The sequence below is a fragment of the Prinia subflava genome, chromosome 1 (assembly GCF_021018805.1).
Source record: "Prinia subflava isolate CZ2003 ecotype Zambia chromosome 1, Cam_Psub_1.2, whole genome shotgun sequence".
NCBI lineage: Eukaryota > Metazoa > Chordata > Aves > Passeriformes > Cisticolidae > Prinia > Prinia subflava.
This window is the reverse complement of record NC_086247.1, coordinates 88,432,090-88,503,929: the sequence shown is the minus strand read 5'-3', so window position 1 is coordinate 88,503,929 and position 71,840 is coordinate 88,432,090. Positions and strand designations below refer to the sequence as shown.

The 71,840-nt window shown below is 43.6% G+C and overlaps 1 protein-coding gene across 3 annotated transcripts; it reads left to right on the top strand.

Moving 5' to 3' along the window:
- Positions 1 to 23,015: 23,015 nt before the first annotated feature.
- Positions 23,016 to 61,796, top strand: NEDD9 (neural precursor cell expressed, developmentally down-regulated 9). Of its 3 annotated transcripts, none has more exons than XM_063402532.1 (8): positions 23,101 to 23,161; positions 30,723 to 30,857; positions 39,797 to 40,237; positions 55,274 to 55,375; positions 56,227 to 56,328; positions 56,750 to 57,973; positions 58,312 to 58,401; positions 59,229 to 61,796. In XM_063402532.1, the coding sequence occupies exons 3-8, from the start codon at positions 39,803 to 39,805 to the stop codon at positions 59,718 to 59,720; spliced, it is 2,445 nt and encodes an 814-aa protein (XP_063258602.1). In that variant the 5' UTR covers positions 23,101 to 23,161; positions 30,723 to 30,857; positions 39,797 to 39,802; the 3' UTR covers positions 59,721 to 61,796. The 3 variants fall into 3 exon arrangements, with proteins under 3 accessions (XP_063258586.1, XP_063258602.1, XP_063258594.1); XM_063402524.1 differs by having other exon boundaries at positions 30,723 to 30,917; XM_063402516.1 differs by lacking the exon at positions 30,723 to 30,857 and having other exon boundaries at positions 23,016 to 23,161.
- The last annotated feature ends 10,044 nt before the right edge of the window (positions 61,797 to 71,840 follow it).

Sequence of the window (71,840 nt, the reverse complement as noted above, 5' to 3'; positions counted from 1 at the left end):
TATAAACACAAACACACCACAGTTTTATGGGATGAGATTTGTGTGGGTGGTTTGAGTGCCTAATTGCCATGTTCTGCACAAAGCCTGTAGTTCCAACCCTGAGAACCTCCGCCTGCAGACACTGAACCTTGTTTTCTCTTCCATTAGCTCCAAACTGCCTTATGCGTAATAAATGCTAAATACTGGTCCTACAGCAGGCTTGTTAACTACACCCTCCCAAAACACATGCCCAAGTGGAGGCTACAACAACTACACCACTGTTTTTATCAAGGGAGCCAATGACTAAATTCAATTTCTGAGACAGCAGAAGCAAGAGCTTAAATCTTTCTTTGCCTGATATGAAACAAAATGGTGCTTGACAATGGTTTCTCAAACTCTCAGGAGGCTGACTTAGCAGCTATGTTACAAGTTATCTGGGAGTGATCCTCTCACTGTGTCACTAGAGGGACTTATTTCACTCTGCTCCCTCACCTAAACTGGGACAGAGATAACACAGGAAGTAAGAGGGTACATCAGTAATCCAGCAAGCTGGATGCTCATTTAGAAGCTGGGCATCAAGCTGCCCTTCAACATTCAATTACATCAGGGACACTCACAACATCCCAGCAGGGAGAAGGAGACCTAAAGTGTAGGACCCCTCTTCTTTCAGTTCTTTGTTTTCCCTGGGGAAAAGTGGGCAGACCCCCTTTGAACCCTTCCCCTAACACACTGCCAGTCTCAGGGGCCAGGGGAGTGACCCACTGTGACTGGTGCTGCTCACAGCCTGCACCCTGGGCAGGGACTGCAGTGACCTCCTGTCTCCACGGCCCCCTCCTCCTGCAGCAGCACGGTTCCCAAACGAGGGGTCTGTTCCCCTTTCAGGGTGCATGGTGGGCACTCTGATTTCCAGCAGTGGTGGATTAAGTTCAGTGACTCACACAGCTCAGCCTCCTGTCTAATTCAAAATTTATCTTAGAAAACTAGGGCTGAAAGAGACCTGCTGAGATCATGTAATATCATTTTCTGCCCACAGGCAAGGTCTAACATCTATGTGCTAACCCCAACACAGGTTTATTTAACACGCTCTGGAAGGCATACAAGAAAGGAGAACCCATAAACCCATTCAGATTCCTACTTTACTACTTCATACTCACAGAATTTATCTTTTTTGTTATACAGTCAACTAACTAATATTTGCTTCAAATTTATTTTCTTCCTCTCCCAACATGTCTGAAAGAAAATATTAACTTGATGTAAAAATACTGAAATAAAATTTCAAAGTTAAATCTCCTCCACTGAAATTGGTAGGCAATTTTTTTAAAGCAAAAAAAAGGGGGGAATTGCTAAAAAAAGTCATATCTTAATGCTGTGTCACTGTATATGGAACCTCCTTTTGGGGCTTTGCTGTGGATGGGGCAGCTCTTTGTTTATTTTGAAAGGATAAGTTAAGCAGTCACTCAAGGATGGGTAGGAAAAGCCTGAGGCTGGAGATTAGGATGTAGCTTTCTAATTAGACTGGAATGAAAATAGGTCTAAATCCACTGAGTAAACAAAATACGTTTGCATAGTCGGTAATTGATAATAATTATGGTTCCCTTTAACAACACTAAATGCTTAGTTGTTATTTTGTGACCTCAGGCAAATGAGTAAGGTATTTGTTTTTCTTAAGCTGACAAAACTTGTAAAAGAGGCCACCACAATGACATTCCAGAGCACAGGGAGAGCTGTCATTTCATCTGCTGGCTGGTAAAAAAAAGTAATATATTATTTCATTATGTTATCCTACTGAATGCTTGAGGAATTGCACATCTCACTAGCTGGAAGGATCTGAGGAATTAAGTACTAGTTGAACAGTTCTAACTCTGAACAGTCTAACTCAGTCTTACCTCAGTGCAGGATAAACAGCCATGTACAGTGCAGGATAAGCAGCAACAGAAGAACAAGCTTGTTCTTGAGAAACCGGTGGAAAAGTCTGACTCTTGTTTCTTTACATCGAATAAATTACAGAAAAGCAACCAATAAGTCAACTTTCAAAATGCCCAAATGCAGACACAAACAATATGATGAACATATTTTAACCAACATTGTGGTTACCTAGGGTGGGAATAGGAAAAGGCAAGGGTACATTTATACAATGGATGATTGTTAAAAGCTGACCTTTTTCTTTGGGATCTGACTTTAATGGTCAAGACTTTCTTATGCAAAAAGAGGAGAGATTTTCAGCTGCATGAATAGAAATTATGCAGAAGCACTCCCCAACCCACTAGCCTGGTTAACATGTTGAGAAGTTGAGGTTTGTATGTGGAAAGCATTACAGCAACCGCACGTGGCCTCGTGCTCATTTCTGAGAGCCAGTTACCAGTGCAGCCCGTGTAAATGTGTCACAGGACAAAACAGCACTCAAGGGACCAGTACAGTTTGTTCAACTTGTCAAACTGATCCTTAAATTGACCTACAAAATGCCCACTTGTATGAGTGTGCACCTGGGGGGTGGAGCGTGTGTGTGCCTGGTTTCCTAAGGAAATTAAAGCTTAAGGGATGCATATGTACATATTTATGAGAAACTTCACTGTGTGCGCAGGAGGCCGTTTATCTAAACTTAAGAAATTTTAGGGAGCCAAGGCCAGTAGCTCACCCACAGCCTATCCCAGTGAGATGGAATTCCAAATTGCCTGTGAAGCCCTTGATGTAGATATAGCAACACCACCAAGAAAACCATCTCTTTGCAGAGCAGAAATCCGCTTTGTAGGAGATATGCAGGTGCAAGCTGATTTTGCATATTGAAAATTCTGGGGATTTGTCAGGGATTTTGCAAAAGGAGATGATCTATCTGCACCTATAAGTGTCCCTGCACACTTTATGAGACAGTTTCTTTCTGCTTTTTTGGTATTTGGGATTAAACTTGGCAACATGCAGTTTTCAGGTCTGGGAGACATTTAATTTATGGACATGCTCAAAGCAAGCTGCTCAGATTTCCCAAGATTTGGGAGATTCATATGTATTTAAAAATACTTGACTGCCTTTCTGTGGATAACTTCCAGATACTGGTGTCCTGCAAAAGCTTCTAGCTACCTCCTTTATGGCAGCCTGGGTTTTAGAGAAGGTTTTATTCACAACAGGCATAAGTCCTTCACAGCACTACCTGAGAGAGCAAGAACTGTTCTGCTGGGTAGTCAGGCACAGCCTCAGTCTTCTTTTGTTTATGTGAATAAATAAACTACTTCAGCTGTAAGAAAACCTATGATAAGCAATAAACATGAAGTTTTTAGGCTTCTAGTGGAAGGTGTTTACAATAAGGGACACTCATAAAAATATTGGCCTAAAGGAATGAGACATGCTAGCAGTCCAAGTGCTCCTTGGAAGAGGGAGAAATAGATCAAGTGCTTAAATTTCTTTACATGTTAAACAAAATAAAAATAAAAACTAACCTCCCCAGTTATTACATAGGTTTTATTCTCTGTAATTTCAAAATGCAGGAAAATATTTTTATAATCTTAGGTAGCAAAGGGGATAAAACACTTTCTTACATCTGTATTCTATTCACAACTGGAAACAGGGTACTTCTTTAGACTAGAAACCCCAAAGTTTCACCCTCCCATTTACATGAGAGGAAAAGGGGAAAAATCAGTCAGAAATTCCCCAAAATACAAGCACGTTGTGTCTCTTCCCAAAAACTAAATAATTACATTGAAATAAAGGTCATTTGGCTTTGTTTCAAAGTCTCTGCCACCAAAATTTTAACAATTCCATGTAGAAAGGCATGCAGTTCTTTTTCAATCTGCCTCAGTATCATTACCTGCAGTAAACAGATTATTTTGAATACACAGAATTTATTTGCCATCGTGTCACTATTCTCAGGATACAATGTTCATTTCATTTCGCATACCAAAAATCTCATACACTACAGTCCCTAGCTAGGCTCTCATCCACCTGCATTTTCAATATAAGAGGACAACATTAGTGGGTAATACAATATTCACAGGTACAGCATGGAACAGAAGGAAAAAAAGGACATTTTTCTTCACTTAAAGGTTTCCTTCAACAGAAAATAGAAAATAATCTCTATAAAGTTAATTTGGCTCATAGAAAAAACATCTTAAGATTAAGAAGAATGAACAGTCCTAGACTAGCAGCCATTTATAAATCTGTACAGAAGAACTACACATACAAATATAGTCCCAAAACTATGTAGCAGTTGGATGTGAGTGGTTCATATTCCAGGGGACATGAAGGCTTCCCATTCTGAAAACACTTTCAGAGGTAAGAGGAAATTCCCAAGTTCCTTAACACTAATCTTCTGCCAGGAGAATTACATTTCTAAATCCAATTTGAAGAAGCCTGGGAAGAGAGGGAATGACTTTCAGGAAACACATCCTCAGTTTTAAAGAAAAACTACAGAGGGAAAATGGTGATGATATTGACATTTTCAGATCTTCTTTGTTCTGTCATCCAGACGGACATCGGGTTAAATTACTCCATGTCCACTTACTGGTTTTTTGGTTTTTGGTTTTTTTTTTAAGCTGAACTAGTAACGGAAATGACGGAAAGATTTTTAGATGCAGCTTTCAGAAAGGGAGTAAGGGGGCGAGGGGGACAATTTTTTCTCAGTAGCCACTCAGAAGCCCATCCCCTCAAAAAATAGAGAAAGCTTCCAACCAGAACCATCTATATTTCTTATTGATCTGATTTTTGTCCTTTTGCAGAGGACTAGCAATAACTATGGAAGTTAAAGGTTTATATAAAGGTAGAAGGGAAGCTTTTTCTTGATTCTCTAAGAAGAGGTGATTGAAAGGTGGGAAGCAGCATGCACCAGAGGTCTAGTACCTCTTGCAATCTAGTAGAAAGATACTGGACCTTGATCCAGTGCAAATGAATGGATAGTCAGTCATGAAAACTGAGGCAGTAGAGGTCATTTCACACAGCCGTTTTGAAAGGCCACGTCCCTGACAGGGAAGATGTTGACTCATTCAAATCAGTGCATCTGGGATGACTTGTGCTAAGCCAAGGGCCAAGCCTGAATTTTTTACACTCCTTCTTCTGTCTGCACTTGATACCAAGTGGGGATTTCTTTATGTTTCAGATATATTGGGTTCCAGGGGCTGCTGTTTAAAATTTTTAAAAAAGAAAATTTTAGCCATTCTTCTCTTTACTCAGGAGGACATATTTTAAGTTGGAATCTACAGCTCTTCAAAGCAACCTTTCAATAATTGATGTAATGTGGCAGAAAATAGGAAAAAATGTGTCAAATTGATTTCACATTCCTTTCTCTTTGAGGTGCTTGTTGCAAAATTCCATACTACATTAAACAGCAGAGGTGCTTGGGTCAGAGTTGGTTACGCTTTCTCAGCCAGAATATTTACTTTTCACTTACACTTATGAAAGAAGACAGACGACTTAAGATGAATTATATTACCCAGTACCAGTGCTTTGAATGAAGCATGCATTCAGTACTTACTGACTGTGTTAAGGTATACTTATGGTACTTGAAAACCAGAGAAATTTTACCATATTAGTTGTAAACTGGTTAAACTGTAAAGTGATTATCTTTACATGTAGATATAATTTTCACACATGTGATATTTTAATATCCATTATCAACTGGGAAGTAAATTACTGAAAGCAGCTATTCTTTCCAGAAAGTACAGAATCCAAAATTTGGTTATCCCGACTGGAAACAACTTGGTCGACGAGTAGCAGATTGAAATCAGTCATGATGCTTCACAAATGAAGAAAAATCCTCCCCTAGAGGCAGTTTTAATAATCTGGCCTATGGATTTCTGTACAACTTCTGTAAGAGCTGCTGCAGTCCTCACCATTGAGATATTTGCATGCCAGCCTGTAGGGACTATTTGAAATGTAAATGCTCAGAAAATATTCAGAGAAAAGAATGGCCTGGGAGCAGATCCTGAGAGTGCTATTTAAAGGGAAGAGCAACCAGTTCCCCTGGCAAACTTTGTCCCACATGAAATACATTACACTATTAGCAGAACAAAACATAGCTAAATGTACATAGAATCAGGCAGGGTTCAGATTATTGGAATCACACACTGGAGTGCAAATACGGAACCACGCTGCTCTTTGGTAGAAAGGTCAGGGCCATTTTCACCTGTGTTTAGTATCCTTTGAACTTAGAAAATTATATTAGAGAGAAGAGACATGCTCACACGTTAGCACATCAAAAGCTTTGCTGTTAAACTGAGGGCCTGGCTCAATAACCACAAGATCCACCTATGAGTGTGAGCCCCCCTGAAGCTCTTTCACTGCTCCAGCAAGAAGCTTCACAGTTGCAGAACAGGGCTGTAATATTAAATTAGACATAAATATTGCATGTTGACATGGCCAGATTTGGAAGATGCACTGTGAAAATCCAACTAATTGAAGATTTTAGAAACTTCAAATGTTATGAATGATTCAGTAGACCTGAGGCTATGTTTAACAAAACAAACAAACAAAAGGCCTGCAGAATGTATCTATTTTATTTGGGTTAATGCAAACATGCCCTTAGCTGGCCCTTTACTTTTGTATTCCTACACTACCACATAACCCAACATTGTTTTTTTTTTTTTAAATATGGGCTGAAATTTTGCAGTAAAATCTTCTGTATGAGATCCACCAGCAACTACCATCTCCTAAGTTACCCTGCATGGTCTCCTGCCACACCAGTGGAAGGATCAGCTGCTTAGGTCAGAAGCCAATTTGACATCATTGTGCAACTCATTAAAATCCCAGATGAAATCAAGACCAAAAGTAAATGGTTGTGAAGCCTGTATTTCACACTCAAAACATATTTATGGGAAAAGGAACCCATTCTATGTATGATGACTATGCTCTACATATTTTCTTTTGAGAAAAATAGAAGCTACTCCAGGAAAAATGAGATTGTCTGGAAGATTGTTAGAATGAAATACATAGAATTGGTCTTGTTCTTTTAATAGCTCTTCTTTGAAATGAAGTCATGATTTGTAGCTAAGTGGTGGTTTTAGAGAAGGGTTGCTTTTTTTTCATTATGAGATCAGAGACCACAAATTATGCAATAATCTCAAAAGCTTGTCCTTAAAGATCAGTTTGCTAACCGGTGGACAAATATTTCCTTCAAACTTTTCTTGGGTAGCAGTTTCAAACCATGATTCTGAGGGATTTCAGATTATAAAGCTTTTTTTTTTTTTTCTTGTGTCCTCTAAAGAAGAAGAAAGATGGGGACTTGATTCCAGAGCTAGCAGTAAAAAACTCCGTGCTATGTTTCCACAGCTCCAGTTCTGTTAAATGGGATGCTGATATAGATTTGTCAGGGACAATTAGCAGGCCCTGGCCCTCTGGCCAAAGGCAAGTGTGGCAAATGCCCACAGGATGAGGGTGGACGTTGCAGCTGCCCATATCTCCTGGCCACACCAGGGCTGTCCTCAGCACACAGCACAAACATCCTCTGCTGTTTGCCAGTGAGTGGAGGAATGTCATTAGCGTGGCAAACCCTCTTCCTTCTCAATTTAATAGCAAATCTGTCACACAGGAGGACAGAAAACCTTTGGTCTTTTTGTATAAAGACCCACGGACTGCTGAGCTCCCAGCAAAGACTATCCCTCCCTGAAGATACAACTTCTCTGATGGTGAACTATGACTGCCTGCCGGCAAAAAGGAAAGAGAGCCTTCTTCCTTGTATGACATCCAGCAGGAGTGGGTTGACTAAATATTAAAAATTAATAAAGCATCTTCAGCAGCACAGCTAGTCTCTGCTGAACCAGCTCTGTGTTCCTAGAAACTAGCCCTTTCAGAAGAATCTTCAGGACAACCACTGCATTTGCTTTTCCCTATCATTTGTTTTGAGGAGTCGATGTCCCCACCTACATTTTGTCCATGCTAAGCCTCTCATAAGTGAATAAGAACTAGTTGCAGAAAGTAGCTCCCACAAGCTCCTTACACTGAGGCCCTTTGCAGACTCCAAACCCAAAGGGCTGAGTCTTAAACACTGGCAAGGACTTGGTAGATGCTTGGCAACCAAAAAGGTGGCCTATAAGGATTCCTTGTACAGGGTAGCTTTAGGTATGGAATCAAGCAAGGATGAAAATTCTAGTTTTAGGTACTGAGCTAGGAAGATGAAAAAGTTGAGATTTATTGCCGTGATACCTTCAATTTAAGCAGAAGCCAAAGCAAAAAGTAAGGGTCAGTTGTACTGAGTATTTGGGCAAGAATCATCGTGCTGCATATTTCCCATTTGTCCTCCTGTCCTATTGTTATTGTCCTACTGTACCTAGCGAGCAAGCTAAACTGAGTGTAGCCTTCCCAGCACACCAGCTGCAGTTCAGAGGACTAAAATAGTGGGTTTCATCTCTTTGTGAAGAGTAATGGCAAAGCATGGGTCACAGCTGGCACTATGCAGCAAGCTTTCTGAGTCTATTTTGCTCTTGCCGCTCTGTATTGCAAGTTGAAAACCACATCCTGAATATGTATGGCCTCAAAACTACTGGTTTGAGGTGTGATTTCAGTCTAAAATCACCAGAAAGATATGTTCGGTCATGGCAGCTAGCAAGGCAGACTACTGGTGCACAGAGCAGGATATTGAGGCATGAGATAGTTAAACAGTGGCGGATTTAAGGGACTTTTACATTTTGCACAAATTAGTAGAAACAGAAACCCAGAGAGAATAGTTTCCCTCTACAGTACCTTTGCCTTCTGTGTGCATTCCATCAAATGAACAGGGTTTTCAAAAGTCATGGGAAAAACTTACTGCCTACTTTGAGCACTGAGATGCTTGACTGCAATGAATCATTTTCTGTTCCTTGCTGAACCAGGGAAGAGGCCACTTTGTATTTAAAGGATCAAAGTGCCATAGGTCGTGGTTGCCTAAGCAAGCAGGCTGTGACAACTTCACAATGGATGAATTTTCACTTGGCTGAACCGTAGAGACTGGAAACTGGCCCTGATTTTTCTACCACTGCTCCTCTAACTAGCACATCTTTCCTGTTCCCAGAATTCCTGGACCAAATTTTTACCTGGAAACAACTCAAACATATTTTGAAAATGTGATTATTATTATTTTATGTGTTTTCTCCTCTGCATGTCTGGCTCCCACCAGAAGAAATGATTTGAAGAGAGGGAGAAGCAGGTCTCAAACTCCAGCTCATCTTTGCTGAGCCAGGACGTTTAGGTATCTTGGCCATGATCCCAATAAACATTCAGGGGTTGGATTCAAAAGGCTCAGGCCCCCCATTCTCAACTATCCATGCAAGGGTGGGTATAATGCAATTGGACATATTGGCTGTTGCTGTCTTCCTGGAGCTGCAGCTGTTTGTCAGCTGGAGTACCCCAAGAGAGACGTGTCCACAGACTGCATGCCCAGGTAACCCAGCCCCGTTCCTTGTGGACCCACATTTACTCCTGAAAGTCTAGCCCTCAATAGTCACATGCCTAAATGAACCAAACATCCAACCCACCTTGATTTTTGAGGACAAGGACAACACAGGCCCTAGAGCAGTGAAATCCAGCCTGGTGCATGTTCTAGCACTACAAGACAGGCAATGATTCAGTGGGGGAGATTCAGTGAAAACACAGAAGCCCCTTCTATATGTAATAAATCAGAATTATTATCCTACACATATGAATGCAACTCTCAGCTACTTCAACACAAGCTTTATCAACTGGACTGGTGTCAAGAAACAGCAAGGACTCATAAAACTGAGCAGCTACAGTGTAGCTTGTAGCACCAAGATCTTGAAACAATCAAAAGTAGACACCATCTTTTGGATCTATGGCTAGTTCAGTCAAGCAGTTACATCACACATATCTTTAAAACTGGCATGCCTGATATAGTTTAGATTATCTGGGGCACCTGCTTACAGACAATACATCCGAAATCTAGAATCTCAACTATATAAACATGTAACATGCATGTTTGTTTTCATGTTCTGAAATGCAGAACAAATCCTTTGAGAGAAAGCAATAAACGCTAAAGCTGAGCCGAGAGCTGTCCAGAGCTGCAGGTGGAAAAATTCCTCTCAGCATCAGGTGTCTTTCATTGTATCACCATGCAAGGAAAAGGCTGAGAGATGCAGACACACTTTTTACTTGCCCAGATTTTTGAGTGGTGATAAATAGCAAAAAGCGACACAAAATCATAAGTCTTTATGGAACTCTAATTTTTCTAGAGAGTAAAATAACAAAACATCTACTGTGATACTCAAAGAGGAAAACTGAAGTCAGCAAACAGAGCAGCCTAAAAGCCTGAAGGAAAGGGGCACTCACTACTCACCATATGAATGGCAAGCAAAGAAAAAAGCAGACCTGACCTTTCAGGGAGACCTGGAAACAGCCGCAAGAGCGCCGGTCATTACAACAAAACAAAACACACAAAAAGGCATTAAGAAAACCTCACTCCAGTGGGAAGAGGAAGTGGTTTAAGGGGATTAGCTCCCAAAAAACAAAGCTCCACTCTTCCTCAGGCTGCTGAGAAGCCCCAGAAATCTTCTTCTATATTGAACAGGGCTGTGAAAATGGACAAATGTTGGCAACCACTCAACAAATGATAGTAATGTGAGGTGACATCTCTGGACCTCAACCAGCCAGCACACAATTGTCTCATTTTCATGGTGTGTCAAATTAAATTTGGACTTTAATGCTTTGCTTGTCTTGCGCTGTTACCTCCTTTCCTGGGCAGAACACAGAAGAACATTTACAAATTTACACTGACTTTGACCTTCAGACACAAATGCCAGCCCACAAAAACTAGTGCTGAATCATTTCTTTTCCTAGCTGCCACCTTTTTACCCCCCTTCCCTCTCGTGTCAGACCATTTTTTCAGGAGAGGGTCTCCTGCATCTGTATCACAGAAGGATTTGGGAAGAACTGGTGGGTTTGCACTGAGTAGCTGCAGGGACATTTTCTCAACCAGGAGCCTTTCATGTTGGGCAGCAAACTCAGTGCCCCTTTTGTGACAGCCCTTCAACAACAACCATAGCAACCACCACAAAAACAACCACAAACCCCACAACAGCTTAATAACCTATTTCACAAAAGTGCAACGCCCCAGAATCTTGGGATGTTACAGAGTGGCAAAGCATTGACTGGACACAAAAGAGACACCAATTTTGTCTTGGCACTGTAAAAAATGCGATAATGGATTAAGTCTTCTTTACCTTGAGACTAAACTGATGATACAGTGGGGCCACAGCGATACTTGGGTCAGCTTTGGTAGGACCAGGATCCCACCCCCTCGTTCTTTCACTGGTGTAACAGCCTCTTCAACCGTGCAAACCCAGCCCATCTGGAAGTACTGCCACTGAAACCAGACACTTCTAAAGCCTTGATACTTTTTTTGGAACAGCCATTAGCAGTCCAGTGTCTTGCTCCATCAAGGCAAAAAAAATCAATCCCTTCAGCTGCAAAATTACTCAGAGATTTGAGCTTTAAAATGGGAGGGAGTTTATGGATAAAATTAAAAGTCCTTGAAGATGTTTAGTTGATTGTGTGACTTCAGGAGGCCCTGAATTCAAATCTCAGACTGAACAGAGAGCACTTGAAGACGTGGATGAGGAAACAGAGATGTCAAAATGAAAGCAGGCAGTGCCAGTTTGGGTAACTGCATGGGGATTTTTGAAAAGAGATATCAGTATGACTGCTAGATTAGATCTGAATAAGTCTGAGTTTAGCACAGAAAAAGAGGACATATCTTGTACCAACTGCTTCTGCTCAAGCTGGAAATACTAGAAAAATTCCCTTTGCTTGTGGCATTTTGGCACTTCTGAGTTCAGATGATCAGTACACAGAGATGAATAAAAATCAGGGAAGGACCTGAACCAGAACTCTATCCAGCATCCATGTACTTGAGAACTCATTGCACATGGATCAAACTTTGTGGATAAGTTCAATGGGAGATGGATGCAGCAAAGAAAAAAAAGCACAGCAGTTTCTGAAAAACATTGAAAAACTCGCTCTTCAGGAACAGAATTTTGTACAGGCAGACAGAGACTTATCAAGGACAAGGCACAGACACACAAATTAATGAAGGACTTGAGCATGTGTGTAAAATTAAGCACGTGCTCAGTTGCTCTGCTGATCAGAGAGTGGAGGTTCTACTCCCTAGCAGTCATTTCCCATTTGGAAACCCTTGTCAGGAAGAGAAAGGGGAAGAAGGAGGGTTGTTTAGCACGATATTTTTAGATAGATTTTTTTAATGGAATATTTGTTAAGCTTTCTTCCACCCTGACTCCCTCCTGCCTGCTGTCTGGGTTTTGTGTGTGTTTTTTTAATGGCCAGCAATGCATCACAGTGCGGCTGCTGTTTAAATATTTGCCTGAAAAAAATGTAGTCTGTGCTTAAGAAAAGTGGTTTGGCACAAACTGGACATTTTCAAACATCCATTTACCAGATGGATCACTTTGTTCAATTACAAAGAAAAAAAAAGATGCTGAAGGAGTTGAAAATCGAGTGGAATGTTCCTAAGCACACAGCATTGTTTACTATCTGCATGTCTCCTGGCATCCTGTGAGAAACTATCAATAGGCTCTTCAAAAATGTTCCTTTCCTTTAAAAAGTCTGCATTTTTAACTATAATAAAGAGGCAGTAAATATATTCTACAATAGCCTGATGGAAAAATGTGCTAAAGTATTTCTATAAATCAAATGTAGCAGTTTGGCATTAGCTTTGAGGCAGTAAATTTAGTAAATTAGGACCAGATGATTTTAAAATAGAATCTTACGTAACTTTCTAGCGTGATATATTTTTATTTTAATTTAACACAAGTTTGTCTGTCTTCATGAAGTTATCTTGGCCGCTACCAGAATATGGTTTGATCTTTAAGGACCATATTTTTTGCTATTTATCAAGTGTAGAATATTTTAAATATCAAAGTAAGAAGTGGAACAAATTTCTCAAAAGACAAAAAAGGCCATACTATGTACTAATCCACGTAAAGTGTGGGGTGCTTTGTATCCCTGAACCCCCCAACTATTTCACTCCTATTATTTTGATTAATAATAGTCTATATCTCTATTCATCTTCCCTTTTTTGCCCTCCTTCCCTCTTCCCAAAAATTCAAGGAAATGTCTCCCTCCATTACTCTCTGGAGTGGTTACAGCTCCTATAAAAGCAGCTTGGCCCAACAGGCTTCTCCTTCACCCATGTGCTCAGGTCAGGAGCCAGCTTTTGGGATCTTGCATTTTGTATGCTATCCCACTTTTGATCTCTGCACCAGATTATCCATCTCTGAGAAATAAGGAAATGAAGTTACAGGAAGAGTTTAAGGAGCCTATGCCACTAGCTTCAGTCTAAACCTTTTGGCCCTATCCACACATATATCCCCAAAACCTGCTCTCCCAGCACACCTTTGACTTTCACTTCTGCACCAACATTTACACTGCCAGACACTCACGCCACACCACTGCTGAGGGGATTGCATACACGTGTCCTCCGTGCTCTTCTTTTTGGGCAAACACTCAGCCATACCATGGTTGCCATTCCAGGCAACAACTTCTGGAATCACCACTGCGGAGCCATCCCCCAGCAGCTGGGCTCACTGCGGTGCCACAGTGACAGGGAAAGCACAGCTGAGGTCCTTTTACAGAGCCCCTTGCAGCCCAGGGAGCCAGAGCCAACACCCTCTATCTCAGAACTCACAGATAAAGCAGAGTGTCTCCAGTAATACGCATGGCTCACAGACTAATGTGCTGCTCAGCACTGTGACACAACAAAAGAGCTAAGCCCCTCCTCAGAAGCTGTAAGGAGACAGATCATCACAGCTCCCAGACAGGGCTGAACCCTGAGGATGTGAAGTGTCAAATTATGACTCAAGCCCTCATCAGACTTCAGAAGCAAACACCATGAGTCAGCTGGGATGTAAGGGAAAGGCCAGACAAAGACAAGACCAGAGGTGCTGAAGGTGAGGCCAGCAAGAGTTGTGCAGAGTCTTCCTTTCATATGATCCTGAGACTGGTGCCTCCACCATTAGCTGTGCAAGTATCCAGACTGAAGGAAGCAGAAAAATAACTGTGGTGGATACCTGTGAGGGCAGAGTTATCTGCAAGTGCTGTCTCCCTCAGCAGAGCCAGCCTGCTGCGAGGAGCCAGCAAAGTCCTCAGTCGAGGCTTGGGATGCTGCACGGCATGGCCAAATCCTGGTCCCAGTGAAGATGAGAGAAGCTTTGCCAATGGGAGCGTGCTCTGTCCTTTTCACCCCGTCTTTGGCTACCCTGTTGCTGGAAGCATTCAGAGTTTGCAAATGGAAAAGAGAGGGAACAGAGTTCCCACATTCCTTCTCTTCTAGCATTGTTTCCTAAGAGTCCTGCAACACACAGCAATGCAATGATCTTTTCTCTAAACGACACCACACTGAAATGCTTGTTAAAAATAACAGAGGAGGAGGAGGGGTTGAAAGTCAGTCATTTTCCTGTAAAGAATGATTTTGGTAGAGTAGGCCATAAACAGATTTAGATGGCTGCAAAGAAAACCATTTTTGGCAGTTTTGTGGAGATGCAAATTTACACTGAGTATGAGATGAGAGCTTAAACACCAACACCCAAAGAAGAGAAAAATAAGTCAGACAGTGTGAGACATTTCATATGCTGTTCTCTGTTGTTATGGATATCAACTGATCTCCACAGATCTGTTCGAAGAAAAAAAAGAAAAGATGATTGCTTTCCTATCTCATATCCTCCTTCCAAACATCTCCAAATGAAGGAAATTTCCTTGAAATTCCTCAAGTTTCAAAACACATCTAGGCTGAGACTTCATGGGAAGCTTGGCAGTAAAGGCAAAACAGAACTTTTTCCTTTGTATTTTTTTTTAATCCTAAACTTGCATTTTATTAAAGTTTTATTTTTGCTTCTCCTCCTACTGGAAAAAGCTGTCTGCTGGCTAGTGAACAGCCACTGAGCTGATGGCCTTACCAGAGAGAGATGCTTTTGGTTTGAAAGAGTTGCTGATGAGAGGTGGTGAGAGAGAAAACACAAATATGTAAAACACAGCAACAGCAAATACTTTTTGCTAAAAGAAGTGTGGGAGGTTTGCAACAAAATGTTCTTAAAACCAGAGAGAACACATACAACAAGCTTTGCAAGCAAAATGGACACAGATGGCTAGTCCAGTCACAGGACAACTCCTTGAATGATGTGTAAAACTGATGGACAAGTTATGGTCAGGAGAGATTGTAAGTTTGGGTCCTTTTTGATGTTTTGCCAAGTAAAAGCAGTGTGCATTTTGCAAATTGGCAGAAGAAAAGAGTATTTTGACAAGGTTGGCTTTGGTCCTGACTCCCAAAATGGGGTTAAGACACACAAATGCTCTGTATAGAGGATTCATGTGATTTCAAGGGGTTTTCTGCAGTATTTTAAACATATTTAATATATGTCTGAGGAGTTCAAAACACACCCCTCTTTATACACCATGTTTGTACTTTCAATTGTCTGTACAAGCTCCTTCCTCACAAGCTCAGAGCAAAGAGCTAGCATATGTGCCTGGAATTGGGCCTCTCCAGCCTGCCAATTGCAGGACTGGGAAGGCAGGAGGAGGGGAAGGAGAGGTAGGCAGGAAAAGTAGACAGGAGCAGGGCACCACAGACTGGAAAGATCAGAGCTGTGTGCTACTATATTCAAGAGAAAGCTTCTGGGGATGAGAGTTGCTGCATATTACTCTGTGTGTATGTGAGGAGGTGAGAGAGGTCATATCTCCTGAGAAAAAGTTTGCTGATCCTAGTCTACAAAACCTTACTTTTCCTGGATGTCACAGGAAAGTGAATGTTTTTACTCCTGACCACTGTTTCCTACTTAACTGTCCCTACTCACACTCCTGCTTCCATTTAGAAACTCCTGTGCAGGTGGGTTATGCACTGTTTGAGTCAGGACTTTGTTTGTTCCCACAAACCTAGTATGCTGGACACATGCATTCAAAAGAAAATAAATACTTCACTGAATTCATTTCCATTTTAACAATTTTAATATCTAGTGGAATAATGTAACGTTCCATGTGAATATATAAAATCCCAGCTCTGGAGTTTTACCCAAGGTGGGGAAAGTTCAAGTAGAAAGTTCAGGTAAAGATCTGAGATTTTGGATGCCAGCTCTGTGACTTCTTACAACTCCACGAAAAGGTTAACACGCTTTGTGCCCAAGTTTCTCGTCTGAGGCAATTCCGGTCCCAATTCTGGATTCCTTTCATCTTAAACAAGCTGTGATATCTAAACATACATTTCCTCTTGAGCAACCTCCCTATATTACATTTATCACATTTCAGCTGCACAATAGTGAACCAGAGAGAACAGAAGGCCTTTGCAGTCTCCATAGTTGTGCTATTTCTCAGTTTTTCTTAGGAAAAACAAGAAAAACTCTCTTTTGGCATCAGTAGGTTGAATGGCATGCACACCACATGTCTGGAAGCAAGCCGGTATTTTTTAACCCATGCATTAAATATATTCTGTGCTGGAGGGGAAAATAAGGGAGTGTAGTCTGCGAGCACGACTGTTAGACTGGCTTGTTTGTTTGGGAAATGAATAACCCTTTGACAGTATCTCTGGAAGGAATAGGCTATGCGTGCTCCATGCTGACATTCTTTTCCCTCTCCAGTCTTCCCTGCATACCTCACATTCTTCTTCCCCTCCTAACAACATTAGTTCCTAGGCAGGCAGGCACTGCAGACCCAAGCTGCCACCGCTCTGCACCCACCTTGAAGCCACGGGCTTCTGCCATCTCTACTCTCCCCAAGAGAGCACCAAATCTGCACCAGTGCATGTACCAAGGTTCCCAGAGCTCTTACTTTGCCTCGGCTCTGCAAAGGGTGCGTGACAGCTCAGCTACAGTTTGTGCTGTCCTCCACAAATTCCTCCCAACACCGCTGAGGACATGAAGTCCCCCTAACTCAAGTGCTCTACACCAGCCATCTCCATGGGGAGCTGCTACACGGACCTGGAAACGCTTTTCACAGAATCACAGAATATGTTGATTTGGATCATGAGTCCAGTTCTTGGCCCTGCACAGCATACCCCACGTGCCCAATTACTTCTTGAGCTCTGTCAGGCTTGGTGCTGTGACCACTTCTCTGGGGAGCCTGTTCCAGTGCTCAACCACTCTCTGGTGAAGAATTGCTTTCTAATATCCAATCTAAACTTCCTCTGATACAGTTTCACGCCATTCCCTTGTGTCCTGTCACTGGTCACCACAGAGAAGAGATCAGTGCCTGCTTCTCCTCGTCCCCTCATGAGAAAGTTGTAACTGCAGTGAGGTCTCCCCTCAGTCTCCTCCAGGTTGAACAGAACAAGTGACTTCAGTCTCTCCTTGTAAGGCTTCCCCTCAAGACCTTCATCGCCCTCATAGCCCTCCTCTGGATGCCCTCTAAGAGCTTCCTCTCCTTTTTTATACTGTGGCACCCAAACCTGTCCCTAGCACTCGAGGTGAGGCTGCCCAGCTCAGAGCAGAGCAGGACAATCCCCTCCCTTGCCTGCCTGGCCGTGCTGTGCCTGATGTATCCAGGACAGGGTTGGCCCTCCTGGCTGCCAGAGCACTGCTGACTCATGTTCAACTTGCCACTGATGAGAATAATTTCTGTGACACTGATTTCCAGTGCTGGAACAGAGATAAATTTACTTCTTTTCAATTTTACATTCTTTTACTTTTCTCCAGAGTAAGATGTGTCCCTCATGCTGTTTTAATAGTCATTCCACTGTTTCCCATGTCCATTCTCCCCATTCTCCCCTGAGAAGGTGACTGCTTGCTTCTCATAACAAATGAAAATTGTAGTGGTTTTTATACACCACCCCCCTCCTTTTTTTTTTTTTCAACTGAACAAACTTTTCAGGTTTTATTCACTGGGTCAGGCTGGTGGCTTAGTGACAGCCAGTGCCAGAATATCTAAATTCCAACTGCCTTCCATGATTTCTCAAGCTAACAAAGGCTGGATTCACTTTCAAAACCTTTTGGGTGGGAGGACACCAGTATGTTTCTTTCTGGCTGGCATTTGAAGCAAAACAGAGAGGACAGAAGGAGCTGCATTTATTCCCCTTATCTGAAGGAGGGTCACTAAACAGGGCCTTGATGGTTGACTTACAAAGTTAAATGAGCAATGCCTGACGAAACACTGCATAAAATGCCCTTCTCAAGAATGTGAACAGCTTTTGTGCCTTATTGTGAAAGGAGGTGGGATGCCTGTAAGATTAGTTAGTATCTACAAAAGTAAACGTAGAATTCTAAAGCAAGGCAAGTGAACTAACTCTGTGGTTAAAAGGCATCTTAGGTAAAATGGCAAAGGACAGACAAATTTAAGAAGATAATTCAATGACACAATTTTTATTCTCACAATTTGACCCTTGCATTTAAATCTCATCACTACAATGACTGCTACCCATTCCTCTGTCTGCCAGGACAGATTTCTCATACTGTTAAATGGAATTGTTAAATACTGTTAAAAAGATTTCCATCACCGGTCAAAGAAAAACAGAGCAGACTTTGTTTTGGTTTGCTGAAATGCAAAATATTCCCTTCTTTGGGTGAGAATGAAATCTTTTTCTTATTATCTCCTAGTAAGGTGGGAGAGGGAGCCTTTCTATGCAGACAGACACAGAATCCTGCCTGTGTCAGTGGTGAACTTTTGTTAATGTTCTTCTCAGGAAACAGCAGCGTTTCATCTTTTTTAACAGATTTGTCCAAGCAAGCAAATTCCACCACTCTGAGTGTGTGTACAAAACCATTCCACACTGAAGAAATTCCATCCACTGCACATCCGCTGAACCAGCCTGGGTGATGTTATACAGGTGACAGGACATGAAGCTGATTATGACTCCTATGCTCAGAAAATGCAGTGGCACTAAATTAATTTTAATCCAAATCCCCTGGCCAAGTATCACAGCAAAAGAAATGCAGATGCTGCACAACATTACTGAAGAGATAGTTAGGCCTTTGTGAAGAGGGGGAAAAAAATAAAGCTCAATGTTTCCCAAACACAGAGCTCACAGACCCTTCCTGAAAAGACTCTCTCAGCTGTGAGGGAGACACTCTGCCGTGTCTCTCTTTTCTCAGACTGTGCCAATGGGGAAACGGGAAGAAGGGGATTTTTGTCTGAGTCACCTTTGAGCAGGGTATCTGTCTCGTGTTCTCCTGTCAATTGGCACAAGGTGATAGGTGGCTGGTGTGTTTCAGAGGGTATTCCCTTCCTGGCTGCTGGCAGCTCTGTTCCATGCCGTATGCCCAAGGTTGTGGCGGGCCAGCAGCAGAGCCCAGCTGACGAGCAGTCCCTGTGGCTGCCCTATCACCTCACCTGCTGCCACCTCCCAAACACCTCAGCACCCCAGCTGGCAACCAGGAGGGCAACAGGAGGACACAGAGCAGAGACATGAACAGAAATAAAGCAAGCAATAAGCTCAGCAGGATGGGGTATGAGAGCAGGAGACAAGCAGTAGGTTGCCCAAATGAGCAGAGAGTAATATTAATTGCCCCCAGCAAAAACAAAGAAACAAACAAAAGCCATTGACAGAAGCACAAGACGAAGTCACAGAACCCATTTGCTACTCTGCTAGAATTGCAGTGGAATAAATATGAGGCAGTGAATCAAGCCATTGCTGTGCTGTGAAGCAAAAAAGGCACATTACATGAATTACCCTCCTGAGAACTTCAATAGGACCTTGTAGTTATAAATCCTGGCAATACAGCTCAAGTTGCCTCTGAAACACAGACATCAGTAATGCCTGGTCCCGGCTTCCTCATCAGCAAGTTGCATTGTATAATTGAGCTGATTATCCAAGGCAACCGACTCCAAACTTCCCCAGGCTGTGCCTGAAACACAATATTGCATAGCAGAGGCAGGGCCGCCGCCAAGGTCACCACTAACAGCAGAGTGCTTGCACTAACCACAAACATGCCTGCCGCAATCCCGACTCCTACAGCAACACCAGGAGCTTAGCGGATCACGTTCACAAATCTCCCTTTCAAGGTATATCTAATTCCTGATACCCGTGATAGAGCATGGAGCTCTGCCATGCTGCCAGCTCTGCCACAAGTGTCCCTCTGAGTGGGAGTGTTTCACCCTGGGGGAAATTAAAAACCCCCTCAGGGTAGATGGAGTAGGTGAGACAGGGGAGGGAGGGTGCGTGAACAAAATGAGCAGTGGGACTTCACCGCGCAGCGGCGTGCAATGGCAATCTCTTTTTCTCCCTGTAAAATACCAGCTCTTGTGTCTGCTCCTTCAGAGTTGTAAAGTACAGCTACCAACACTGACAGACTTTGTGGGTTTGTGCCCAAAGTGTCATTCCAGTGGCATCTAAGTAAAAGTATTTAATAAGAGTTATGGAGAGCAATAAAGGCAAAACAATACACACACAGGAACGCTCCAACTAGAATTTCATATTAACACATCTGTTACCTCATATTAAAATCAGTCAGGGACTTTTTGCACACATTAAAAGCAATGCAAGCTAAAATAATAGCAGAAGGCACAGCTTCTCAAATGTGCTTAGGTTTCAATAACGTGATTGTAAAGCATTCTGAAAAAAACACCAGTTACAAGAAAAGTACGTCTATTGGTGGGTTGACTGGAAACCAGATGCTCTCTGAGTTTAAATATAGGTGAAGTCAGAAATATGATGTTACTTATTTTTGTCTCCAATACTTATTTGGTTCTTGCTGATGTGGTTTTACAATCCTTAATGCATTTATCTTCACGGCAATGGTGCCACGAGAATAGATTATACAGAGCTTATTGAAGGAAGGGGAAATGCAAAAAGAAAACCAGTGTTTCTTTGATTCTTAACTCTTCAACCAAGAAATGGTCCAATGAGATTTGCACCCTTCTAATAGTAAGCTGGTTATACACAATCACTGGAAGAATTCCTTTCTTAATTAAAGTGTCTAAGGACACAGCATAAAAATGAGTTTTATTCTCCTGAAACTAGCCAAAATTATTTTGAGGCAGCACTTAAAACAATGCTGCCCAAAAACCAGTGCATATGAAATATCATCTGTTTCATTATTCTTCTTGGGAAATTAGAAGAATCAACAGTAACAAAAACCAAACCAAACCAAAAAAAAAAAACCCCAACAAAAAACAAAAAACAAACAAACAAAAAACAACAAAAAACAAAAAACAAAACAAAACAAAACAAAAAAAAAAAAAAAAAAAAAAAAACAAAAAAACCCAAAAAAAAACCAAAAAAAAAAAAAAAAAAGGAAAGAAAGGCCCAGAGAAAAACCCCTCCAAGGGGTTGGAGCAGCAAAGTTACAGCGCAGCCACAGTGGCTCTTCTGTACTGCAGAAAGCAGGAGCTCACTCTTTCACTCATTTCCAAGACTTATTTGGTACTGACAGGGACACACACCCTAATGAGCTATTAGGGCATGTGCAGTCAAGAAGACAGTATTGGGAAAAAGAAAAGCATTTTTGCATCCATTTAGTAAGTTTGTACCATGCAGCCACATATTTTATGCTCGAATTGAAGAACAGAGGAGATTGCAGGTAAAAGTATGACATTCTTTATCAGTCAAGAAGACATTTTAGCAATAGGATCCCTCTCTAGAGGACTAGTCACATGAGAATTTAAGGATAACATTGTACTATGGAATGTAGTTATGTTTGCAATCTGGTAGTACAAGATTATTCTTTAATATTTTTCCTTAGGCCACTAGAAATAGCCTTGAGTCCATCTGTGACCTAAAAATGTTGGGCAAGATCCAGCTGGGGCAAAAAGGAGAGAATTTATTTCCTGTTCCTCTCAACAAGCTGGAGTATGTCCCATACACAAAGATTCCTATTATGTGCACCATATTAATCATGCCCAATTAAGAGATCTAACTTGAAAAGCATGGAGGATCACCACACATCTATTTTCCCTGCTCTTTTTTGCTCCCAAGATACCAGAGTTAATTATTACTCTCTTCCAAATAATCCTTATTTACCATGGTCACTCTTTGTAATGGACATCTCCAGGCCATTAAAGCATTCTTGGCCTCTGGTGTCTAATCAGTGTTAAAATAGCAGCCAGGCAAAAGCGAACACTTGGCAGATTGATTTGAGCAGTAGTAGTTAAAAAAGATCATCTTCTGAGGACAAATGAGAACAAAAATAATTGCAAAAACGGGAACAAAGCCGTGTCCAGTCCCTCCAAGAGCTGAACGTGAGAAAAATGCCTATGGGAGGGATGGATGGAAAACATTTACGGAATCAGAGAATCACTTAGGTTGGGAAGGGTCTCTGAGGTCACTGAGTCCAGCCCTTGACCAAACACCAGCACGCCAACTAGACCATGGCACTAAGTGCCACATCCAGCTGTTTCTTGAACACTCGCAGGGTCGGTGACTCCACTACCTCCCTGGGCAGCCGATTCCAATGGGTTATACACCCTTTGCATGAAGAAATTCTTCCTTATATCCAGCCTGAACATCCCCTGGACATCTTGAGGCTATGTCCTCTTGTCCTGTTGCTGGCTGCCTGGGAGAAGAGACCAATCCCCACCTGGGTACAACCTCATTGCAGGTGGTTGTACAGGGCAGTAAGGTCCCCCATTAGCCTCTTTTCCTCCAGGCTAAACACCCCCAAGTTCCCTCAGTCTCCCTTCACAGGACTTGTGCTCCAGACCCATCACCAGCTCCGCTGCCCTTCTCTGGACCTGCTCCAGCACTCCAAGGTCTTTCAGTGAGAGGCCCAGAAGAGAACACAGGACTTGAGGTGTGACCTCACCAGTGCCCCATACAAGGGATAACTGCCCTGCTCCTGCTGGCCACACTAGCGCTGATCCAGGCCAGGATGCCATTGGCCTTCCTGGCCACTGGGCACACGCCGGCTCCCGTTCAGCCGTTGTCGATCTGTGCCCCCAGGTCCTTTTCCGCCGGGGAAAAGTCGAGGCGAGCAGCTTTGAAAAGGCCCGGGCGGGGTCCCGGGGAGCAGGGCCGCCAGACCCCTCTCTGTGCGGGGCTCTCTCTCCCCGGCCGAGGGAAGGGGCCGGAGCCGCCGCGCCTGGTCTCGAACCCCGTGCCCGCCCGCCTGCGCCCCGCACCACCCCCAGCGGCGCCACGGCCGTCCGCGCGCGGGGGCGGGCGGGGGCGGGGCCGGCTCGTGCCCGGGCGCAATGCAAATGAGGGCGGAGCCATGCAAATGAAGCGGCGCTATGCGCGCGCGGGGGCGGCGCTATGCAAATGAGCCCGTATTGCTGGCCGGCGGCGCGCGGCGGGGCGCAGAGCGTGCGGGATGCGGCGGCGCGCGGAGGCGCAGCCATGAAGTACAAGGTGAGCGCGGCGGGGCTCGGCCGCGCCAGCCCGGGCTGCGGGCGGGGGCGACGGCTCGGGGCTCCCCTCCGCACCCCCCCAAGGCGAGCCGTGCGCCCGCGGGGCGGCCAGGGCTCCCTTCTGCCCTCCCCGGCGCCGTGTCCGGGCGCAGAGCCGCAGGGAGGGTGTCCGCGGGGAGCGGGAACGAGGGGGCAGCGGAGGGGACGGGCTGCGGGGACCCGCGGGTGCTGTGTCGGTGTTGGCGCTGGGGAGAGAAGGAGCTCCCCTCGCTTCTCCCGCTGGTGCCGCCGGGGATAACGGGGTGAGCCCGGGATCGCGGGAAAGGCGGCGGGGCGCGCTTGGGACAGGTACCCCCGACTCTCCCCGGGAGCTCGTTCACCCCCTTTCCAGCCCCTGGTGGATGTTCCCTTATCACGGTGCGGTCTGTTTGATGGATCACAAGCGAGGGCAAAAACAAACACTAACATTTTTAAAAAATGGGTAGCCTATCCCCCGTATTAATTCCTATCATCCCCTCTTATTAAATAATCGCTTTTAGCTACCTTTTACCAGAGGGGATGGTGATTGCTTGGTTTGTTGGGTTTTTTTTCAAAAGACGCAAATGTGGAGCCTTTAATCCTAATATTACTCAAAAACGTCTGGGCAAGGTACAGAATTGCCCACGGGGCATTAGATTACTGTACAGACATACCGTAATCTTGTGCGATTGGAAAAAAAGGGGGAGGGAAGGAAAAACTTTCCTTCCTCTGCCAAAAATAACTTCAGCATCAATAAAAAGATGATTTTGGAAATGTCACACGCTATATACTTACTTGGAGGCTAAGTTGCTTTGGAAGTGGAGTCCGTCTCCGTACTAAACTTAGGCAGCATGCTGTGAAAGAGTGCTGATGCTGTGGCAGTGTGTGTGAGAAGTATGGTAGCCAGGTAAACGTGCATGGATTTTTCTGCTCTTCTGTACATCTCTGAGCTCAGACCAAGTTTTCAGAGTCTCTCAAGCCAGTCTTTGGGAGAGGTCAGGGTTAAGTTTCCAAAGCAACCATCAGTTTCTCCGTCTCATGGAAAGACAAGGGAAAAAGAAATTGTGTTAGATGTGGGTTGACAAAGGTAATCCGTGGCTTTGATAATTTTGGTGTGGATCTCGTCTTTTTTTTTTTTTTTTTTCATTTTCTTTTCAATCGTATCTCAAACAACTCACTGATCTGAAGTCTGAGATAAGATTAATCTCTTCTATCTACTCCATCTCTGATCAGTCCAGGTAGACTTTATACCTGCCTAGAGAAGCTGTTACCCTGAGCAGAAAACATCAGGCACTCAGGGGTAGAAGAGCAGTGTCGCTGTTAGTCCAAAGCTCACAAACTGCTTTCAGGCTGCCCAGGGCCAAGCAACACCTGTATCCCAGTAGCAAAATAATGGTCCTGCCTAGTTATACAGCTTCCTGATTTCTTGTATGTAGCCCAGGGGCACTGCAAAAATAGGGACGGATAAGGTGGGAAGTCTTCCCCGCTCTGTTTCCTTTGCCCTCTCTTGTGGGAATGAGCATTTTCGGTTTGGTTTGTGATTACGTAATTCTAGACAGAGAAAGAACAAGCCATTATAAATAAATAAATAAATAGAGAAATTTGAGGGGTTGGCCTCAGAAACCTTCTTGCTGGATTATGGTGTTTACTTTCCCTGGGAAATGTGAAGTAGTTACACTGTTTAACTGGGGCAAACATTCTTAGATCTATTTCTTATCTCTAGAGTAATACACAAGGAAAATACCTGCACATTCAGCCTTTGTTCTTTCTGTATTTTCTCTCCTCTTTTATCTTCCTATAGGAAAACTTTTTTTTTTTAAATTGTTTACATGAAATAAAGGAACAGAGAATGCTCATGGCGTGCCTGGGGACATATCATCACTTCAGAGGAGGCTTAGCATCCAGGTGCGGATTTGGCCCTGTTTAACTGTTCCTGGTGCTCTTGAGTCCTGACATTCCTTACTTTCATTATGACAGTACATAAGGCCTCATTTAAAGAAATAATGGAAATGCTGATTATGGTTTAATTCGGAGTTTTAACAGTAGGACAGAACAGGAACTGATTCATGGGTGAGACCCTGAATATGTCTCTCCATCACTCATGACTTTGTTTTCAGTGTGACTAAACCCAAGGTCATTTCTGGTCTAGAAATCCTTTCTGCTATGTAATCTACACATTTTTAATTCAACCTTTTCAAAACTGGTTCCCTCCCTCTCTTCCTTCATCTAAGCTTCTTTTATTGTCCATTGCATTCTTCCATCTTAATACTCAAGTCTGAATCCTCTGAAAGGGAAAATCCCTGTGGATTTAGGCAAGTTCAGAATTTTACCTTACATATGTCTCTACACTGTCTATCTTTTGCACACTGTGAAATTCAGTGCTTAAGTTTTGCTGTTTAAAGCTAAGAGATATTTAACCCCAGGTCAGGTCCTGTTCTCCATGTACTACTTAAATGCCTGAGAAAACAGAAGTTATTTTAACTGAGCTATGGAAAGACGGGGAAGGTTAAGCATAAGAAATACTTGCGTTGGTTTGGAGCATTTCTTAGTCCTACTTGTGTAACTTTCAGAAGCTGATTCCTGTAGGGGTACAGTTGTATGAGGGCAACACCTCAATTCTTTGATGACAACAGCTTGCTTTTGTGCTAAATCCCCATGTACAACAACACTGCATCCCATCAGGTTCTCACAGGACTGCATTCCAGTACAATGTAATCTGGGAGGTAGGGTCAGCCTTTTCTGAAACCAAACCCAGGCTATGATTCCAAGGATGGAACAGTTACAGCTACGATATACTCTCTAGCAACAGAAATACCAGTGGGTCACCATGATGAGGGAAGGACATGGATGGGAGAGGGTATATCCGGCCACCAATTCCAACGCTCTTATCTCAGGCAATAAAAGTGCAACAGAGGCAGAAGGGAGAAGACATTATCATAACAAGGCTTTTGTAGCTTGGTGGCTGTTCCCATGCAAGACAAAATAAGAGGGGGAAGGAAGGAAGAAAAGGGGACCTATCTGTTTACTAAAACTTCCAAACAGTTAGTGAAAGAGGAGAGGGAAAAAAACCCTGCATTCCTTACCTCATTTAAGCCAAAAGGAATGACGTAGATGTAAAGTATGAGGTCTTGATTATCTATTTTTAGATAATTTGTTGGGCAAGGAAGAAACCTAAATAGGGTCTGAAATGCCTGCCATTTGTGCTAAGGCACAGTCCTGTAATATATAGACTTGATTACAATGTCTGCACGCCAAGACAAACAGAATAGTGTCCCTGGGAAGAAATACAATATTCCCAACCAGAAGTGCTTGTGAAAAAGCTGCTTGTAACCCTGGCAATGAAAGACTTGGAGTGTTGGACCATGTAAAAGGAAAAGAACTGTCTGTACTTTATTAACCAAGTCCTCTCTGTTTCATTTATTCCTCACTCCTCTTCGTTTCACTTTTTTTTTCAGTACCTCAGCAATCACAGGGTGGCAATCAAACTCAGAAGTAAATAACAACTGTAAAGCTTTGTAAAGTGTAGTAGGAGAGGAACAAACTGACAAGGGGAAAACCTGTCCAAGTTTGTGCTGTCTCTCTTTCTGTCATGAGTTTAGAATGAAAGTTTCTTGATTTTCCTCTCACCTGCCCATGTACAGGGTGAGATGGCTGAGGTCTAGCAGGGCCAGGCCTAAGTCAGCAGCAGCACTAGGGAGATGTAGCCAGGAGGACTGTCCCCTTCACAAAGCTTGGATGGTCACTGCAATTTTCAGGTTCTGGCTGTAGCCTGTGTGTGCCCTCCTTCCCCTCCCACAACTCCCCCGTAGATTTATATTTGTATATTTAATAGAGGTGAGTGCCCCAGTACCCCAGGGTACTTGAGAAACTCCCACAATTGTGTCCACTTGCCCTACTAAAGTCTTGGTAGGATAGCAGAGTGCTTTTAGTTCTGTTTTACAGGTGGAGCTGCTGAGGCTTAGGGATGTTACAGGGCTTATTTCAGAGGAAGAAGAAGAGCCATCACAAAGCATTACAGCCAACAGCATGCAGGTTTTTTGCCTGATTTCTGAACTTCTGTCTTTTTAGGCTAACAGCTGCTCCTGAGTAATGTAGCTGTAAATCTATTTAATCAGAAAGTGGTAGCCCAATCTGTCTCTGTCCAGTAGTTCCTAATATTTGATGGGGAGGCAGAACTACCAAATGAACAGCCTTCCTTATTTTTTTGATAGTTCCAATTCAGTTTGATTCTAGATAGTACAAAAGGCATTAGATACTTGTCTGGGGGGTTTTACTCTTGCTTTTAAGGTCCTGCTAGAGGTTGCAGGTTGCACATTAGACTGTTACTTGGCCTTGAGGTATCTTGACTCAACTCTACTGCTTCCAAACAGTGCCATACTATCAAAATACCTCATTGAGGGGACCTATCAGATCAGGGAGCAGGAAAACTGTCTAATAGTAAGACTTTATGGAAACGTCTTCTGGAAAGGAAAAATGAAAGCACATTTCAGTGGTTATTGTCTTAGGCTGCAGAACTCTGCTTTTTCGCAGAATATAGGCTAGATGTCGGAGAAGTCTCACAAAGTGTTATTGTGAACTTGTGAAAGTGTTGGAGCACAGTTCCTAAGACTGCAGACAAACTCACCTTTGGAGTCTTACCATCTCAAGCCCAGCAACAGGCAGGGTTAGAAGACTATAATTGCACTGATAGCTGATCACTGAACTCCTGTGTGTGGTATCTGAGGAGAAATTTGTATTAGTGTATTGCCTGTGCTCCATTATAAGTACCAGAGTAATTGCAGCAAGGCCATGTGCATATAGTGCATACAAAAAAGTAAAAAGCAGGAGCACAGAGCTTCCTACCTGTCATATTGCTGTTATCAAAGGTGTTAGGGGCATGGGAATGCCTTCTGCATGCAATAGATACGCTTAGGTCACTTAAGGTCCAAGATGAAGTCATTTTTGCCTTGCTTATTTCATTTGGACTAACTTGTCACAGCATTTAAGTACTTAGATCCCATTCATACCAACAGCAGATACTCCCAAGGTCCAGAGTTTAATTCCATTTTTAAAGCAACATGAGTGCTTAAGAAGAGTATGCACAGTCTCTACCTTGGCTGCAACACTTGTGGAGGACCCTTATCTTGTTCCATTCCCATTTCTGGCCACACTTGATGGAGACAAGTAGCTGAACTTCTTAGGACAATAAAGTCCCCACGCCTCTGTAGGAACCCACTTTCAGTGACATTTGGAATCACAAATGCCCAGGTCACTTTTCAAGGGGCTTCTTCATGTAATAGATGCTCTCTGAGCATCCATGAAAGCTGTGGACATCTCCTGTTAGAGCAGTGCTCTGGGCCCTAAAAGGTGCTTTGTGCCAAGCCTTCAGTAGGCTTGATCAGACACTCATCTGGGACTGTACCATGAAAATAGTATTTATGGCAGGTATTGAGCAATGTTTATTAAGTCAGGCTGCTGCTAAATAAAGCTGCATGTAGAGGTACTTCTGCCTGTAAATGGCTGCAGCTCTCAGCATCAGTGAAGCTGGGTCACTTTATAGCAGCTCAGAGTGCAGCCTCTGCATATTATTGCCTGATTATCACAGTCTGCTCTTGGCAAGTGCCCGTTTTCTTTTGCCTTTTGGTCTAGACATTACAGTAGTGGAAACTGTCTTAATTTTAAGGAGCTCATTTTTCCACAGCAGATTTGGACGTAGCTTGTGTTTGACGTGAAACAGGGCTGCTAAAGCTATAGTTCACACTCCTAGAAACACAAGCATGACAAAAATTGTATATTTTTTTTTTCTCTATAGGGATGAGGCCAATTCTCCCCTTTCCATTTTTATGTTGGTTTTGAAAACACTTTCTTCACAGTCAGAGTGGATCAGCCTGCCCAGAAAAGAAAGGGTAATAAGAATGGGTTTATTCTATAGGAATGCAGTCAGCACATCAGAAGCCCTTTCTTAAGCAGGCTTCATCAACAGCAAGGTTGAAAATTTCAGCAAATCTTAGAAAATGCTGAAGGAGCCTAGGAGTAAATCTCAGTTCTTCTAGTGAATGACCTGCTTAGCTGCAGATAGAGAGAGGAAGATACAGACCATTAAAAAATCAGTAATTCTCTTTCTAGATTAGTTTCTGATCCAAAGGGTCAAGTGCATAACAACTAGAAGTGTGCACTCTGTTTAACATACAGCTGGCAGTGGGTAGGGTCATGACTGCCCTTGTCCTGTGGACTTTACATCCAGTTAAAATGCTTAGGGTAATAAACCAAATTTTACTGCTATGGAAGGGTGTATTTACAAGCAGATATCTTCTTTTGTTTTCTATCTCTCTTTTTATACTGCTTTATTTTGTTCGCAGCCCAGGAGCTGCCCAAACCAATCTCTCACACGATCAAGAATACAGCTGAAGTTTGTGGTTCAGCCTGAGACTGAGCAGAGTAACCAGAACTGCTTAAAACTACTCACACCTTCACCATCCGTCATCTCCAGATGTACACTTACCCAGAAAATGTCAGCTTCCCAAAATTGAGCTGTTCTGGGAGGCTTTTGGCCACTGCCATGTAGAATGGAAGTTACTCTGATGGGACCTCAGCTGCCAGCCAGGCTCGACTCCCCTGGAATTCTGATTCACAGGCAAGGTGCTACCTGTCCCACAGCCTGCTGAGGGCTAGAAGGAGCCTGGAAAGAGGAATTCCTGAGCTTCTTTTTCTTTAGTTAGCTGGACTCTCAAGCATCCCAAGTTGTACCTGCGGTGTAGTATCCCAGATGGTGACACTAAATTGACAGAGTAGGATAGTTTTCCCTTCTAATGAAATTCTTTTGAGAGACTTGAGAGAAGAAGAGCATTTCCTAGTTCATCTAAGTTCTAGCTTAAAAAAAAAAAATCATACTTTTCAAAGCTGAAGACATCAAAGAAGTAAGCTGGTGGCAATACTGAGGTCCTATGCCTACATAGCTATGGTTTCTTGACAATCAAGCTGTAATTGTTTCCCCAGAGCCACAGAAGGAAGGGTTAATTTTGGAAGGAAGGTTTTTTTTTTTTTTAAGGAAACTTTGTCTGAGAGAAGACTGTTCACAAATGGCAGAAAATGAAAACTGAGAACTCAAAGCACACGTTTTGGGATTCTTTCTTTCCGTACTTTTTTTTTTTCCTCTTCTGCTCTGCTTCTTCAATTCTTTAGCATTTAACATCCGATCTCCTTTCATTAAATTTTCAATTGCTTGCCTGAGGGAAAGAGGTTAAGTTTTACATCTGCTTTTTGATTCTGATGTACTGTGGTTTAATCACAGTGAGATCATATTTACTCTAAGGGTATTGTTTGCATGCTTGATTTTTTTCTCTCTCTCCCTGTTGATGTCACAAAAGGCACACAGCCCTCAGGCAGATTTGAAAAGGCCTTTTAAAGTCATGGAACGAGATCACACCCTTCCTTGGGTGGGGGAAAGGAAACCGGTTACAAGGGTGAAACATATACAGAAAGCTTAGTGAGTTAGGTGTGGTGGAATTTCCCAAAATATTAATAGATCTTGAAGTTAAGTCAGGGGATGTGGTTTGTATTCCCAGACAGAGCATAGAAAATGGTATTTCGGCACTGCTGTAAAAGCTCAGGGGGCAGAGGAGTGAGAGGACCATGTGATCAGTGGATCTGCCTCGCTGTAGATGTTTTCTGTCGCCAGCCTGTGATGGCAGCAGCGCAGGGTGGGTGGTCCGACAGCGCAGCAGTGCCGTGCACCACTGCCGGGTGTTGCCCAGGGCTGGGTAAGGAGCATCGCCTCGGCCGGGCCCTTTCCCGGGGAGCATCCCGTGCCCTTTCCCGGGGAGCATCCCGTGCCCTTTCCCGGGGAGCATCCCGTGCCCCTTTCCCGGGGAGCATCCCGTGCCCCTTTCCCGGGGAGCATCCCGTGCCCCTTTCCCGGGGAGCATCCCGTGCCCCTTTCCCGGGGAGCATCCCGTGCCCCTTTCCCGGGGAGCATCCCGTGCCCCTTTCCCGGGGAGCATCCCGTGCCCCTTTCCCGGGGAGCATCCCGTGCCCCTTTCCCGGGGAGCATCCCGTGCCCCTTTCCCGGGGAGCATCCCGTGCCCCTTTCCCGGGGAGCATCCCGTGCCCCTTTCCCGGGGAGCATCCCGTGCCCCTTTCCCGGGGAGCATCCCGTGCCCCTTTCCCGGGGAGCATCCCGTGCCCCTTTCCCGGGGAGCATCCCGTGCCCCTTTCCCGGGGAGCATCCCGTGCCCCTTTCCCGGGGAGCATCCCGTGCCCCTTTCCCGGGGAGCATCCCGTGCCCCTTTCCCGGGGAGCATCCCGTGCCCCTTTCCCGGGGAGCATCCCGTGCCCCTTTCCCGGGGAGCATCCCGTGCCCCTTTCCCGGGGAGCATCCCGTGCCCCTTTCCCGGGGAGCATCCCGTGCCCCTTTCCCGGGGAGCATCCCGTGCCCCTTTCCCGGGGAGCATCTCGTGCCTTTCCCGGGGAGCATCCCGTGCCCTTCCCAGGGAGCGGTGACCCCGCCGCACACGGCGCTGCTGCGCAGGGAGAGGGAGCGGCCCCGCTCCTGCCAACCCCCCTGCTCCGTGCCATTCACGCGGTGTTTGGGATACGGTACAGCCCTCGCGGCATCAGAAACATCTTATTTAACATCGAGGGTATCACGGTTCTGTGATTACCTTTGTAATGCCTCTCACTCCCTCTAACTGAAATAAAACTGGGCAAGCCATGAAATCAAAACTCCATCAACAGACAAAGAATATCATCTGAGCAAGCAAAGACAGCCTGTTGGTTTCTTTTTCCTTCTTGCCAATGTAGAATTGTCATTTTGTTGCTCTCAACAGATATGGAGCCAGAAATCCTTCTTTTCAACTCACTTTTCCATTGTGAAACATGCATGGCAATAAGCTGATGCACTCCATGCAGAATAGTGAAGTATTTTATTCACACAGGCCAGAGCACCAGTTAGGATCTTTGTTCTAACCTTCATTTTCACTTTTTTCCTTTTTTACTTCCCCCCACTTTTTCTAGAATCCTTATTCCTTCTTTCATAGACATGCATTTGGATTCCCTCCCAAGCTGCAGGTTCACTGCTATGCCTCAATTTTGCAAACTACTTTGCCAACTACCAAAAAAAAAAAAAAAAAAAAAAAAAAAAAAAAAAAAAAAAAAAAAAGGGCGGGAATACACAAATATCTCTAATTTACTTAAAATGGAGCAGTTGTGGCGCAACAGAAAAGGTTCTCAGACCAGAGCACTTTCAGTCTCTCATATATTAGTCACATTTGAGTCCCAGTTTTGAGTGAAGCAATAGACCATATCAGCATCCTGGACAGGAGTGTGAAGTGCCTGAGCCCTAGCTCATCTGCTCGCTGCTTGCCCACCCTGCTTGGTGGAGTACTGTGTCTGCAAAAACTGGCAGTGGATATTCCAGAGCATGACAGCCATAGTGCCTACTTTGGCTTACCCAAGTGTGGTCCTGTGAGAAAGGGAACATTCCCATTTTTCCTCCTTAACTTTCTGTGTAACTTGTCTCACTAGCAAAAAGAAAAGTCCCAGCCAGGGCAAACTCTGAAAGTCAGGCCTCTCAGGCAGACAGAGGGGCTGGGACAGGTTGGTGGAACACTGAAATAAGGCACTTGTCTCTCTGCCCTGCAGAAGGAAGGTTTTCCACATTTCAACCTCCAGGCAGCTTGGTCTACTTTGGCAGGACTGACAGCCTCTGTTCCAGAGATGCACGGGAGCAGAGAGTAAGGATACTTAGGGTGGATGAAGACCTGTCCTCCTTAGGGATCTGCTGAGGCTGTTGGCTCATAGCTGTCTCATTAGCTGTGAAGCCAGTTTTCCAAATCTGAGTGTGGAGAACTGCCTTAATTTCCATCCAGCAGGACTTGTAATTGTTTGGGTGAGCAATGCTTGACCAGAGAAGTATCTTCACTAAACCAAAAACTTGTGGGTTTTGGTGCTAGAAAGCAAGAGAATGCCTGAAAAGTAGAACTATGGGCTTTGCCTGAGGAGTGAACTGGAGCATTACCACGGGGAGCATTTGCAACTGGGCTCCTTATTTTGTCTTTAGCTGAGAGCCAAGGGAGCTCAGAGTTCCCAGAGCCAGACACAGGCTGACCTGGATGCTCATGATGCTTGATTTCCCCTGCTGAAGCTGCAGAAGCTGCGACACCCTGCTAGTGCAGAGGCTCTTTGATGCGTGCTGTGGTAGCACTTCCTGCCTCCTCTGCATAGCTGTAGGCATCATCTTGAGATTAAGAGCAAAAGCCTGCACGCAGCTTGTTGCTGGCAATGAGTGTTTCCAGGTGTGCACATGGATGGGGGCTGTTATGGTCAAGTGGTGCCATTTCATAGTCTACTCCCCATGTCACTGCCCACAGGGACCTGTCTAAGAACACGCCAGTGCAGCTTTGTGTGTATCAGGTACTGCCTTGGCTGTTCACACTGCCTTCTTCCAGGTTTGAGCAGACTAGCAAAAGACATTTTTCAAAACTGTCCTATTCAGTGACCTCTGTCAACTTCTATTAAGTAGCCTTTGTGATAGGTTACTTGTTATAGATAGACCTGTTACCTACTGTGCCTCGAGTTGCTTTCCTTGCCAACACAGCACAATGAATGCTTTATTCCAGGGGCAGTGGCAGTGAGAAATAGAAAAGGAGATGGGAGCTGAAAAGAACCTGAGTTAAACTGTCCAATGACTCTTGTACTGAAACCCTTCAGTCAGAAAACATAATAGAGCTGAAATTTTCCTCTCTTCTACCAGTCCTGCTGGTAGGCAAACTGTGCATCTCAGAATAAAACTCAATTTTACAGAGTTTTCAGAATGATACTTTTATCTCACAGGCAGAGCATTAGTGATGGGCCTAATGCAGCCCTGCAAGGGTATGTAAATGCTTAAGCTTACTTTGGAATAGCAGTCATTCATTTTTAAGAAATCTAAAAGAAGGGAATCTGTGTCAAAAATATTATGAGATGGATAACTAAAAGCGATCCAACCAAAATTAAGCTACTGGTTTGTTCACAGACATCGTCCCCACCTTTCCTTCCTTTGTTCCTCTCTTCCTACTCCCAAGCGAGCTAAACATAGGAGAGAAGCTGTTTCTCATTTTAAGAAACAGTTTGTCCAATAATAGAAAAAGGGGGTCCCACCCTCTTTCAGTGAAGAACAGAGGCAATTTTCCCAGTCCTGTTTGCACATGAGCTCTACGCACAGGAAGCAATATCGCAAAACAAGACACAGCCGAACAAAACAATACGCCTCAGCAGCCAAGCACAGAGCAGAGATCAGTATCCTCATGCTGCACCTCTGAGGGATGCAGCAGAAATTCTGTGAGCTCATGGTTGGTTGAACCTTTTCCTCGGGCGTTCATTCATTGTGGAGCTGCCTGAGAGGAGTCAAGGCGGCAGCCCTGTGCTGGGAGCTTGGCACCGCCGCGCTCGGCCCTTAAAGAGACCATTGTGTTTAATCTCGCAGCATGTAATTTATTACTCCTGCCTTTGCTGCCATGGCTGTGGGCACCTCACACACTCCCGTTACCCACGTCACTGCATGTGTTTACTCTAACAGAAGTGGTAGATGTTTTCACTACTCTCTTTAACTCCTGCCTTTTCCCTCTTCTCCCTCTTAGCCTCATCAACAAACACCCTCTTCATCCTCCAGACTATGAATTACAGAATTCTGTCAGTTGCCTTCACTGCAGAGAAGGGCAGCCAGAAAAGATCGTGATCTTCAAAGTGTTTTCATGCATCTTCATCCGGTTGCAGACGTGTTCGCCATCAATTGGAATAGGCTAAGGAGAGAGTAGACACCTTTGACAGTTCTGTAACAGACCTCACTTATGCAGCTGAATTCAGCCTGTAGTTCCTTCAGCATCTGAGAAGAAACATTGTTTACAGAGTCCTATCTTTTTTTAGGTTGGGTTCTGCAAATAGAACAGCTGACAGTTTTCAGAGCAGCATCTTTTGCTTACTGGGCCATGCATCCTAGGTGCAAAAGAAAGAAAAATCTAAGGCATGCAGAGAATACAAATTGCACCTTTCCAGCTTTTATCTAATGGACTTTAAATGGCATTAAAGGAAGCCTCAGACAGAAGTTTCAAATACCAGGCTGACTACCTAGAGAGAGCTTGAAAGCTTTACTTTTGTCTCAACCAGTGCAGAGAGTTGGGACACGGGCACTGTAATCTGCATTTGATCTAGAAGGTATCCATTTCAGTTCTGTTTCTTTTAGACAGTTTCTGACACAGGGCATCAGCAGAGTCTGCTGAGCCTTTTCCTGCAGTATGTTCCAGCTAAAATCCCCAGGCAGCAATCATTAGGGTCAGGCTCTCTTTTGCTCTGACCTGCTGACAACTGAGATAGTGCTTTGTTTAACAGAAGACTGTAAAACTTCCGCTTTTCAGTGATTTTACACGAGATGCTTTCTACTGCACTCATGAGCCCAAGGTTAAGAGGAATTTAAGCTTCTTGAGAACAAATGTGGGGGTTTTTTGTTTGCTTGTACAGAGCATTAACACAGTGGGGGCCTGGCCCTGGCTTCAACTTCCAGACATCCCAGTATTGCTAGCAAGGCTTGACACAAAAGCTGAACCGAGTCTTTCCAGTCAACCATTAGTTGTAGAGAAGCACTCTTGAAGTAGGGCTGCCACGGCACAGGGAGCTCAGGAGAATGGAGCTGCTGCACAGAGACCACAGGTGCTTTTGGATTTTGAGGAGGGCACCACTGCACCTATCATGTGGTTAATTTAACTGGACCAAAGGAGAGCAACAGACACTTCCAGTATTAGTCTTATTCGAAGAAGCTGGTAGCTTCTTTTTATGAAGTGCAGCTTCATTTTATGAAGTGCAGCTAACTTCTATATTTTTTTTTCCTATCTAGCATCAGGTAATCTTTCCCCTGCTTTTACAGAACTTGAATTTTTAGTTCTGCATCTGTTGCCCTCCTTTTTTTTCCCTTTTTATTGGGCGTGTAAAGGAACTTCTGTACAACTTACTAGTTGTGAGAACAAGTTCCAAGACAATTTTCTTATTACCCGTTCTCTATTGCTGATTTGTCTAGGAAATGGCCAAGTTTTTTTCAGCATTTAGTGATACAAAAAAGTATCACTGCTGTGCTTTTGTCTTCTCATATCAGATCTTAGAGCTTACTTGGTGCCACTTCTCAGACAGCTGAGTGGACTGATCGATGCCGTCAGAGCAAGTCCAGTTAATTTCATGTAAATGTCCCCACTCTCTGAGTTGATGAGACCAATGAGAAGGAGTATTGATATATGGGCTACAATGCCCACAGAATCAAAAAAATATTCAGATTTGTCAAATCTTTGGAGATAAGGCCCACAAGTGTTGAAAAATGTTTTTGATCAGAACTTCTTTCTGTGTGTGGAAAAGTAGAGGCTGCCATCTTGATCACCACAGCAGGTTAAAGGAACTCTGTGGTTTTCAAAAGCTTTCCTTCTGTGGTCACAATTTCATCTTTCTCAAGGCTGATTGTGCTGACTCATGAAAGTGACTGTGACTCCGTTTCTGCAGCTCATACTAAGCAGTCCTGTGTAGGAAGAATGAAGTCAGGGAAAACACAGAAGGTTTGCTTAGCAGGAGCAGTGCCTTTGCTGCTGGCACTAAGCAACAGGCTTAGTGTTTCTAGTCCCAGTGCTTATTTGGAGGAATATTTTTCCTGCTTCACTGCTCCATCAGAGACTGGTGGTAGTGGCATGGCTCTGGGCTATTTAAAAGGCCTTGGGGAAATGGCTGTGAAACAAGTGGCAACCAATTAGTATAATTCACATACTGGTGCCTGAGTTAACACCGACAATGAGAAGCTGAAGCTGTTTGCAGCAAAGAAGTTCTTGAAGCACATCCAGACAGTGTTAACATGCTGCATGCCAGGTGGTGAGAAGGTCATTGGGACAGAGATAATGAGCAGCTGGAAAAAAAAAATTCACATGGGAACTTTCTGCTGCTCTAATTCTACCGCCGTTTCAGCTTTGGTCTGAGAATTGCTTTGCTGTAGAAGCTAATCAAGCTTTTCAAATACCTTTAAACACCAAAGTATAGAAGAATACGCATTTATCATCGATTTAGCCTGCTTGATTTGTGCCTCCCCCACCCAGCTGTAATCTTCCTCCTTTAAACAGCTCCTCTGTGAAAGTTGTCTTTAAGTTGCACAGGCTCTAGTCCCATTAGTAGATTTCCCCTGTGAAAGACAAGCTAGAAAGAAGTGTGGAATGCTGAGAGATTAACTTGAATATTCAGATTAGGCAGGGGCTTTTGTTTTCTGAGCTTCATGGACTTCGTAAGCAGCCTGGTTGACACAGCAAGAGCATAGAGGTAGTGCTCCAGAAGAGACCATTGGTTTTGAACATGCTTAAATAACTGTTCTACAGTCCTGCCAAGGCACGAACAAAAATTGCTCCCTGCTTTATCTATATTCTGATATCTTAGTGTTGTTGACTGATGAGCTGAGTAGTCGTACATCAGAGGGAATGGTGGGCCCCAGTGCTGCTGTTTACATGGGAGTTCAAAATGGCAATTCTGCTTTTCCGAGCCAAAGCTTCATTTATACAGACCTCACTAATGATGCTGATGAAAGGCAAAGCCAGTGTTTCTCATACATTTGAAAGCTGATCTCCCATTCAGAGAAGAGGAAACTGATCTCGTGCACCACATTTCAACTGCATGTCTTGGGAAATGCAAGTTCACCTACCTTTTATGTGACATCTGAGCTTAGCCTCCTTCCAGCCACCAGTCAGCCCTGCACACAGCCTGCTACACAGAGCAAGGTCAAATTAAAGTCTCTGTCCTGAGGAAGTACAGGAATGATGGGAAAGCATCAGTGTGACAACAGGGAAAGATATAACAAGTGAGGGATGATTAAAAAAAAGTTCTGATATGTCCAGGGAGGAGGACAAATATGACAGCTAAAAACACTAAACTGTACTTGACGCTATGCCTTTGACATAGGAAAGATAAATCATTAAGACAGCTGCATATCCTTTTGGTGGATTAGCACCATTTCAGTTTGTGTACTGCATCCAAATATTTCAGCTTGAACACTCCAGATCCAGGGCTCTGTATATTTTGTCAAGTGCTTACAATTAGATTATAACTACCTCTGCTGACCGCCTTCACTGAAAATCAGGCAGTCATGGAGCAGTTGTTTCCAACACATCTGGAAATATCACTGGAGCCAAGAAATTAAATCTTCATGGCCTTTTTGAGGGATCCAAGAATGTTAGTGCAGACAGCCTGCCTGCTTTCTGTTGAATACCTTGGCCAGTTACTCAGAACTGGATGTGCCACAGAGGCCTGCAAAGAAAGAGGAAAGAGAGGTAGTTCAATCTGTGAGAGGAGGAGGTACTTATTAGTTACACATCACAGCCAACAATCTTACATCAGCTCAGAGCTGGCTTAAAACTTCATAGCAGAGGTACTGCTGGGAGTAGAACCCCAACAGAACAGAAGTCAGGGCAAGCTGCAAAGCCTGCCTGAAACCCCGGGCAAATGCTTGGGGGTAGAGCTGTGTGAAGTTCCTTGTGTTAATGGTACTGCTCCACTTGACATAATCAAGCAAAATGCATCTAAGAGTGCTTAAACTATGTTGACACAAGTCAAAGATGCTCCTTGGCTGCCCTAAGACTCCCCTTAAGTTCCACACAGAGGCTCTTTATGGTGCTGGTTGATACCTACATTCTTACATGCTTTGGCCCACAGAGATGGGCACTGCTTTCCTCATGGCCCTGGCGTGACCCCACTTGGGGTCACTGGGCACATTATTGTTTAAAATTGTGTTTTTCTCTTTAAGATCTATCTACAGAAGGTGGAACTCAGGGGAACCATGTTCTTTGAAGTTGTTTTGGAGGGTTTTTCGTGGTGGGGGTTTTGAGGCAGCAGGGGAGAAAGTGTTTTACCTATTAATCTACTCCTATGCTGTACTGTGCCCCTGAAGAGGTTTGCAGAGAGTGAGAAGGCACAAAGCTACACGCAAAGATGAGCATTGTAGCTCAAAACCTCTGATGTTTTGTCAACTTGTATTTTCGATAGTTTTTCTTACCAGGTGGTCTAGAGATCCATCACTTCAAGGCACCTGCAGGTGTCAGCTAAAAAAAGCCAGGCCGCCGTCGTTACACTAGTGGAATCTGCACCTCCATGGAAAGTCTTTTGGGACCACACAAATGTAAAAATGTTTGGGAAAAACTAGTCTGGATTACTCACTCCTTATGAGTCTTGTTCAGGTTTATTTTTAATGGCTGCTAGCCGGCTGTAGCAGTACACAGAGCACATTTGTAGGGAAATCAGTGTCAAGAGATGAAGGTACAAGCCCCTCATTCACAGGAAGAGCACCTCAGTGCCAGGAGCAGAACGCTCCTGACTTTCTGTCTGTTCAGGTGACTAGGCCATATAAAGAGCTTCTGTCTGACCCACTGTTGCTGGAAAATTTCTCACTAGCAGTGTTGCTAATGCATAAACCTCTCATTTTGCCAACTTGGGACAGAGGAATCCTGTGCTGTGTGGTTTTCCATGTTATTTTGATTTCACGCACACTTCTTTTTCAAATTCAGTTCTTATTTCTTATCACTTAGAATGTGAGCTTGGAGATACAAAAAAATTCTGGCTTGTTTGTTGATTTGCCATTCTTGCCTTTGTTTCTCCACAGAATCTTATGGCAAGAGCCCTGTACGACAACGTCCCCGAATGTGCAGAGGAGTTGGCCTTCCGCAAGGGAGACATCCTGACGGTGATAGAGCAGAACACCGAGGGGCTGGAGGGATGGTGGCTCTGCTCCTTGCACGGCCGGCAAGGCATCGTCCCTGGCAACCGTGTGAAACTCCTGATAGGCCCCGTGGTGCAGGAGAGTCCTCCTGGCCAGGATATGCCCAGCTCAGGAGTGGTGAATCAGCCCCTCAGCCACCACAAGATCTACCAAGTGCCGAGCTCACACGCCTCAGCACGGGACCCCGTCTACCAAGTGCCGCCTTCCCACCACAATCACGGGATTTACCAGATACCCACTGGTCATGGTCTGCTGGGACAAGACATTTACCAGGTGCCACCCTCCATGCAGAGGTGCATTGATGGTCCAGCTGTGACTAACAAGGTGTGTGCATTTGCTTTTACTTCATAGCTCCAAAGCAGCTCACCTGTGCTGAGAGAAGGATGTGATTCTGGTTCCTCCCAGGCTGAAGCACATTTGGCCTATGGCACTCTCAGATTGTATGTTCAAAGAGCTGCTGCAGCAAGATGAACTCTCACACTTGTTAATGAACAGTTACATCATCTGCCCAAGTAATTTTTGTTTAATTAGAAATTATGTACTGTCTTGCTGGAACAGTCCCAGTGGGTCTAAACTACAAAGAGGAATCAATGATTGATGTGACAAGGGCCATACTTGTGAGAGCGAGGAAACAAGAGGATGATGATAATGAGAGATGTTTTAGTATTTAACCTAAACCTTTTAAGAGTGCACTTGATGTTTATCTACAGTTAAATGTCTTGGTTGAAAGTGAGAGCTGCAGCAGCTCCCTGATGCAGCCATTACTGCATTATTGCATTATGTGGGTCCCCCCTTATTCCTGCTGTTCTTCTTAAGTTCTCCCCATCTTCTGTCACTCCCTCATTTTACCTTCACAGGATACCTGCCAGGTACCCTGGTGACTGAAAAGGATTAAGGAAGATACCTAAGGAAGGAAGTATTACAAAGCCAAAAAATAATTCTCTTAGTCCCTCCATTCCCGGTTCAACAGCTCCAGACATCAGCATCCCCCTTACCTTTAGAGCCTAAAGCACAGCATTAATATCCAATTTATGTGAGCGGATGATGGCTCTCTCAGGAAGTTCTTTACTGGTTTAAACTTTCATCTAATTTAGATTGGCAAGACCATCTGTTTTGTGTTTTTCTCCCACATCACCCACAAGTCAGCCTTTTTCATATCAAGCCTTTGGAAGACATTTTCTAATGCTTCTATTTCCTTGTTATAATTTCATTTTCCTTGATAAGAATAAATGGATTTTTTGCCTTCTGAGCAAGAGAGAAAGGTCTGTGAAACCATTCCAAGTCAATTCATAAAGAGGTTTGCTTGCTCAGCTTTTCCTTAGTTATGCTTTATAGGCTGTGCAGGAAGATAATACAAGAATATTACACTTGCTGCACAGGCAGAGATAGGTGCTTTGTTGGAGCAATTATGTGGGTTTTCTTGATAAGTCCCATGTATTTTCTCTCATTTTCTTCTTTCCATACAGACTACATACATTGAAATCTTTTCCAGGGACAGTATTGTTTCTCTCCACAGTGGATACCCTCCAAGGCAGTCAGTGAGTGCCTGGTAAATAGCCTGTTGATGGGGCAGCACAGAAGAGATCTCATTCTAGGGTATGGCTGTAGGAAACATTTTACAGCACTGTTCAGAGGTGCCTCAGCTATCCAGCTCGGGCACAGGGGATGCACCAGACAGCAGATCTGCACCAAGGTCTTGGAAAGCCCAAGGTGTTAGTTTGGAATGAGCACTATGTACCTTCATTTTAGTACCTGCCTTGCCTAAACACTACTAGGATCGTTTGCTTAGCATAATGAATGTGTGTCTCTACTCCACACAGAAAGAATTTTCCGACTGATTAGAGGTTTCTCGTCCCTCCTCCCACTCTCTCCAGCTCCAATGAAAATAACAGGACATTCTGCATAGACCTGTTGGCTACTAGGACTGTGTCAAAACCCTTGAAACACTAAGAGACTGAATCTTTGTTTTAGTCTAAGTGCAAAGATCTTGGAGATACAAAAAATCAGAAGTTATAAAGCACCTGTTTTCACCAAGTTTCTGCTTGGAAATTTTTTCAGCAACCTTGATTATGAATTTTTCTGAATTCAAGTTACCTTTAGAAAATAATCTATTTGTTGGAGTTGTGACTTGTTTTCATTTAATTCCTTGCAACCCATGAAAGGCCAGCTATGCTGCTCACTGTAAAATAACTAAGCATGCACGTTTATAAAGCATTTCATCCTCAAAGTAAATGCCAATCTGCTTAGCCCTAGCCAAAACTGGCTACTTGCTGTAATCCTGACTTAAATTTATTTAGCCTAAGAGTCCTTAGTCTCAGTGTTCACTGGCTGGCAAATCTCATGGCAGCATCCTACTTTGATCAGGGGTAGATATATCTGTTGCTCCTTGGAATTGCTCAGTTCTACAGTAAAAGGAGCCCACTGGGATTGAAACTTTGGCAGGCAAGAGACAACTTACTAGTGAAGGAGGTGTCCGAGGTAAAACTGCTCCATTTTTTACCATCCCGTTCTTGCAAAGCTGCTTTTTTACAGCTACAGCTGCAACTCTCTGCTAATGCCTTTGTCAAAGAAAAGCCTAATTAAAGGGTAGCACTTTAGCACTTGTCTCCTTTGTATGAGGAAACAGTCTGCCCTCCAAATCCTCTTCCTCTAGGGATCAGTAAAAACAATCCTTAACATTCAGAAAAGTTGGGCATCTTGAAGATTTGATTTGGGGTCTCTCTGCTTTGTCTTCCAAAATGAATAATATCTTTCCCCAGACTTGTGACACCTGCTTCAAATGCTTAAATGACCCACTCTGCCTCCTTCCATCAGCAGAATCAGCAAGTCAGCAAGCTGTGTATTTTGGTAATCTTAAGGATGTTGTAGAGTTCTGCTGCAAGTTCTTGCTGTATGCAAGTCTTCTCCCTTCCCATGGCAGGAGCTAGAGAAGAAAACTGTGTCCTCTGGACTCCACTGTAAGGAGGACCAGCAGCAGTTTCTGTGCTATCCATTTCTGCACGCGTCTGCTTGCTCCCCTTGTGCAAACGTGTGGCTTGGCTGCCATACAGGTTTTGCAGGCAGGGCTGAGGAGCTGCTGTCAGGCAGGAATTGTCTAGCCTTGAGCAGCAGTAAATCAACAGCAGGCATGTTATTAAGCTGTGCTGAGGTAAGGCATCTCCTTAGCCAGCAAGGCAGAGCGAGTCAAAAAGGAGTCCTGAGGCAGGTAATTACTGTGATTAATTGATTCTGGCCAAACTGGTTTCTGAGAACAGAGCTGTATCAAATAAAAATAGCACCTTCTAGAACTCACTCTACCAATGATAGAGATAAGGAAGGGTGCTTTAAAATTAGCCTTGGTTAGCCCCAGGCTTTTGTAGCTCTGCTGCAAGTTCAGTCACAAAACAGTTCCACCCCAAAGTGTGGAGAGCATCTGAGGAGTGTAAAGAGGTGAAAGCAGTATCTTAGAATTTATTCCCTCTTTCTGTGCTCTGCCTTGGAACTTACTCTCTGTTGCTGCAGCCAGCAAAGAGAAAGAACCTTCAGACAAATCTGACACTCAGGAAGCCTGGATTTTATCCTTTTTGCAGAATATTGCATGGTCTTGAGTGGTGCTTTTGCACCTCACCTGCAAACTGTGTGCATTAATTATGAGTGAGCTCATTCTGTACAGATTGCTTTGACAACATCCTTTGATGTCAAAGCAAAGATTCTTTTGCATCTGTGATTAATCATTGGTTCACACCTAAGCTTTGAAGTAGGGAAAGCTACACATGAAAAAAAAGTCACTACCATAATTTAAACACTCATTTTCTGGTTCAGTGTTTCCCCTTGCTGATCTGTTGTGCTGTTCCTGCCATCCTGAAAATAGCATTGGTCAAAAATTTCAGGGAATTATTTCCTTGTTGGAAGACAGCTTTCTGTAGGAACCAGTAGCTCTTAGGAGAACTGTTGATCACAGAAACTCTGCACAAAACAGAATGAGACTCATGTTTGACCAGGGAGGAGACTGCACTGTGGGAGTTACCAGCCCTGAACTACAGCTCCCACAAGGCACAGACCAACTCAGACAAATAGAGGTTAATGCCAGCTTGGAACAAACCACCTTTTTTGTTTGTTGGTCTGCTAGAACTGGAACGCTGCAATTCAGGAAACACTCAGATTTATCCATCTTTTAAAAGTGGATGGAGCGGAATAGGGAAGGAAGTCGTCTTCACCCCTGGCCTATTTCCAAGTATAAACATGTCCTTGGCAAATCAAGGGCTTCACACCCTGCCATCCTACTATCTGTGCCTTTATCCAGAGGTCACTGCCTTCAGCAGGAGATTTGGGTGAACCATGGCTGTGGGAATGGACCTTGTTCCCTGGTTCTTATTGAAGAGTCATGCTGGTTCAATGCACGAGAAAGTAGAAGCACCACCCCACAAGCAGCACCACCCTGACAATTCTGGCACAGACTTCAGTAGCAGGAGCCAATTAGCCACATTATGACATTTTTCCTTCCAATTACACAAGTACTGTCCTAATTGGGAAGAAACAAATGGGTCTTTATAATGTTTGTTCCAGAAATAAGCCTGCTTTTACATTACTGTCTTCTTTTCCTTGCCCATTTTCACATTTATGAAGTAAGAAGAGAAAGATATTGAGCACAGGAAAGAGTTGTGTGACATTATTTTGTTATCAGAAAGAATGGGATCATATCTAGTGTTTTGCAGTTTGTTGGTAAAATGTATTTACATTCCAAAATAATGTCCCCATTTACCCTCAGGCCTGAAATACCAGAGCTTCCTGTGATGGCGTTTCCATAAATGGCCCAAACAGTGATCATATAGTCCCTCTTTTCTTCTGCTTTCACATTACAAACTCTGCTTTTGGGGATTTGTATCCCTCGTAACAAAATATTGCTTCAGTGTTAAAAGTGCTGAACACACAGGAAGTTTGCTGAGTGCAGAAGGAATGGTTAACACATACCTCAACACTCAGAGCTCGCTTTCACAAAGTGTGCTCTAAAGGATGAAAATATCTCAAATTAAATGCAAGCTCAGTGGTTAAGACAGCACACAGCCGTTTTCTTAGGCTCAGGAGTTTCACTTGTAACTTTCCATGTGACATTAATAGGAGAACAACTATTTTACTGATAAAAAGTCAGTGCAGTTAATTCCTCATCCACAAGGCAGAGTAAGCAGTAGTTAGTCACTGAAGTGATTTGCAGAGAAGTATTTTGAGAAAAAGACTGCATTTTATTGGGCTGAGCAAATATATGAGCTCAGCATTACTCCCTGTTCCTCCCTGAGCACAGGGCTCTTTTTCACCAGTTCTATTTGTAGACCAGAGGCCTGCATTTTTCCCTTGGAGTATCAGAAAAAAGGGCAAGTCCTGCAATCTCATCCAATAACAGAGGTCTCCAGGGACACAAAGCCGTCTGCACAACACAGGATCAAACCTTTGCTAAAAATAGTAAAGCAATAGTAATAGCAATAATAAAATAAAAATGCAAGCTTATGGGCTCTTTCTTGGTGGTTGGAGACCTAACTGAACCTTTGGCTATGTCTGAAACAAAACATCAAATTCGGGTTATCTAAATTGCCCTTTAAGTACTGAAAACTAAGCATAGCAGCAGAGCATTTTAGAAAAAAAATTCCACATGAGTGGGAAACTGATTATTCAGAAAGTGAATCTCATCATAAGGAGGAAGTGTGGTTTCTGGAGATAGGAAATGGGTAGATAAAGACAGGTTGCTGGCCTTCAGAAAATACAGTTCCAGTAAAATCTAAAGTCTTGGCAGGCATTCTATGATTTTTTAGATGTTTTGATTTGGAGGACGACTAATTAGCATCAGAATATCATCATTCCATGTGTTTGCATGAAACATTTCAATTTTTCTTTTTTATATAGCAGTGGCAGTATAGCATTTTTTTTCCTTTTTCTTTTTTTTTTTTTTTTAACATGAATCTAAATTAATCTTGTTCCCCAAACAGACTGTTAAAATGGGAGCAAAGTGAAATTAAGGTAGTTAAGTTCCTAGGAGACAGGAACAGTCCATCCCTAATCCTTAAAAGATGGCAATATATTCCCAATGGGTCTTATCCTCACAACTTTTACATAGGCACAATGAGAGGTCTGGTATAATTATTATACAGATGCAACAAACAATTCAGGATGGAGTTTATATCTGTTTAAAAGGTGTCCATGCCTTACATGAACTTGCCAAAGCAAGCTGTGCTAATCTAAACACCACTTACTAGAAGCACTTGTCTGTACAGCTGCCCTGAGATACCCATACAGAAATGGAGCCAATACAGCTTGTGAGCCAGAGAACCTCTACAAATCAAATCAAATCAAATCAAATTAAATCAAGCTTCTTCCTCATGGAAGTTTTTATTTGCCTCTCTCTCTCAGAGTAGTGTAGTGTAGTTCCCAGTTTAAATGATTTAGGGGCACTTCCATTGTTTCTGCCCAAGTTTACCTCTGAGAACACTCTTGTGGAATTGAAACTCTCTGGCAATGCTTCATCTCAACCATATTTTTGCCCACTGGGAAATGCCGATTCACAAGAACTGAAATTGTTGACAGGGAAGGATCTGTTCTGAGAAATGTCTTAAGGGAAACAAGAAGTCATGGAAATACCCTGTTATAACAATTCCCAAATGAAACTTCTCCCCTCCCCCCCAGTCTAGAAATTCAATATAGGAGGAAAGAAATAACAGAAAAAAGATGAAACACCTCAAAAGAATTAGAATTATTTCTATGAACTGAATCAAACTGGTTTCTGTTTGTGAGCCTTTAGGATTTCATGTCATTCACAGCAAGACACTCTCTGTCCTACCTCTGTCTTAACACCTCATCCTTTTTCTCTATTTCCTCTCCTCTGCCAAACTTGCCCTAAATTAGGGCTTCTGTCTTTGAAAAGAGACAGTCATAGTATTACCAGCACAGAAAACAAGCACTGGTTTGCAACTGGTTCTTCATGTGACAACCTTTTTAAAGTGGGGAGACTAGACAGACTGGGGTGGCCAAAGCAAGATACTCCTTTTTATCACGGACAAGAGACCCGAATGCTGAGGTGCTGAGTTTTGCCACATACTTTTTATTTATCAAAAGTGCAGCTCAGATTTAATCGCAGTTTTCCAGAGAATGCTTTAGCAGACACGCATGTTTCTCCAATAAACTTATCACACAATAACTGGGGGGATTCTTTCTCTGTAAGACCCATCCATAGGCATTATTTCAGAGTCTATGCCTGTTCTATCACCAGTCCTGTAACACATCAGCTTTTTAGCTCTGTTGGCCAGTGCATGCAAAAATGATGATGTCTGTGTCTGCCTAAATATGAGTAATTGTCATGGAGATGACATGACACTGGTAGAACTCTTACCAAGAATGTTGGACAACTATCCTCTTCACACTCCTCTTAAAAATGCTGATAATTTAATAGTAATAGTATGATTTGCTCATCTCTCTTGTTTTCTTCCTCTCTTCTCAAAACTGGGACATTCTCAGAAGTGTTGGTTTGACTGTCTTTAATTACATTTTGTAAGCAAGAATGACTCTCACCAGAATCTTGGAAATACCCCTTCCCAGTCAGCCTTGCAATTCAAGGCCAGCCTACCCCAAGCCTGTTCCACTGAAGCAAGCAGAAATGTTGCTCATAACACAACTGGCAGCAAGCCCTAGAGCTGATGTGAGAGGGAGCAGGATCATGTCACGAAAGCATCATAAAATAAAGAAAAAAAAATACCCAGTCAAATCTCGCCAGTGACAAAGCTGTTGAACTTTTTTTGTGCTTTGTACAGCTCATTAGGTGAGATCTGGAGATGCAGACCTTTTTATCTGCATTTAGTTTGCAATCATGAACATCAGGGAGAAAAAATTCAACACTATCATATAAAGTTACAGCTAATGCAAGCTGAGCTCTATTCTGCCACACTTTATACAGCCATTTTGTTTTATATGAATCAGAGCTTAGAACATTTATATAACTCCACAGATTTTTTTTTTTTAAATGTTTGGGAAGACAATAAACCTGCACTTCACATATAGGAAAAATACAAAACTGAAAAAATAGTGTAATGACCCTGCTTTTGTGTACTGATTAATGGAAGAGGTCACACTGGAAGTTAAAAAATCAGGATTAGGCCAGCAGTTGGGTTGAAAGCAGTTGGCTGTACCCTTTTCATCAGCAGTGAGGGTTTGAATCCAGGCCAGCTTGTGATGTCACATTTTTTTAACCTAAATTTGTTTCCCAACTCCTACTCTATATCTTCAAGACTCTCAACCCAAAACTTGTATAAGTCTTGTTGAAATAATACAACCTCAAAATTGTAACACCCATTTTCATTACATGCTATTCTTTACGTGATAGTACCACAGGGGCCTTTTTTAACACTGGGCATCTACTGATGAGGCACTTCATAGGCACATTTAAAAGTTTCTGTTTAAATGTCTGAGCCCACAAAGTTAAGCATTTTTAATTTAATACACCATGAATAAGTGGCACCTGGACCGGCTTTAGCTTTTGAGAGCATTTACAGCAGAATCTTCATAGGTGTATGTCTTGGACAGCAAATGGAGATAAAGTGCAAGAGAAAATGAGCCGGTTTTTCGAAGACGAAAGCAGCATCAAGAAATACATCAGTTCTGTACCAGGGTAGTATTTGTCATGTGTTCTTATCTTCACACATCTGAATATTCTAAGAAATCTCAGTGATGAACACCCACTGAAAGACAAGCAGAGGTGTCACAATGCGCCCTGGTGCCGCGTTTCTTTCTGCTGTGCTCTATGGCTCGTAACTCGCTCAGCCCAGAAAACCAGTACAGTCCTTTCTGTCAATTGCCTCTTGCCTGGCAGAGACAGCTGGGCCTGAGCACTGGACACAACTCATAGCTGAGCTACAAGTCCAGTGCATCAGAAGAAATGCCTCTACAGACTTCCTCCCCTCTCTTCCAGCTTGTGAGACATGATCAAAGCTCTCCAACAGCTCTGTCTTGGCAGAAAATACTACCAGAACATTTTATAGTGGCCCAATGTTCATACATTATTTGGATTAAAATAAAGTGTTATGAGTTCATAATCTAAGACCTATAGCAACTTACAAACCCAAACATTGATACGAATATCCCTAGCACATGTGAAACTCCAATCTTGTTGGCCGCAGGGAAATATACTGTGTGTTACTGTATACAGCAAATAGATACATAAAAACATCATTGCTTGTTTTTTTCAGAGCAGGCAACAGAAAGTGATACAGTAGGTATTACTGTCAGGAAATTTATTATCAGTCACTGGAAATCCTGTTTGCAGAAGACAGGAGTGGAAACACTGTGCTTTTTGTAAAAATGACAGGAGTTTTATCCAGCTAGCCAGGTTCTTTCAAATACCCAAACTACCTTAGAGACACTGTTTTTCAGCCTAACCTTACTGCAGTTCAGCTCAGCCACTGAACCTTTCCCAAGGGAAAAAAAAATCCCTTAAAACATTTAGAGAGACAGACATGGCTAACTAAGTACATGCAGCAGAACAGAAAGAAGGGCCAAGAGGTCTGATCTGACATCATTCAATGGCTCCTGCCACTGCCTTGCACAAGTCTAGGAGTTCAAGAGAACAGAGAATTTTTCCCCTTAATTCTCTCTGATATTTCCCTATATTCTCTTTGTCTATTTTATACTTGTTGCAGGCCTAAGAGAGCCCAGGTGGCTGTTACATATCCACTTAAGGGGCTCAGCAACAGAATTTCAACAATTAGAGCTTCATAGTAAATTTAAAGAAATAATTTGCAACAGTAAACAGACATGACTTTTATTTTTTTCCCTTACACTTTGATTCATTTTTCCCACATTCAGGCTTTATGCCAGCCCCCTTTCATGCAGCACCACTTGGCCTCCTCCAGGGCAGAGCTCTTCCCAGGGTAAGCAGTGCATGGCAGTAGCTCATCAGCTGCTGAGCCCTGCCCGTGGGATGAAGAGGAGAGCATCATGGGGTGAAATATGCTTTAATGCAGTTCTTTGTCCTGATTTAAAACACATGCCCCTTTTTTCCCACCTTCAAAACGCACTGTTTAAAATCTATTTAAAAAACAGCAGGCATCAGTGCACCCTTGGAGTTGAAAGCCATACTAGGAAATACCAAGCTGGCCTTTTATCTCCCCTCTGCCTGTGTTTTGGGTGGGGCAAGGTGTTGCAGAGGTGCAACATACCTCTGATCAGTTCTGTCACCTGTAAAACTCACTTGTTTCCCATCAATCCTCGTATCAGGAATTGCAGTTCATGAGAGCAGGCCAAATTCCGCCCTTCACGGTGCCACTATAAATTCACAGTAATTTTGTTTGCTTCAGTAGGTTTATTTGCTCTTTGTCCTTGTGAAACAATGTAAACTACAGTGTTGTGTATCTGCTGTAAGCATGAGAATGGTCTTCTTGTTGCCCTAGTTAGGAATGTTCTCTGTTGCAGCCTAACATGCATTTTAATCCTGGAAGGAACAGAATGTTGGTTTTACCCCCCTATATTTAGGAAAGCGGGATTTAATGAACCACAGGATTGGATATTTTGTTAAGTACATGCACATTCAGCTCTTTTTTTCTTGGTTAAGGACATGCCATTGGCATGGAAAAGGCCCAAGTAATTGCTTTTGGAAGAGCGTGGTCTTCAGCAAGAATAGAACAAACTTTCTGCTCAGTTGTCTTTGTTTTGTAGTACTGAAAGTTTGAAGGCTCATTACATGTTTCACCAGAGCCAAAGCTGGTCCCTGTTAGTTGCTCTGCACGGATTAAGTGGTTAACAATGTTTTGAGAATGTTGGGCTAGATAGTTTGTGGGAACACCATCTGTTTCCTTTAACACGTAAACAAGGAAAATTGCTGGTTTGAAATGCAGGATTATTTTTTTATATTTGGATGACCACAGGCACTCTTAAAAGAGAAGAGGTAAAAGGAAAAATAATCCTCGTGAGGTATGAAGTGCAATGACATTTGTTAGAAAATAAATTTGTGAGTGCCAGACAGGGCTGCTATCCCTGTTCTAGAAGATGGTCTTTGCAGTCACCTCCTTCCTTCTGAATTCATCTTCAAAAGTAAACTACCATCAAAAATAAAACCATAAAAAATTTTTCAACAATGCACTGGGAGGGCTGAGCATCCTATTCAGAAGCAGCAAGTTAATTTAATATATTTATGGGTAAATACCCAAAATCAAAATTTACTTCTGACTGGGTTTGGTATCTTTCATACTTCATCTGCCTGGCTACCCCTCTCTTCCTCAGACAGAAGAAGCAGCACAACCCCATCTCCTGATGTCCCATGTGAGGTCATGAGAGTAAGAACAATTGCCCTACGTTTTCCCTTTGTCAAGTATGAGCATTCTTGTAATTACTGTTAAAAAATCCTTATTCAAGATAAACTTTGGTGATGAGCTGCTTCTATTCTGAATTGACCAGGAATAAGCAGTCTAGAGCATTTTTAGCTTAATGAAAAGCTGGAAAGAGGAGGGGAGGTACAACAGGAAACATTCTTTTACTCAGTGCAGAGCAGATTATCATCTTGTGAAATTGCTCATGACATGTTGTTACTGGATAATAATGCTCCATGCAGGAAAATATACTCAAGTCACTGGGAGAAAAAAGCTGTCTTTCATGTTCTCAGCAAACTTTGGTCGTTGCTGGATTTCTTAAAGTCATATTTTCTGCCTTTCATATATCTTTTTGGAAAGCCTAAAGAGGAGCAAACATAAAAGCATCTGATGCATTTCTATTTGGAAAATAAATGCCACCACAAGTAGAGTGCTAAACACAGCCCTGCAGACAGCACAGGTCTTCTGTCCACAGTTGCACTTGCAGGCAGACTTACTCATTAATACCCATAATCAAGCATTTTGTGCTTTAGCCTCTCACTTTCTTTGGCAGTAGCTAGACACCCCCAGAGCAGGGTTTTGTTTCAGCCAAATAAAGGAGTGACACTGCTTGACCACTGCTTCAGGAAACAGCAAAAGTGTGTAGATGATATAAAAAGTCCTGCAGTGCTGAGTGAAACTGGCTTCCTTTGTGTGGTCCATCTAGCTTTAGTGTAGCTTTTTCGGATTGTGTCACAGCACAGCAAATAAAACCAGCAGCCTTGTAGTACTGTAAATCTTTCATATGGCATCTGATATGTCAGGATTTTTTGAAGAGTGGGAAAGGCCTCTAAAGATGAGGTACAAGAGTAACTGCAGCTTCATGAAACTCCTGTATGCAAACTGAGGGAGAATTTCTCTGCAAGTACTGGGCATGAGCAAGCTTTTCTTCCATGCGTGTTCCAGGCTCCATGGTGCAAGGATATCATCTGCTTTGTGGCCAGGGCTTCTTGTTACAGAAGCAAAATACCATGTTTACCTGCAAGAAGAACAAGTGGTTTTACTTGTGCCTGCTTAGGAATATGGCAGTGCTGGGTTTATGGTTGGACCCCGTGATCCTAAAGATCTTTTCCAGCCCTATATGATTCTATGCCTTATTACCTGTGCTGCTTGGATCAACCCCCTTTTTTATATTAGAGGCCTGTGACTTAGTTCAAGAAGATCAATTCTCTGAGCAAGAAGAGGGTGGTGGTATCTTTTCTCACAGAATCACAGAACGAACTAGGTTGGAGAAGACCTTTGAGATCATTAAGCGGAACCTGTGACCTAACACCTCCTCATCAGTTAAACCATGGCACTGAGTGCCACGTCCAGTCTTTTTTTAAAAATGTCCAGGGGCGGTGACTCCACCACTTCCCTGGGCAGACGATTCTGTGCCCAGTCACTCTTTCAGTGAAGAATTTTTTTCTGTGGTCTAACCTAATCTTCCCCTCACACAGGTTAAGACTGTCTTGTTCTATCAGTCATTACCTACAGAAGAGACCAACCCCCACGTGGTTACAACCACCTTTCAGGGAGCTGTAGAGGGTGAAAAGGTCTCCCCTGAGCCTCCTTTCATCCTGAAGGAGTTCAGTCGTTCGTTTTCTGGTGTAGAACAAAACTGAGCAAGTGGGTACAAAAATGTCACACTGAGCAACCAATATCTGTCTTTTTGGAGCCTGACACGTCCTGCATTGTCCATCTAGGCAACAAGCAGCAGGTGAAGCAGAGCCAAACTGCAGCAGTGCACCATTCCTCCTGCTTCCAGCGCTGCGTGGGGCCTCTGGCTGCCCGCCATGAACACCCTGTTGTTTCTTTTCTCTGGGTTGATGAAACAGTTTCCCAGCATATCAGCAAGCAGCCTAATGCCACAGTGTTCACAGCAGCAGAAGAGCTGGTGGAGATGGGCTACCCAGGAAACAGCCCTTTGTTTTTACTCTATATTGTCAGTTCTCCCAGAGGATCACTTTAGCACACTGAATGACTCATTGAAGCAATTCCATGGTTGTAATTTTGGAGTCCTTGGAAGGAACCTCTGAGTAAACATGGCTTAAAACCAAATCCTTCTGTTCTTGACTTGGGTAGAAAGCATTTGACTGGCAGTACACAGCTGTGGAAAAAAAAAAGGATGCAAAATATATATGGCAAACTATTCTAGTCTGGTCACTAGCCCTTACTGGGAGAAAAAGCATGAAAAACTGATGTTGATACAAGTTAAATTTTTTTCTGGCAAACGGAATAATCCCAGTATTACTTGAGAGTGGCCTGGAAGCAATTCTGTCTGGAGTGACCCATTATGGGAAGTTTCTAGTAACTTCAGAAAGAACGTCCTTAAAAGTTTTGCCCATAGATACCTTTTACAATGCAGTAGGTGACTCTGTGGGACAGGAACGGCCTGCCATAACTGTTATATTTTTAGATTCTTTTAAAAAACCTCCTAGGTATGTGAGCCCTATTAGCCACATGCCCAACTGAACAGGAGTTCTCTCATAGGCAGGACTCTGGAGACTATCACTTCCAGTTCCTGTCTTCTGATGGTAATTCAAGGAAAAGCACTTGCATAAGCCATGGTCTTCCCCCACCTACAGGGTGTGACTGTTCCTCCTTTCCCCAAGGCCCACGCAGTCAGGGCAGGGGCTGGTGCTGCCTTGGGCTGCCCACTGAATCAGAGCAGAACTTGTGCTGGCAAGGCACCCACCTGAGGGGGAATCCAGTGATTGTTTCATGGTACAGGGACAGAGACTACACAGCCAAATCCAGGAGGCAAGTGAAAAGAAGGAAAGCCTGTGTTGTTAACATAGCAGAGGTAGGGGATTAGCATGAGGGGCTTTCCCTGAACACCTCAGTCAAGAAAAACTCACTGTGAAATCCGGCAAGGACTCCTTACAGCAAAAACTGCCACGGGATCCTCACTGAGAGTTTGGGTAGAAATGCTGTTGGTATCTCTGGCATATATTTCTAAGGAGAAGTAGGTAGCTCTGGTATAAAATTTACCCCAGCTGAATGCAAAGCCACATCTTATACGAGCCTATGTAATTTGCCATTTTGTGCTTTTGGGTTACAGTTTTTTTATTTTTTTTTTAGAGCTAAATAGCTCCAGCAGAGGTTAAGATGTCAGCATTTCCACTGCAAATCCAGTTCCCTTTTGGGGTTAGGTAACATTTCTTTTATACCACACCGTACTGAAATTTGGCTATGCAGATGCTGTCCAAAACTTAAGGCATTTATTTTTTCACCAGATTTTTTTTGTAGTCATTATGATAGTTAATGGTTTACAAAAGTCAAAAAATGTAAATTCTAAGGTTTCTTGGTTTTCAGAGGCTGTTATTGCATTATATACTTCAAGAATGCTTTGACATTTCCCATCTCTTAGCCACCAACACAGAAAAACCAAGCAGAGACAGCAAAATTGAATGTCCTGCTTAGGAAGGTTTAAGCATGGTGTTTCTGTGTAAAGAAATTCCAAAGCCACAACTCACACTCAGTTCTCCAGGATGATGTGCTGTGGAGCACAATAACATCCGGAGTCCTGCTGGAATAGATGAGAAATATCTCTACAAGCAAAAGCGCAGATTCCCAGAGCCTAAACATATTTTCTAAGCCTCTGACAGTGAGTGGGGACACACTCACACCCAGCAGGATCAGTGTACACAGCCCTGATGTCAGCGAGTGGGTGGTGCAGCCCTCACCTCCTGTGGTCTGTGCTAATGGGAGGTCAATGGGAAGAAAGGACTGAGCGCTCAGACTTGCACAGAATCTGTGCTTGACAAATAGAAGGCAGTGTAGAGCACTAGCAAAGTCATGTCAGGGCTGGTCTGGTAAGAAAAAAATGGTGCATTTGAAGCTACTAACACTAATTTTAGGGTGTTCAGCTCTCAGAAGAGTATGCAGACTGGTGTTAGTGACATTGCCAATGAAGCATGAATGTTAACAGGGCTGGATTGTTTATACCGTGTGCAGTTACAGAGAGAACATGCCAAGATCCTCAGAGACTTAACGTTTCCTCTTTTTCCTTTACCCACAGGTAATAACACCAGTCAGGTCAGGACAAGGTTATGTTTATGAATTCCCTTCCAAACACCAGAAGGATGCCTACGATATCCCCCCCGTTCGCCCTCTCCAAGGGGTAGGTACCAATAAGAGTGCCAACAGGGCTCACAGAGCACAAAAGGTGATGAATTTCTACCAGACTTTTATGAGCAAGGCAAGTTCTCTCATTTCAGAGAGAAAATATGTTTTAATTAGACGCTGTGGCTTATTCACAGATCACAGACGTATTTCAAAGTTTTATTTGATGTTGACTAAGATTTGGCAGCACACCAAATGCAAAAGTCCCATTTGTTCTCTCTGTTTTGATCAAAGAGTATATCTAAACAGAATAAACTTGCTGCCTGGGAACATTTTTTTCACTGTACTTTGTTGTTGCATAGTTGACAGTAATTCACTCAGTAAGGGTAAAATTATCGCCTAGATGAACAGCTGCTATGCAGGGAGTTGTTTTCGCCACCTATTGACTGCACCATCTCACTGAGCTTGAAGTATATCTTCGTCCTTGGCAGTCAGTCCTCAGGACCACAGACTTGTAGAGTGGATGCTGGCAGGACCTGGAACTCAATCACTCTGGATGTAAGGGTGTGATCAGTTCTGGTCACATGTGCTCCCCTGTTCAGCCCAAGGGGTTTCTGTAATTGACTGACCCTGATTTACCTCTCAGGAGGGAAGTCAGCCATGACTCCATCTCTCCACCGGTTGTCCATACCATTGCCCAGAGGGGACCTAGCAAAGTGCCTTTCCTCCTAACTGTCTAAAATTCTAGGCAAATCCAAAATGTTCTCCCATATGAAAAAAAAAACAACTGAAGAGCTCTGGTCACGTTCAAACTTTCTGAGAGGAAACACAGAAACTCTGAAAATTCATCTATAAGCAGAGCTCTCCCTGAGGTGACTTGTTTCTCTAATCAATTTATTCTTTCTTCAGATATATGACATTCCCCCCACATCGGTTAAGGGGCCTGCACTTCCAGTTCCCATCGGAGAAGCAAAAGCTTTAGGAGTGTATGACATACCACCCACCAAAGGGGTAAGCATGACTCTGTTTCCACAAAATCCTGGATTTTTGTGCCTGGCCAAAGACATGTTCTGACAAGGGTTTATGTAGGATCCTGATGGAAAAGGAGATTCAGTACTTCAAAAACTTCTGTAGGTTTTTAAACTGTTAGAGGTGGTGAAGTGAAGCGCTGAAAAAAATTAAGGTTACAAACTATAAATTGATTAGACCTACATTATCTTTGTGGCAGCATGCTGCCTTTTTGGATTTTGCTGCTCATGGGAATTTGCATCAAGATGAGTGCTAAAAAGTGAGATATTAAAACTGACTCTCAAACTTTAGATAAGTAGCTGACTCTTTGAAAGTCAGTAGCAGATCTTCCATCCCAAGTGGAAGATGGTAAACATTTCACTATTCTAGTCAAAGGTTTCATGTTTTGTTTTCCGTGATTCAGGTCTATGCTGCACCTCCATCTGCATGCCAAGATGATACAGCCCTGAGGGAAAACTTCCAGGATTTTTCATCTCCAGTGGTCCACAGTGTAAAACCAGAAGGAGTATATGATATTCCTCCTCCCATCACCAAAGTGACTGGAAAAGAACTAAATAGATTTTCTCCTGAGAGCCTGTTATTGCCAGGTGGAATGCCACAGACACAGAGTGTTTATGACATCCCTACAAACCATCAAAACCATTTTCTTAGGCAGCAAATTGCACCTGAGAAAGATGTTTATGATACCCCGAGGGGAATGGCATTCCCGGGACATCAGACAGGGCTCAGCGAAAGTCCCGTTGCAGAAGGAAGAGAAGGTGTCTATGATGTGCCACCACCAGTCCTCCAAGACAATAAAGGCTTACAGGATGTCACTGATGGGATGAATAGGTTGTCTTTCTCCAGCACAGGAAGCACGAGGAGTAACATGTCCACATCGTCAACGACATCAAAAGACTCTTCTCATTCAGCATCAACTGCACAGGACAAAAGACTAATCCTCGATCCAGACACTGCTATAGAGAAGCTTTATCACCTCCAGCAGATGGTGGAGGCAGCTGTCAATCACCTCACAGCCTTCATCGCACCAGACTGGCGGTCCTATGGATACATGGAGAAACACATCAATGAAATTCACGCTGCTGTGGATAAGGTAGAGCAGTCACTGTTGGGATACCTCCAGTTTGCCAAAGGAGCAGCGGCCAATGCTTCCTGCCTGTCTGAGTTCAGCCTCCTCAACAAAATGAGGAGGGAGGTGCAAAGGCTGGAGGACTCTCACCAGATCCTTACCCAAACCAGTCATGACTTGAACAGCTACAGCTGGTCTTTGAATGTCCTGGCTGTCAACAGAGTGCAGAACAAGTGCGATGACCTGGATCGGTTCGTTATGGTTGCAAGGACAGTCCCGGACGATGCCAAGCAGCTGACCACCACCATCAGTGTCAACGCAGAGCTGCTCTTCAAACAGGCACTGGGCAGCTCCCATTTCAAAAACATTCCAGAGAATATAATGAGCGCTCCTGACAGTGTGTATGACAGTCCTCAGATGCAGCGTCATGGAGAAAAAGCACAGAACCACTGCAGCTCCCTTCCCCCGCTCCTGGGCAAAGGCCAGCACCCTTACAGTGCCACCAGCGAGGGCTCGGAAAAGAGCTGGATGGATGACTACGATTATGTCCACCTGCAGGTAGGCAAACCCAACGCCTTGTCCTGCACGAGGCCATGTAGGAATTGTCTGTGGTTTTTGTAGAAGGTTCTTGTGGGAAAGCAGCAATTGATTGGCACGCTAATGCATATTTGAGGGTGATTACTTCCTGTCAAATAGCACTGTTGGATTACTAGCTATTACTAACTGTAATAGTTATAGCCTTTTGCTCTGCCACACTATCCTTTTGTTTTCTGTACTCTTGGTGGTGCACTACCAGTGAAAAAGCCAATACAAAGCAGTCTCTTTTTTGACCTGTGAGCAGCCATTCAGCTCAGGAGCAGTTTTGATTTAACAATATCTTATCTTATGCAAAACAGGGGAAAGAAGAGTTTGAACGGCAACAGAAGGAGCTTCTGGAGAAAGAAAATATCATCAAGCAGAGCAAAATGGAGCTCGAGCACCATCAGGTATGTTCTCCTGAGTATATAATTGCCCTGAAATGCAGCATTCCTCACACATAAGGAGCACTGGTCAAATAGAGCAGGAGGAGCCCTTCCTTAGCAGTGTGCAAAGGATACAGATAATAAAAAGCAAAGAGTTTAAAAACTCTAAAAGTTCACCATGGAAGAGAAGCAAGCTTCTGTGATGTCTCACAGCAGGTCAGTCACAAAGCCAGCTTATGAACTTGGCTTTCCTGACTCGCCATCTAGGTCTTAATCACTGGACCACACAATACATGTGCCACCTTCACATTGGCTCAGTGAACATCAACACCATCAGCTTAAATATTGTGCTGAACAGCACTTGTAGTGCTAAAAAAGTAGGTTCACAAGATCGAGGGCTGTCACTTTTCCCTCATTAATTCTTCAATACGTTGTTGCCATATCATATGGCATAAAATTGTACAAGCAATGAGGAGGTGAGATTTAAAGAGCATTCATCTCAAAATCCACAGAGATGACAGCTTTTTAAAGATTGTGTGGGAGTCATTGCCACTTGAATCCATCTCTCTCACTTGTGATTTCAGAATACTCCAAATGAGCAACAGCCTGTAAATTCAGGAGTTTGAGTTGTTGGGTTTTTTAAATGCAAATGAACTCCCTTCTGAACTCTGCATGTCTGGATTTACAGTAATCAAAGCACTCGATCCTAGAAAACACACTGTTACTTCTTACTTAGCATAAGGTCAATGCAGGATACCCAGGGGTGTCCCAAGGCACAAAGTGAAATCGTAATATATAACAGCATCTTACGGGAGTACTTGCTGATGGGAGCTTTTTGTTTTTCCTTTCAGATCAATCAGTTTCAACGTCTGGAGCAGGAGATCACAAAGCCAGTAGAGAACGACATCTCCAAGTGGAAGCCTCCGCAAGCCCTCCAGACCTCCCATGACAGCCGCCTGCTTTTGTTCTACTCTGACCAGTGCGAGACTCACTTCAACTCCCTCCTAAACGCCATCGATGCCTTCTTCAGTTGTGTCAACTGCTCTCAGCCCCCCCGGATCTTCGTGGCGCACAGCAAATTCATCATTCTGAGCGCTCACAAACTTGTGTTCATTGGGGACACGCTGGCGAGGCAAATGACGACTCAGGACATGTGCAACCGAGTGATGAACTCCAGCAACCAGCTGTGTGAGCTGCTCAAGAGCGTCGTTCTGGCCACCAAGGCGGCTGCCTTGAGCTATCCCAACACGGCGTCCCTGCAGAGGATGGTGGACCGAGTAACAGAGCTCTCCCATCATGCACAATTGTTCAAACTCTCGCTGGCCCAAATGGCATCCTTATGAAACCCAGCAGAATCCAATCTGTGAGCAGCAAAGCTGCTCTTCTGAGCAGACAAACTGGAGCTATTTTTATGTAAATATTATCTTTTGTTAGATACTTTTTATTAAGTATTTTAAATACATTCTTGTGCGTTAGTCTAATTAAATCAGGGATCTGGGAATATTGTCTGGTTCTGTATTATGTTTCTTATACACATTTAGATTCGTATATACAGCATATATGTATATGTTGCTACGTTCCCTAAAACATCAATTAAGCACCTTAAAAATTACATGTCAGGTAAACAGTGCATATCTTTTGTATATGCAGCCTGTTTCCTCAGCATATTTGTTAACTGGATGCTGCACTCTTTTTTGTTTCATTTGATCTTGATGCTGGTGCATGGACTCGGTTGTGAAACCTACTTGTAGCAATCCATGAAGCAAGTGTAAATGGTTCTCATAGAACTCCATTCCCTTCTTTGAAATTACTTTCTATAGGTTAATTCTGTGAAGTTTAACTCCTCTTGATATTATTTTGTTGCATAAAACATTTGGTCATTCTGACCAACTTAGATGCACAGCTGCAATGAGCAACATATCAAGCAAGGCATACAGCATTTGGCAGAAAAGCATTTTTAGGCCATGTAGGAAACAGGACTTTTAAAGGAGGAAGACAGAATTGTATATATTTAATATCTTTTGGCATTCAGATTTCACTGTTTCTAATAACTGTGCAACATGGGATTTCAAAACCGTGGATGGATTCCCAGCAATGTAATTTCATACATGTTTACTTTGTACGTCCTTGCATTGGCAATTTAATTTAACAGTCAGGCTTGAAAGCCTTATTGTTTATGGACTCAGAGTTATCCTGAGGGCATCCCAGGATCCATTGGGCTCATCTTTGAGGCTGTGGATGAGCAGTGTTTCAAAATACCAATCCCTTTCGGAAGGATTAACATACAAATTGTATTTCGTATGGAAAGAAAAGAGCTTAATTTGAAGTAACGGATATTGAAACATCTCTATAGCATATATACAATTTAATGAAGAAATAGCACTTAATTTTCTAGGACATATTACTGGGAATTAATTGCTTCTGTTGCAATTCTGACTTCCATTCAACTACTGGGATTTTTTTCTGGAATTCTGTAGCATACGTGCTGGTCTTTTTTGCACTACACTGTTGCCAGAAATGATGTCCTGTTTTAATGGGACCGTTCCATCAGTAAGTACGCACAGTCTCACCTGGTAATCTTTACCATAGACCCTCAAAAATTGTTAGCAGAGTGTTAGGCTCCTTTAGAAATTTCATGTATGCTGGTTGCTCCCAAACCCGTATCAGCTTGTGATCATTGCCTTCTGTGAAGCCCCTAAAAATAAATCACAGAGCACCATTCGCCTGTGGTCCCCAGCCTAAAAGCTGTGCTTCAAAGTGAGCAGTAGCTCAGGAAAATTCCAGATGATTCTGGCATTTTTAAAGCAGAAACACTACTGTCATTAATTGAAGGTAGTCCCACGTTAAGAGTGTTCTCCGGATCGCTGGTAACTACGTGGTCGTGAGATCAGTAGCGCCTGGAAAACAGGCATTTCTCACTTCTTCCCGACTCCTGATGTTCCCATTTTGTAGTTGAACATGTGCCTTATTGAAATGGGATTGTTGTCTTAGGTAACAGAACCATTTCAGCCATGTATGAAACCCTGCAGCCTTAATGTATTGTCTTGGAGCGAAGACTGCTCTTCACTACCATAATGTTCCAGAGTGCAGAACATTCCTGCAAGCTCAGTGGAAGGCAGCACAACCCCAGCTGGCTCAGGATGGGCTCCAAGGCTTGGCCTCGTGTAACATCCTGAAAGGGCAGTTGGGATTTTGTAACCTGTAACCAGATGCCAAAAAGCAATCTGTGTGAACCTGTTTTGTACTATTGTTATTTGGGATTCTTTTGGATTTCCTTGTCCATTTTTTTCACTGTATATTCTTAGAAAGTGAAAATGTTTTTCTAAGTGTAGTGTTGATAGTTTGTGCTTTCCAAAGAAGAACCCTGTATTACAGTTTATCTTGTAGAGAGTCATTTTGAAATGATTAAAATTACTGGCTTTTTTATACTAAAAAAGGCATCTTGGTCATATTTTTTCTTGTTTTCAGAGTCTTCTAAACATATTCAAAGGAAATATTGCTGCTTGCTAATACTGTCAAAACCATTCTAAAATGAGGACGTTTTCTGTCTTTTCACTGGTCAGTGCTTATAGTGTGAAATGAGAACTTGGGGATTTAAGAGGAAGGGACAGTTTCTCTGCCTGTCCAGAAGCAGCAGGTGAAGCAATTATACAGCTCAGCTACACAACCTGTCAAGTCCAAAATACAGCTATCAGGGCCTGCAGTACACTGAGCCACAATCCTGCCCCATTCCTTGTGTGTATTCCTGCTGCATCCCGAACCACCCCATCCTAGCACCAACAGTGGTTGAGTAGGGCAGTTCCTCTCAACATAGTCCCACAGTAAGGGGGGTCACAGGACACAGCTGTGCCTTCCACCCATTCTGGCCTGCTCCTCCTTGCCAGCACTTACTGGTGAAATCATTATTCACCCAGGAACTGGAAAAGCAACACTGCTCAGGACAGGCACCTTTCCCCCCACACCCAGTGATAAGAGCACCCCTCTTCTACTACATGCCAGGTTGAGCATTATGTGGGTGTGAGTTCCATCTGGAACAACCTCATGGCTTTAAGGATCACAAAGTTTTCCCAAAAGTTACTTCCACCTTTCACTGCTGCCGAGGCACTCACTGACCAACCTCCTGTCAGACACCCAGGGATGCAAGGAGGAGAGAGAAAGCCCAGGGATGGCACTGTCCTTGCACCAGTTTTTGGCTGCTAATGAAAGATGTCTCTGCCAGGAAGCATAAGAGCAATGAAAACCTTGAGAGTAAAGTGCTTGGTTTGGCCTACCACGTCCTTGCAAGGGGGATGCAGGGTTGCTTCCACAGAGTGATCCATTTTGTTCCCCTGCTAAATTTAAAAAGGTCAATTAACAACAAAGAAGGGACTGGACAAACAAAGTACTTCAGAATAGAATACTTCAGAATAGAATCCAGAGCCTCTTTGCTCCCCTCCCTCAAGCTACAATGTCCCCATGCAGTTGTCATGATACTGCTGTTGTTTGGCAACCAAGTTAATGGCCAGTGTGAAATGACTGTCTCATGGACAGTGTGGAAAAATGTCTGCCTCACGCTAGTGGCTAATGCAAAAGACACATGGCTCTTTACTCCATACATTAAGTAATTACTATTTCATGTTTATTAGAAAAAACTTCCTTCCTCTTCCAGAACGATGCGTGAGGGAGAAGAAAAACAGGCAAAAGCCATCCTTGAAATGGGCAGGTTTTAGAGAAGTTACCAATTCATAACAATATGACACGGGACATAATCCATACTGCACAACCCCCTGCTGCTACCCCTGCCATTTCTTGCAAGTCAGGGTTGTGCAGCTCCTGCCTTTTCCACAGCGATGCGCTGCTGCAGCCTCGGCAGAGCCACTGCCTGCTCTTCCAGCACAGGCAATATGGGTGAAGGACACCCACTTCCCACACCGTCACCTGATGCCAGAGCACACCCCAGCATCTTCACATCCTCCATAACTTCTAGGCCCTGGAGCTTTTAGCACTCTCTGACACGAACATCTGGGCTGCATTTCAGAAGTGTCCCTCCCACACCTGTCACCAGCTCCTCAGAGTGTTGTCACATTAGTGGCATTTTCCCTCTGCCTACAAGCCAAGCATCTGTAGCTTTTCAGATCCAAATTCAGCTTTTCTCTATGGAACCTTCACTTCCAGGCTGCCTGCTCTACCCTAGAATGCCTCAATCTCAACCTAAAGGCTTTAGAAGCCCATGGGATTCTCTCCAAAGGTAGTTCTTAACCTTCCCTTGCCATTTCTCCTCTCACAATGTCCACAGCTTTAGTCAAGATTTAGACAGAAACATTTCCAGAGCAAAGCCAGGGTCAAGCCAGTCCCAGAAGACAACACAAAGCATTCTACCCTACTCTAAAATATGCCTGTTCATTTAATCTTAGCGTGTTACACTGGCAGTTTCAAAAGCTGCATGTGCATATGTTTCTTAACACAATGGAGCCCTTTCTCTGCTAGAAGGTTTCCCATCTCAGAGATGGACTGTCTAGATAATGTAAATTTGGAGTATTTTTAAAAATCATTTATTTTTGTTACTTGCACCCAAATTCCACCTACAACACCAGCTTTCTCTGTCTAGGAGCCTGGATAGAGCTGTATAGCTTTTCAATATCACAGCAAAGCTACAGTTGTGTGTCGGAGTCTAGAACATCCCTCTGGCCACCCTGGAGGGTTTGGAGACCAGACAGGGGGGTCTGGGATCTGTACAAGGGGGTCAGCCAGCCTCACACAGAGCCCAGGAGGACACTGCCTCTGATCCCTGTCCATGGGAGTGGATGCCCACATTGTATGAAGAATCACAAGTCGAGAGAATTCAAAATAAGTAGTATTTAGTTTATCACAGAATATAAATATAGAAATTGGGATTCTTAGTAGATGGGGCTGAAGAGGCAAGATGGAGGAACTGGGGAGTGGCCCCTGTGCTCCTTGTTCTTGCTCTCGTCCCCCATCTTTTGCTGAGTTGGATTTCAGAGATTGGTTTAGAGTAGAACTGACATGTTAGTATAGGTAGTAGGTATTGGTACAATTTTGTAAATAAAAAGTACATTTTGGACAGTGGTTGGGTCAGGGGTACTGTACATAAGGTGTGGGGCTCTCTGATCCGCCCAGTCTGCCGCGTGTCCTGCACTGCTGGGGATGCCTTGCAGAGCTGAGACAGAACTAAGATAAGGTACCCTGCCAGGGAGGCCTAGCAGAGCTGAAAAAGGACTGAGATAATGAAGAATAAACAACCTTGGAAATGTGCACCGGCGGACTCAGCTTGTCGTCTCTACCTCTGGTGTGTAACACTTAGGGCAAAGAGAAGACTGAAAACCTTATTACCTCTGGGAACAGCAACCCCGAGGAGAATCTCAGGGAACAGCAACCCTGAGAGTTGTGTTTAGGGCTGCAAAGTCCTTCCCAGAAATTCTTCTGACTTGATGAGGGCATTGAAGCCCAGGATTGAGAGTACGTGCATAAAGTGAACAGGAGCAGGAAAAATATCTAATCCAGTCCTCTTAGAAACCTGTTGACTTCACAGAGAGCAGAAATTATGTTTGACTTCCTGGGAAGTTGCATGACGGTTAGCACAGACTCTCAGTAACTTGTACTGCTTCGTTTTCCCTCTGATGTACTGCCCAGAGACAATTTTACTTTGATTAAATTAGAGCTAAATTTGGAGTGGAGTTCACATCATGAGCAAGGCCTGACCATGCTGGACATATTGCCAGCTCTTGTATTCATTTAGGAAACCCAAGTACATCATTCTCTATTCAAAACACAAATATCTAGCCTTCAGTGCCAATGAGTTATGCAGGGTATGAAATAGCCAGTCAGCTGCCTAACCTTGGAAGAAACACCTCCCCAGGGCATTGATTTGAGCTCCTGGGAAGCTGCTGGGTTCAGATCAGGATGCTCTTCATCCTCCCACTTTCCGGGTCAGTGGCTAGGACCACTTAGGGGTGGCTTCCCAGAGCAAAGAACCAACAAAGATAGTTTCAGGTCAAAATTTCAGGGCACAGTCTGGGCATGCACACTGCCAGCTGCTGTAGAGGCCTGCTCCTCAGCTCTCAAAGCAGCAGAAAATCGGTTGTTGCCCATCCCATGGGCGAAAGCTCTTTGTGCCTGCTCATAAACTTTTGTCTCTGCAGAAACAGTCTTTGCTCTCGGATGTTGTGGACAGCTGAACAGGAGAAGCTGAAATGCTCAGAGGGAGAGCCAGTGCTGAGCAGAAGATCACTTGCCCATCTCTCCTGGGGTTTAATTTGCAATAGTAACCTTCTCACAGCATTTTGTGCTTCAGTTCCATCTTTTCAGCAGAAGCATCAGGCATGGCTCAACCCACAGTCGAGCTGCAGTTTGCTTTCTTCTTGCTGCACCTCTCTGGGTCACACATTCCATAGGACCAGGCAAAAATCACAATTCCCTGGCTCCCTGCAGGATGGCACCCACAGAATATCAGCTCCTGTCAGCCGAGGGAGGGATGTAAAAATCCTGCTGCTGGGAGCGGGGCGTTGTCCTCTGAGATCAGAAGGACTTTTTTTTCTCCTTCCATGTAATTTCCCTTAATTACAGAAAGAGTGATCAGGGCCCTTTCCTTGATGTAAAGCTGCAGGAAACCAAATTCAAGAGGCCCTTCACAGCTTCCTACTTAGTCAGCTTTATCTTGCTCAACACTGCAGCCAGGGATGCCCAAACCATTGCCAACCAGGAAAGCACAATAACAATGTCCCAGAAGCATCTGCTATTTATATGAAGGCGGACTTAACCATAGTTAAATAAAGGTTACAGTGAAGGACAAGCAGAAAAATCTGGAGTAGAGCAGAGGACAAGAAAAGAAAAAGAAAAAAGCCTGCTCTGGCTTTAAATTTTCTTACAGAAAGGAATCAAAGTAAATCTTACAACTTTTTTTGCAGTTAGAGGACCCCAGGGCATTCTGCTGTGCAGTGATTCAAATCCTCCTTTATTCCCAGTCAAGCTCAAAGAGAAAAAGCCACAAGGGTGAGTGGCCATGAACATGAAAAAGAAAAATAGACTTTAACTGTTTTTTCACCCTATGCTTTGTTTTTAAGAAAGATGTTAAGACCAGCCCACCCAAAAGCCTTTTATCTTGAGCTGGAAACAGGTACTGGTAATTAACTTGCATTCCAGAAAGGGAGAAGTTAACTTACCTGGCTTTTCTTCATGAGACATTTCAAAGAGAAATTAATTTTTGATGAATAAGCATGTGCTTGACCTGCAGTTAGTTTTCAGGTCTCGCTGCTCTAGACAGAGCTTTCACTTGTCCATTTGCAGATGTACTAAAGGAATAAGCATAAAAGCCCTGCTGGAAACCTGTATCACTTTCATGGGAATTGCTACAATGATCAAATGGACATTGCCAGAGCAGGGCTGCACTACACGGGACACCTCATTCCACCCTGAAACAGCAGCAGGTGGAGCTGCCTTTGCTCCTGAGAAGGTGGAAATCCATTAGTCCCTCAAATGCAGGCATTACACAGAACCACTGGTTCCATCCAAGAAGCAGAGCTGCCAAAGACACCAAGATACACAAATAAGAAAGCTTCTTCCTCACCCCCTCCTTTCCTTTCCGTGGGGGTGGTGATGTTCAGAAATGCCTCAATTTGGATTAGCCTGTATCTACTCACAGTGTGAGACACCTCAGATGCAATTCATCCTGCCTATCTAAAGACATTTACTTGTCAAATATCATTAGAGCCCCCTTAAACTGACAGAGTCCAATCTGTATGATTAAATCTACTTTAGGGTGAGATAAATCCTCAAGGGGCTCAAATGATTGATTGCATCTTCTTAGGTCATCAAGGGCAGCCAAGACAGGCAGCTTGGGTGCAAATGAACAGATCATACACTCCTAAATTTTGAGGATGATGAATACTACCTGGATACCTGCTTCCTGAAACTTGGTGGGGCCACATACACCGCTCAAGTCACAACCTGAACACTGAAACACTGTAGAAACTTACAGAATCCCCCCAGCCCACCAAGCCTGAAGCTGGGATTGATACCATCAAAGCACTTGTCCTGAGGGTTCAGCAAGTCAGGGCACTCTTGGAGCCTTAGCCAGCAAATGTCACAACCCAGATCCAAGCTGAGTACCCTCAGTCCTGCCACCTCCCTCTCAGATGGTTCCAGGCTTCACAATCAGCCCTGGCTCTAAAGTCCATCAACTAAAACACGCTCTGTACCAGATGTGGGAAAAGCTGGACACGCAGGTAACTCACACCTCCGTGCCTCCACTCTCCCAGCAGTTTCCTTGCCAGCTCTGTGCTTGTAACAGTGCAAAGTCCAGGTGGTTACAGAGCTCCATGCTTAGGAGCTCCCAGCCTGAAGGATTCCTGGGTTAGGTTGCCCTTCCTTGTACCAGAGCAGAGAAACACAGGAGAAGAGGCAAATGAGGCAGATTTCCTTAAGGTCACTGAGGTGGTTGATATGTGAGGTTTAGCTCACCCCTATAAGTAATCTGCATATATCTCTGCCTTGCTGAAAAGTGTAATGTGCAGTTTCAGACACTCATTTCCAGGGAAAGCATGTACCACACGCCAGGTTAAGTGGCTTTTGGCACAGGAAGGGCTGAATCACCAAGAGAGGCTAAAGGAGAGTCAAATGATAGAACAACTCTTAGTTTTGAAATGTTGGTTTCAAAATTAGTTTCTAACAAAGTGAATTTGCTTTCTTCTTCTAGTTAGAAATGTTTTGTGAAAGTCTTTTTTAATTTATTCTGAATGCTTCTCCTCTACCAGCACATATGCCTCATACCATTTTTGTCTGTTTTTGTCCTCATATGGGAATGAGAATGACACAACTGCGAACAGTGAGTACCTTACATGGTATGTAGATACAGCTGAAAGAGATTTCCCATTTCTGTTTGCCTCTTCACGATATTGGAGAAAAAAACCCACCTTCTAAAGAGCTTATTCTCAATGCTGTATCCAATGACACAAGTAAAGCCTTGTATCAGCCAGGCACTGCCTATGCAGTGACCTGCAGAGGCAGCTGGCAGCACAGGAATCAAGGGTCATGTATTTAGCCACTGTGCTCATTAGCTGCTAACCAGATAGAGAAGTGTCAAGATACTCCTAAGCTACTTCTGTCCATCAAACCAACAACACGTTATTGGATAAAACAAAAGCACCCACTTGGAGGCCAGCACAAGATACCAGGATTGTATTACCATACAGTCCAGACTCCTGCAGTTGACCAGTTTGCCAGCAAGTGATTCTGTCTCAGGCTGTTCTAGCATAGGGGGAAATACCATAATTCATATATTTCATATGGAGCCATTACAGCTCATCAGCTGCCTATCAGAGGGGCTCTGCTACAGTTAGGTTTTTCTGCTAAAATTCCCATAATAGGCAGACACAGGAGCCTGTGGCCTCTCTTCTACAGCAAACCAAAATCTCTGCAGCAACCCATCTGATCCATGTAAGTTATTCACAAATAATAACTTCAGCAGAAAATGCCAACATCTATTTCCAGGCAAGGCAACAGAGCATAAAATCTCCATGCTCTGCGATCATTGCTCAGTTTCTCCTCCTATTACAAAGCCAATGAAGTAGAAAAGTGAAATTCAATGTTTCCTACATGAATGCATCCATGGCTTCCCAGGAGGACATTGTGTGACAAGCAGCCAGGAGGCCATTTAAGCAGACTGTGTTCCTCAGCAGTGCTGCTTTTCCACAGGCTCAAGTATGAAGGCACAAGCCTTACACACACAAAAGCCACAGCTGTGGTTCCATCACCAGCTGATATCTATTTTTAAAGCTCCCTCCACACACAGAGCAGTGAGTCCACCAGGCCTGATTTGTCTCTAGCTCTTGCACTCTTGCACTAAGAACAAATAATACCTTTTGCACAAGTAGGAACTAATTAACCCTTCACAGCTTCCTTATACAGGTGAAATCAGCTACAGGAGGGTGGAACAGTCTCACACCTGCTGGCTGAAGCTCAAAGCCCAAAGGCAGAGCCCAGCTCTGGTCTCTGCTGGTCCTGCTCATGTGCAAGGCAACCAGGGCAGGAAAGGCTGCCATCTCCTCCTTGTGCTGCACTGAGTGCTGGCTTCTTAGGGACTTTTCATAGCAGTATGACAGCTGTTTGTGAAACAAAGGAAGAGTTTTCTTCCTTCTCAACTTTGGAGACTTTACAGTTGAGGGGATATGTGTGTGTATTGCATTGGTTTTGTCCTCTGAGCATTTCTAGCTATCAGCCTGACAACATTAAGAAAGTAAGAAATTCCCAGGTGGGTCAGGAGCACATAGCCTCATATTCTATTTCTGAAGGGGCAGGTGGGTCTGCTTAGGGTACATTCGCAGGCCAACTCTCCCTAGTGCTCACAATCATTGGATATTGGATGTTAGGAAACACGGCACTGACTAAACCTCTCATTATCCCATGAACTTGGGATTTGCCCACGGAAGTGTCCATTAGTTGGTATCTGCAGGTTCACAACCTTATCTTTGTTACATCTGTGGCAGCAGATTGCAGGTTGCCATTACCTACTGTGTGAAGCATTTGTCCACATGTGGGACATCTCAAGAAATCTGTTGCTGCAGCCACCACTGAAGTGCTTGGCAGTCCTAGTAAAGACACTGCTCCTGTCATGTCCCTGTACCTTGAAACAGTGTCCTTGGTCTGTTGTGTTGTGTTACCTCAGTGAGCAGCATGCAGGGAACCCACCACTCCCACCATGCTCCCCTCATCCCAGCACTTTGTCCCTTTCCCTATGAGGGCTTACCCTGCTACCCATCACGATTACTTTTGAAGCCCTCTCCAGCCCTGGTTCAAGTGCTGATGACCAGCACATCTCACCTAACAAACTGAGAGCAAGGGTCTTGGAGTACTCAGAAAATACAGTGACTAAAGCAGTTCCTGGTTTGTAGACTGATCCTGGCTAGTCAGCCACAGGCTGGAGTCTGGACAAGAAAACAACAGAAGCCCTGTCTTTTTTAGCCTTAAACACCACACATACAAAAGGCTGGCTTCAGCTATTCCTTCTGCTGGCCACAGGGCAGAGGCTTCTTCCTCCTGTCCAAGCTCCCACGGGATGGGTGGGTGGCCACAGCTGCAGTGGTCCAGAGCACTGGCAAGCACCTCCTTTCCAGTGGCATTTGTGCTCCCCATGGAGCTGCCTGCTGCCAGGCAGAGGAGTGGTGTAAGAGCCAGTGCCACCCTCAGCCTTGATTGGTGTTACAGACAGCCCCATTTTTAATCCCAGCCTTGCATCTCAGTTTTGACTTTGACAGCCTTGCAAGCACTAGAGATCACTAACACAAGAGCAGCAGCCCTTCAGACCCAAACAGCAGATGAAGACTCCTCAGGCACACACCTGCACAGCTGGAATAAGCCTGAATTTCCCTGACAAGCCACACAAACCAAAAATAAAACCCCCAAAATTAAAAATTGTTTGCTTGTTTGTTTTTAATACCAGCAACCCTCTAAGTGTAAATGCTAGATTTGCTAAATGGGGATTCACTGTAAGTCTTGAGTAATAAATGAGGGACTCAATAAAGGGAAAACAGGTTTCTCCAAAGCCCTGTGCAACAAAGTGGTTCCTTCTCCCTTAGCCTGAATAAAGACTCATCAGCAGTGTAACTCAACAAGGATCCCAGCATATCTCTATCCACTTTAGAGCTTTTCTCAAAAATTTTGGTCTTTAATGCAAGGAAAATGTTACACAGGCTCTCTGTCCCCAAGTCTAATATTTATATTGTGCTATTAATATTATATTTTATATTAATAGTAGGCTACTACTGGACTAATACTAATATTAGACTTTGGGAGGCTTTAAAGTAAGCTGATTATGTGCCCTTGTTTTACCTGCTCAGTAACTAGCAGGATTTAGACCAGCTTTGATGGAATGGAATGTCACATCACATCTCAATCGTGAGCAGCATGAGGATGCACTGTCAAGAACTGGTTTTGAAGAGATCTGGACAAGCAGGCAGCTTGCCCTTGCCATCAGACTGCCATCAGACTGCCATCAGACAGGAGAAAATCCTACAAAACCAAAACTTTTCCTAAGCTGTTTTAGACACAGGTACAGTATGTTTCTAACCCTAAGAAGAAGTGCTGTCGTGGTGTATTTTGTAGGCTTCTTTTTTTCCTTAAGCACAGTGAGAGTTAAGAAAAGCAGACCTCTCTTGGCATTTTTGAGACCTCCCTTCCTGAAGCAGATAGTTTTGAGGTCACTTTCCTTTACAAAGTAAAGCAACGCACCAGTGCCTCTAGACTCCATGCACTCCCACAGCATTTTTGGCACACAGTATACACCCAAACAAGAACCAGGCTCAATTCCTACAAGCAGCTGCCCTTGTACTTCCCAAACTCACTGAATAACAGCATAATTACTATTAATTAGGAAAAATAAAATAAAATAAAGCGACAGCATCAGCAAAGGAGCCCAGCAGCAACAGCCCTGCCAGCAGGGTCCATCCCCAAAGCCTGGCGGCCTGTGCCAT

What these genes read in the sequence shown, in the direction of transcription:
- NEDD9 (XM_063402516.1), top strand. Translation starts at nt 23,066, where the DNA reads ATGCAAATGAGCCCGTATTGCTGGCCGGCGGCGCGCGGCGGGGCGCAG. An exon ending in GTCCAGCTGTGACTAACAAG is followed by an intron (nt 40,238 to 55,273) that starts GTGTGTGCATTT and finishes CTTTACCCACAG; the next exon opens with GTAATAACACCAGTCAGGTC. An exon ending in ACGATTATGTCCACCTGCAG is followed by an intron (nt 57,974 to 58,311) that starts GTAGGCAAACCC and finishes TATGCAAAACAG; the next exon opens with GGGAAAGAAGAGTTTGAACG.